At 39.8% G+C, this 72,089-nt stretch overlaps 6 protein-coding genes across 6 annotated transcripts; 4 read left to right on the forward strand and 2 right to left on the reverse strand.

The window, feature by feature from the left end:
* The first annotated feature begins 5,969 nt into the window (after window positions 1-5,969).
* On the forward strand, window positions 5,970-6,866 carry LOC148211810 (uncharacterized). The gene has a single exon (XM_088122925.1). The coding sequence runs from the start codon at window positions 5,970-5,972 to the stop codon at window positions 6,864-6,866; it is 897 nt and encodes a 298-aa protein (XP_087979051.1).
* A 494-nt stretch (window positions 6,867-7,360) lies between these two features.
* LOC148211811 (uncharacterized) lies at window positions 7,361-7,789 on the forward strand. The gene has a single exon (XM_088122926.1). It carries the CDS (start codon window positions 7,361-7,363, stop codon window positions 7,787-7,789), a length of 429 nt encoding a protein of 142 aa, XP_087979052.1.
* A 6,808-nt stretch (window positions 7,790-14,597) lies between these two features.
* LOC148211812 (uncharacterized) lies at window positions 14,598-15,155 on the reverse strand. The gene has a single exon (XM_088122927.1). The coding sequence runs from the start codon at window positions 15,153-15,155 to the stop codon at window positions 14,598-14,600; it is 558 nt and encodes a 185-aa protein (XP_087979053.1).
* Window positions 15,156-27,707: 12,552 nt separating this feature from the next.
* Window positions 27,708-29,937, forward strand: LOC111023697 (polygalacturonase-like). Its single transcript, XM_022301164.2, has 3 exons — window positions 27,708-28,271; window positions 28,349-28,638; window positions 29,269-29,937. The coding sequence occupies exons 1-3, from the start codon at window positions 27,828-27,830 to the stop codon at window positions 29,714-29,716; spliced, it is 1,182 nt and encodes a 393-aa protein (XP_022156856.1). The 5' UTR covers window positions 27,708-27,827; the 3' UTR covers window positions 29,717-29,937.
* Window positions 29,938-40,457: 10,520 nt separating this feature from the next.
* On the reverse strand, window positions 40,458-40,997 carry LOC148211813 (uncharacterized). Its single transcript, XM_088122928.1, has one exon. It carries the CDS (start codon window positions 40,995-40,997, stop codon window positions 40,458-40,460), a length of 540 nt encoding a protein of 179 aa, XP_087979054.1.
* Window positions 40,998-44,035: 3,038 nt separating this feature from the next.
* LOC148211814 (uncharacterized) lies at window positions 44,036-45,079 on the forward strand. The gene is made up of 3 exons (XM_088122929.1): window positions 44,036-44,155; window positions 44,237-44,332; window positions 44,447-45,079. Exons 1-3 carry the CDS (start codon window positions 44,036-44,038, stop codon window positions 45,077-45,079), a joined length of 849 nt encoding a protein of 282 aa, XP_087979055.1.
* Window positions 45,080-72,089: the final 27,010 nt, after the last annotated feature.

A 72,089-nucleotide genomic window follows, 5' to 3' on the forward strand; every position in this document is an offset into this window, starting at 1 on the left:
ATGTCCAACTTGGAAGCTTCAATGTCGAACTCGGGCATTGTAATGTCTGGTCATTCTGTTCTGATACTCTGCTAAGCACAGCTGGGCCATTTCCCTTTTTCCTTCCAATAAGTCCAGGTTAAGGAGTAGCTCTTCCCATTCCTCGTTGGTTCGTACTGCTCTACCCTGTCTGTTAGTATGCCGATCTCGACTGGTACAACAGCTTCGGAGCCAAAGGCTAGCGAGAACGGAGTTTCGCCAGTTGACTCTCTTGAGGTGGTTCGATATGACCACAAAACTTCGGGTAGCTCCTCGGCCCATCTTCCCTTTCTGGAGTCCAACCTTAGCTTGAGTCCTCGCTTTATGATCTTGTTTACTGCTTCAACCTGCCCATTTGCTTTTGGATACGCAGGGGACGAACTGAGGTGGCTTATACTCAGTTTTCTGCAAAAGTCCTTGAACTTTGCATTGTCAAACTATTTTCCGTTGTCCGTCACAATAGCATTAGGTATGCCAAAGCGGCACACGATGTTTGTCCATATAAACAACGTCACTCTGGACTCTATGATGTGGGATAGTGCCTCGGCTTGGACCCACTTAGTGAAGTAGTCCACAGCGACAACGGCGAACTTTGTTTGTCTTTTGCCCAGGGGAAAAAGGACCTATGATGTCTACCCCCCATTGCGCAAATGGCCATGGGGCTGAGATGGGGGTGAGCAGTTCGGGAGGTTGATGGATAATGTTTGCGAAACGCTGGCAGTTGTCACAAGCTTTCACAAACTGCTTTGCATCCTGCTCGACACTGGACCAATAGTACCCTTGTCGAACCACCTTGGCCGACAACGACCTGGCGCCAGAGTGGTTTCCACACACCCCTTCATGAACTTCCCTAAGAATGTAAAGGCCTTCTTCAGGAGTCGCACACTTGAGCAGAGGTAGGGAGAAGCCACGTCAGTACAGCATTCCTTCTCGGAGTGTGAACCGAACTGCTCTTCGCGCCATCTTCTTTTGCTCTTTCGGATCTTGCGGTGGGTTTCCTTTGATGAAGTCCACGATTGGGTCCATCCAAGTGGGTGATGGAGTATCAAGCTCCACCACATCTGGCTCCAAGATTGAAGGAGTATCCAAGATCTCGACCAGGACCGATCTAGCCAGGTCGGTCTCATACGCTGATGCCAATTTATCTAAGGCATCCGCATTAGAGTTTTCAGATCTTGGAACTTGACTCACGTCGTAAGTCCCGAACTAGGCGAGGTGTGATCTGACCTTGCTTAGATATTTTTCCATTCGGGGGTCCTTTGTTTAGTACTCCTCCTTAATCTGATTCACGGTTAGCTGGGAGTCACTGAAGACCTTAATGTGGTTGGCCCCCAGCCCTTTGGCAACGCGCAAGCCTGCTAGGAGTGCTTCATACTCGGCCACATTATTTGACGTCCGAAAGTTGAACCGCAGAGCATATTCGAATCGCTCACCTCCTGGTGCGAGCAAGAGGATTCCTGCCCCGCACCCCCTCTCGTTAGAAGATCCATCAACGTAGATCGTCCACGGGAGGTCGGACTTGGCCAACTGAGGTGGTGGAGTGAGCTCTGTGATGAAATCTGCCACTGCTTGCCCTTTCAACGCGGTTCTGGGTTCGAACTGGATGTCGTACTCGCTCAACTCTAATGCCCACTTCATCAGACGCCCTGATGTTTCAGGCTTAAGGAAGATATTCTTCAAGGGCAGATTTGTGAGTACTACGACCGTGTGCGCTTGGAAGTACGGCCTAAGTCTTCGAGCCGAGGTGACTAAAGCGAGGGTCAGCTTCTCCATTTGGGGGTATCTGGTCTCGGCTTCAGTCATGGCCTTACTGGTGTAATAAATGGGGCTTTGGCTCGCACCCTTCTGCTTGATCAGTGTCGAGCTGACGGCGCTATCAGATACTACCAGGTACAAGTGGAGCTTTTCTCCTGGCAATGGCTTTGCGAGTAGAGGTGCCGAGCAGAGATAGTCTTTTAACTGCTCTAGCGCTTGCTCACACTCTACTGTCCATTTGAATGGTCCCTTCTTCCTAAGAACCATGAAGAAAGGAAGGCATTTGTCCGTTGATCTTGACACGAACCTATTCAAGGCTGCAATCCTGCCATTTAGGCATTGAAGCTGCTTTAGATCTTGGGTGCCTCCATCTCGAGCACGGCCTTTATCTTCTCTGGGTTAGCTTCAATCCCACGGTTATTTACCATAAAACCAAGGAACTTTCCCGAGGAGACTCCAAAGGCACACTTGGTAGGATTGAGCTTCATTTGATACTTGCGTAGCACTCCAAAGGCTTCGGTCAGATCGGAAAGATGCGACTTTGACTGCTTGCTCTTGACAAGCATGTCGTCCACATACACTTCAATATTCTGACCGATCTGCTTGGCGAACATTTTGTTCACCATCCTTTGCTAGGTCGCACTTGCATTCTTTAGGCCAAAAAGCATCACCTTGTAGCAGTACAGACCTTGGTCTGTTATAAACGCGGTATGATCTTGGTCTGGCAAATGCATTTTAATTTGATTGTATCCAGAGTAGACATCCATGAAGGTGAGTAGCTCGTGCCCGGCTATTGCGTCCACGAGCTGGTCGATCCTTGGAAGGGGGAAGCAATCTTTTGGGCATGCCTTATTTAAATTAGTGAAGTCCACGCACATCCTCCACTTCCCGTTGAATTTTTTAACTAATACTACATTAGAGAGCCACTCAGGATACATAATTTCTCGTATATATTCAGCTTTTAAGAGTTTGTTTACTTCCTCAACAATTACATCACTCCTCTCTCTATTTACAGGTCAGAATGATGGGTCTATGTTGAAACGATGCACCATAATCTTTGGGTCGATGTCAGGCATGTCCTCGTGAGACCATGCAAAGACGTCCGAGTTAGACCTGAGGAAGTTGATCAGTTCTTCCCTGACAGTGGCCCCCAGCTTGGTTCCTATGCTTACTTGTTTTTAAGAGCTAAGTAAAGGAACAAGCTCGAGCTCCTTTGTTGGCGGGGAGAACTGCCTTTTGCCTTCCTTAGGCAGGTCTGTCTCGGACCCTTGCAGCTTGCCAGGATTGGACTGCTCTTCCAGAGCGCATACCGCCGACCCTTTAAGCGCGGATGCATAACACTCCCGCGAGGTTTTTTGTTCACCTATGACCATGCCCACTCCATTCGGGGTTGAGTACTTCAAGACTTGATGCAATGTTGAGGGGACAGCCCGAAATGAGTGGATAATGGGTCTCTCAAAAATGGCGTTGTAGGCCGATCTGCCGTCGATTACCACGAACTCGGCCATCTGCGTTACTTGGGTAGCATCTTGCCCGATCGTTACCGGCAGGTCAATGCACCCTTCTGGGGAGACCGATTCTCCAGAGAATCCAACCAAGGGTGTTGGACTCTTCTTCAATTCTGACCTGGTCCATCCCAATGCTAGATATGTTGGGAGGGACAAGATGTTGGCAGATGCACCTCCATCAACCAATACTCTTCGAACCAGGACGTGATCAATGAGAGGGGCGATCACGAGCACGTCATTATGCGGCAAATGGATCCCCTCCAGATCGGCATCGCCGAAAGTGATGGAGCAAGTGGGCTTCTGCTCCCTCATGATGCATACCTCGCATCTGGCCTTGCGAGCTAGCTCCTTCCACTTGTTTCCGGACTGGCCCCCGCTCGAACGTCCGAAAATAGTGTTGATGACCACAGGTCGATCATCCAGGCGAGGCGGCGTTCTTGAACACTTCCTCTCTTCCTTCTTTTCGACCGAGTTAGACCTCGGTTTGCCCACGAACTTTTTAAAGTAGCCATCTTGAATGAGGTCTTCAATCTGGCGCTTCAATTCCCAGCAACTTGTCGTATTATGGCCGTGATCGCGATGAAAACGGTAGTACTTATCTTTGTTGCGCTTCTCCGGGTCTCCTCGGAGCTTCTCAGGTCGCTTGAGGAGCTTTTCCATCCCATGTTCCTCGATATTGGTGAGTATCTCGAAGATGGGGATGATGGTTGGAGTATATCGTTCATAAGGTCGGCTCCGACTGGGGCCACTCTCTGACCTACGGTACTCTGTTCTGCTGGCGGAAGAGGAAGATCCTTTATCTCTAGACTTGGAATCAACCTTCCTCTTCTCTTGGCTCAACTTCTTCTGGTCGATCTGCTTCTCTGGTCGGCCAGTTTTGGTTTGGAGGAGCTCTTGCCCATCAATGACCTTCTTCGCCTTCTGCAGGACTTCGGCGAAGGTGGCTGGAGCCTCCTCTCCAAGTTTAACTATTAAGGTCTCATCGGCCAGGCCGGTGAGAAAGTAGCACATGGCCGAATCATCGGAGCAGTGCGCGACCTTCAACTGCTCCTCCTAGAACCTCGTGACATACTCTCTCAGCGTCTCTCCCTCCTTCTGCCTGATCGTGGCGAGATGAGTCGCTGTCTTTCTGTCATAATGCCGAGAAGAGAACTGACTGATAGACTCCTTTCTCAGCTGAGAGTAGGTCGAGATCGACCTAGCCGGCAGTCTTCGATACCACAGGCGTGCGCTACCGGTGAGCGCGATCTGGAAGGCGCGGCACTTGATTGCATCTGTTGCCGCTTCAAAGTCCATGAGGCTTTCGAAGACCTCAACATAGTCTTTAGGGTCCTTAGACCCATCATAAGGCTTCATCGTGGGAGTTTTGAACTTCGGAGGGATTGGAGCCTCCAGGATGTCCGGGGTGAATGGCGATTCTCTCAAGTCGCCATCGTCGAACGAACATTCTTTCTTCTCGCACCTGACCTTAAGTGCCTCGACCTGCTCATCGAGCTTGTGCTTCATCAGGTCGAACCCTTCTCTAGTTATCACAGCTTCTGGCATCAGAGGCTTGTATTTTGACTGAGCCTTTAGGTTCGAGTTTGAGAACTCTCGGGAGTAGGAAGGAGAGTCTTCCGGCTCCCGAGATGCCCTCTTATTCTTTTTAGTGAGATTCTTTCTCAGATCGTTGTCCCGCAAGCTATAATCCACTCCTTCAACGTTGGGAATGGACTCGCGATCGCCAGGTTGGATGGATGGGGCTCCCTTTTCACCAGGTGCGCCCGGGACCCTGGAGGGAGACGCAGTTCGATTAGCACGCGTTGCCTCGCCGTACATTTCTTCCATTGTGCGCAACCGATGGCGCATATCATCCAACTCGCGCTGGAGAGTAGACAAAGCTTCAGGGTCTGCTGCCTGGTTGGCCCTTTGGGAGGTTTTTCTCGAGGTCCCTCCTCGGTCTCTGTTGGCTTTTGAGGGTTTCGGGTGAGCAGGTGGTAGCTCTTGGTTCGCATGGCGGGCAGATCTGCGCGGCAGATCTCCCTCTTGTCCTGCTCGGACCTGGTCCTCGACTATTCTTGCGTCGAGGTCTCACTGAGTGTCGTTATCAACGTTCACACCCCTCCGTTCTGTCGTATTAGCAGAGTTTGCTGGATGCACCATTTTCGCATATATTTTCTAGATCGGGATGACTTAAGATGTCGTCCCCACAGACGGCGCCAAATATTTATGGAGGGATTTGCACAACGGTTCAGCACCAATCGAGCTCTAACCCGGTCTCCGGTTCCGACCTGAACACTAGAGTAGACCTGCACAAGTGGGTAAGCACTCCGACGCTCAAGTCAGTATAGATCGGACTCCTTATTTAGTTCGAGGTGAAATTCGATACCTGAGCGTGAAATGAATCCCTCTATTTATAGGTGACGGATCCGACAGCACACACGACCGGCGGTTACATGTCTTTTCTCATATCGGACCTGTCGGGTTCCGAGCATGTCGGTCCCCGGTCAGATCGAACTTTGGTGCCCACACTTAGTCTTTTATAACGGGCAAACCCGGTCACCTCGGCGGGGCCAAGGTGGACCTAAGCAATCCTTTTTATTTAATTTCTTCAAACACTAATAAGGGTCCTCCACATGTCTTGCGTATGTTTACCGCCAAACACCTCTGAAGCAGGTTTTTCATAAACCAGAGACGTCCGGACGTTTGATGAAATGGATTGTAGAGTTGAGTGAGTATGGCATCCAGTTCGAGCCCCGAACAGCTATAAAACGACATGCCGTCGCAGACTTTTTGGCCGAGCTCACTCCTCCACCAGTTCACACCTTCGAGTACGAACAGCCGTGGACGGTGTACGTGGACGGATCTTCAAATGAAAAAGGGTGTGGCGTAGGCGTGCTCCTCCTCGCCCCGGATGGCATGCGTTTCGAGTATGCCCTGCTCTTCAACTTTCGTACATCAAACAATGAGGCCGAGTACAAAGCCTTGTTGGCCGGGCTGCGCATGGCAAAAGGTCTGGGGGCCACCCACCTTCAGATTTTTAGCGACTCACAACTCGTAGTGAGTCAGATTAAAGAAGAATATCAAACAAAAGATTATCGAATGGAGAAATATTTGACAATGGTTAAATCAAACCTTGCTTTCTTCCAGGCCTACGAAATCAGGCAAATCCCGAGGTCGCAGAATTCCAACGCTGATGCCTTAGCCAAGTTGGCGTCTGCTTACGAGACCGACCTGGCGAGGTCGGTCCCTGTGGAAATATTAGACAATCCTTCCATTTTGGAGCCGGACATGATTGAGGTCGACTCTCACCTCCCGTCATGGATGGATCCGATAAAGAGCTTCTTGGAGGGAAAGGTCTCGACAGACCCAAGGGAAACTAAGAAATTGGCAAGGAAAGCAGCTCAGTACTTGCTCCGAGATGGGACATTGTACAGGCGTGCCTTTTCCTTACCTCTCCTTAAATGTATTTCCAAGGAGGACGGAGAATACGTTCTTAGGGAGGTCCATGAAGTAACCATTCAGGGGCCAAGTCTTTGTCAGCGAAGATCATTCGACAAGGTTACTACTTGCCCACGATGGACCGAGATGCAAAAGAGTTTGTGAAAACGTGTGACAACTGTCAACGCTTTGCAAACCTCGCCCACCAGCCTGCCGAGTTGCTGACTCCGATCTTAGCGCCATGGCCCTTTGCGCAGTGAGGTGTTGACCTTATCGGACCTTTCTTGTTGAGCAAGGGGCAGACCAAGTACGCACTCGTTGCAGTAGATTACTTCACCAAATGGGCCGAGGCTGAAGCACTCTCGACAATCACGGAGGCTAGAGTCACGACCTTTATCTGGACAAACGTAGTCTGTCGTTTCAGTATATCGAACGCGATTGTGACTGATAATGGTAAGTAGTTTGACAACACTAAGTTCAAAGACTTCTGCCGCAAGCTCGGAATCAAGCACCTCAGCTCGTCCCGAGCTCACCCTAAGGCCAACGGATAAGTGGAGGCGATAAACAAGATCATTAAGCGCGGCCTCAAGCTATGGCTCGACACTAGGAAAGGTCGGTGCACCGAAGAGCTACCCGAAGTACTTTGGTCCTACCGAACTATGTCTCGGGAGTCCACTAGTGAAACCCCATTTTCCATGGCCTTCGGGTCTGAGGCCGTAGTGCCTGTGGAAATTGGGATGCCAACAGAGAGAGTAGATTACTACGAGCAAGCTGGAAACGAAGAAGGGTTACTCCTCAGCCTCAATCTCATCGATGAGAAAAGGGAAATAGCTCGGCTACGTTTGGCCGAGTACCAAAATCGAATTACAAGACACTATAACACGAGAGTCCGGCCTCGGAGTTTCCAGATCGGACATTTAATTCTTCGTAAGGTGCAGAAGCACGTCGAGGTGTTGGAACCAAACTGGAAGCGGCCATTTGAAGTCAAAGACATCGTCCGACCTGGAACGTACATGCTTGCCGATCTCGAAGGAAAGTTACTATCACATCCGTGGAATGCAGAGCATTTGAAGAGATATTACCCTTGAAATGTGAAATGGTCCAAAGACAAATTGGACTAGTAAAAATTTTCAAGGAATAACCCAATAAAGGGCTCCGCATTATGTAATTTCATATCTCCTAACGGTGCGAGTTCGATATTTGAAGCCTGAGTCGCTAAAATCCTTGGCAAACATCCCATCAAAATCAGGATGCTGGTGAAAAGCTTCCTCCAGCAGAACTCCGTTGCTAAGCTTGGACTCTGACAGCTCAAGCTTGGCCTTCAAGTCTGCCCATCTCGGCATCTCGAGACTTCAGTTTGCCCTACAGGTCATGTCGGAGGCGTTCAAGGTTGTCGTTCTACTTCATCAATGCGAACTTCTCCTTTTCCAGGTACTTGGCCACGGCGTGCGTGCCTCTCAAGTTCTCTAGGTGTCGAGCAGCCTCTGCCTGGGCACTTTTGAGCTCGGCCTTATCGGCATCAGAAGAGGATTTCCATGCCTGGGCCTCAGCACGAGCCTCTTTGAGTTCCCCCTCCAGAGCAGCAGCAGCTTCTAAAACGGTAGAGGAGGCATCTCGCTCCTTCACAGTGAGCAAGTCGCGTCCTTCTAGTTCAACTTTCACCATGAAGGCTGTCTGGCAAGCTGCAGCGTGAGCCTACCGAAGTGGGCAAAAAAAAAAGAAAGGAGTTAAAAGGATAACTTCTAGGATAAGGCCATAAAGGCTTAAAGAAAAGGAAGAGGCAAGTTCGTACCTCGGCAGTGGAATCCAACAATCGTTGGATGACTGATCCCGGAGCGCTTACAAACTTAGAAGCTCTCCTCCAGCAGCGGTCAAAGTAAGAGCCGGAGATTTCCATTGCCCTTTCCCTCACCCCGACGTTAGACAGCTCAACCTTGAACCTCAGATCGACATTGGAGGTTCCTCCCACCTCGCCTCAGGATCGTCCACTAAGTTCCCAAAAAGATTGGCCCGCTGGCCAGCCTATACTTCCCTCACCTCGTCCTCGGAGTGATAAGTCTTTCTCTTCTTCTTTTTGGACTTCTTGGGAGAAGCCTTCCTCCGGATCTCCCTAAGAGGAGAAACTTCAAGGATCTCCTGATCCTGTCAGGTTCCAGCCGCAGCTGCTCCCAGCGACGAAGCCTCTGCATGGCCAGCTTCAACTACCTCGACCTCAGCAGGAAGGCCAACTACCATAGGGCTGGGTGCCTCTTTGCTTTTGGCAGCCTGTTTAGTGCACAGGCGTTTGCGCTTCACGTTTTGGGAGAAACCACACACCATAGCTGCAAGGAGAAACAAGAAAGAATGAGCGCGAGTCATGAAAAACCGTAAAACACCCAAGAGACTGTCCAAGCGATTACCGACCTAGTTCGGAGTTCGGCCTCTCAGCTTCAGGCGGGAGCAGAAGAGGGTTGTAATCCAGCAGCCTGAAAGCAAGGAGAAGCTTGTTTGTGACAAGCGTGCTGATCTGCTTGCCGCTCTTGAATTTATCTTTGAAATATTTGAAGGCGTAGAAAATTGGCTCGGAGAGTTGAGGAATCGGCCGAACAGCAACTGAAATTGGCAAAAAAAATCGTGAGTTAGACCACGAAGGAAGGAAATTGGAAGCAAGTAAGGAATCGACCCCTTACCTAAGTTCCCAAACCTACGAGGGACGTTGTAGAAAGGCAGGTCGGACTCGTTCTTGGCCAACCCTCCGGAGGCAAAAAAACCACTTCCCAACCCACTTCTTTATTGAGGACGGCCCTTTCAAAATGCCTCCCGTGCCCTTTTTGGCGCATAAGTAGTGTACCTCATGCTTCTTGGAGATACGTTTTACCTCAAAACAAGCTAGAAGCTGTTCAACTCCAAGGAGGTCAAGATCGTCCACTTCCTTACACCGAAGCCAGAATAGAATGGCTAGCCTAAAAATAACTCCCTAGCCATTGCGGGCCACCTGAGTATGAGCCAACCCCGTACGGACGAGAAACTCTTGTACCAATGGATGGACGGGTAGGCGAAAGTCGTACTCGAACATCTTTAGGTAAAGAGTAACGCATTCTTCCGGTAGATTATCAGCTCGTTCCCTTTCCCTAGGAAGCCTAAGGACTATATCATCTGGTATGCTATATCTCCTACGAAGAGGACCGAGGTAGTTCTCAGGCATTTGGGAAGGGTATTCTAAACCCTGGCCCGAGGTGGACGTATCACTATCATCCCCATTGTCATCAGAAAATCTAAAGTTTTCTATCTCTTCCTCTTCAAGTTCGGAATCTAACCTACTGGTGAACTCCTCTACGGAATTAGCTTTCTTAAGCAAAGAGTCCCGACTCCGAGCTATGTCACTAGATGAACCACTAAGGGAGGAGGAACTAGGGGACATTGACATGACTTGAAAAGTAAAAGGAGAGAGTAAGAGAAACAAAATCAAAAGAACGAGACTGACCTAATGCAAGAATTCTGATCTGGTCAGGTCGGACTCCAAGATTTCATACAGCGTAAAAAGCGGAAACGAAACCTTGGAGGTATTCATAGCAGTCCGAAGTTTAATCTCAACCGCACACGTGTCATAAATCGGACGTCTCAAATCGGAAGAATTCCAAACGTCGTAAGTACTTGAGTGCGAGGCGAACACCGGTTCTGTTTTCGAGATCCACCAACGACACAATTAATAAATTGAATTTTCAATTCACCACGTGGATTAACCTTCTCAAAGATTAAAAAAAACAAACAACAACAAACTTCTCTGCCTGGTCGAGATCGAACCCGGTAGAAAGGGAGCCAATGTTCGGGGATAAAATATCCGATTGCCACGTGGAGGACGGGGATTGGCTGTCAGAAGAAATTGTTTGAAAGACTTGTTTAGCAAAGCTCCTCCTCGGAACCTTCCGAGGAGGGAAGTTCATTACACCTAATTGTACTACAACCCCGAAAGTATCCGAGTTTGATCTACTCGAACCCGACACGTCCGACCGCAAAACCGACCAAGGTAACCGCTTGTCGTGACCCCTGTCGGGACCTAAACCTATAAATGAGGGCCTCATTCACCATCAGGTAAGAAAATTCTCCTCGAGCCTAATATTAAGTCCGAGCTGCTTACTGACTTGAGCGTCAGAGATTTTTCCCTCTTGTGCAGATCTTTCCATTGCCCTTTCAGGTCGGAGCTAGGACCAGGTTCGAGCTTAGTATCCGTTGTGCAAATTCTTGCATAAACAAGGTGCATCTTTCAATCTTTGGTGAAGCGTTTTTAACTGCTTATCATGTGTTAAATACAGTACCACATAAAAAGACAAAGATTACACCTTTTCAAATGTGAGAAGGATATAAGCCAAAGTAGTTGTAACGACCCAGAATTTTTCGCACACCTCTAGGTCACATTAACTACCCAACTAATTAAGTTTAACCCTAACTACATCCTGCCAACTTCCTATTCAAACAAACATATACAATCAAGTTCCAAACCTCATCAATTTAACGATAAATCAATCTCATAGAACAACATTCAACAACATTCGTGAACCACTTCACGAGGCAAGTTTATTATTCAATCTATATGAATCTAAATAAATGGAATAAAACTCAAATAGGCACCTATCCCGAAGTGAAACTAACGACAAGGGAAAAATCTCTCAATTATTCAAATACGAATACACCGTTTATTAGCCATAACATAAGGCCTTAACCAATGACCTAAACTAAATAGGAGTAACTAAGCAGCCTATGGTCCTCGCTCGTCATATCTCCTCCGTCCCATCACCATGGTCACCCACGAGTCCTTCACCTGAAACAATCATTGTAGAAGGGGGGGTGAGTATATAAAATATACTTCGTAAGTAGCCCTCACCAACACACACACACACGTCATTGTCAACTATATCAAGAAACACTCGTAATCATGCTTTTCAATACATTATGGATTTAAACATATACACATTTCGTAACATATTAGTGAGAACCACAACCAGGAAACATGTTAACAACCAAACTCCAGTCTCACTAATATTACCAGTACCTCTATGCTTATCTCAGTTATCATACCCTTCCACCACTATTCCCTTCGAGTAGAGTCGGCCCCTAACCATTTATACCCAGAGCCCCGACCCTACAGCATCGGCCCTCGACCATTTATACCCGAGGCCCCGATGACTTCACCATCTATTGGCCCTTGACCATTTGTACCCAAGGCCCCAATAGTCTTTCCTCTAAAGGACTCCTCGTATCGACCCTCGACCATTTATACCCGAGGCCCCGATACTCCATTAGTGACGTATCAGCCCCCGACCATTTATACCCGAGGCCCTGACACTCACTTCTTCACTCCACTAGTGGCGTATCAGCCCCCGACCATTTATACCTGAGGCCCTGACACCCACTCTTTCATTCCATCCAAAGATTCCAACTTTCACCAGAGTCTCACTATATATTTTCTATTACCACTAACCCTGCATCTTTCAACTCACAAGTACAGTTCAGCATGATTTCACAACTTTATCAATTTTCTAATAACGAAAAGACAACCCAATCATGCTCAATATCCAACATCAGTATTTAACAAGTATTACTACGGATAATAGCTCACTAAACACGCCGAACAAAACATACATATCCAGGCAACAAACACTACCACCGCAATACTCACAGTTTAGTAAAGCAGAAAACTCACAACTTTTCATCGACAAATACCCAATACCATTCCAAGTATATCAACTACCACAACGAAGATTATTTAGCACAATGACATCACAAAATTAGCATTAAATATCACAAAAATCAGCACGTTAGAGACCATCGAGCATACATTAACACACGCACACGCCCCTTGTCTACTTACCCACAACCGTGCTCTTAAGTTTTGCGTCGACCTCACCCTAAGCACATCAAAACATAAAATACAGCACGTTACGTACGTTATTTATCCTTCGAAATTAACTCTAAAAGGGTTCGAATGACGCATTACCACCAAAACCGACTTCGTATATATGTGGGTCACCTAGATCTAACTCGCCAAGGTGTGGATAAACTAAATCGAGCTTCGAACGGATGTGGGTCACCGCCAAACGTCCTAAACACCGCTGTAACGTACCAATCCTGTCGTCGTTTCGCTGCTGTACCACCTTCCGTCGTGCGCCGCTACGAGGAGGGGCCACGCCGCTGCTGTACCTGTCACGGAGCGCAGCCGCTGGAGCGCCGGGAGTCGCCGGCCGTCGCTGTTCGAACGCCGCCAAAGGAATCGCATCCGGCGGCCGCTGCTCGAAGTGGAACCCGTGCGCAGAACCGCGCGACGTCGCACAACGCCGGAGGAGGGAGGCTGGGTCTCGCGCCGCCGCTCGGGGTGTCTTCGCCCGCCGCTGCTTCGCCGGCCGCCGCTCGTGGTTCGTCCGCCACTACTACGAGTCGTCGTCCCGTTCGGTGGGCAGCAGCACCGGTGCTGCGTCGAGGCGTCGGAGAAGCTGCCAGAAAGGAGCGGCGGCGGGATTGGGAACGAAGAAGAAGTCGGGGGAAAAACGGCTAGGGTAGAAGGAAAAGAAGAAGAAAGAAAAGGAGCTTGGGGCTAGGGTTTTCTTTTCCTTTTGTTTTGTTTTAAAAACCCATTTACCCCAATGGAGGCCCAACGCGTTCAAGCCCAAGAGAAAGAAGTCCATCCCCCTTAAAACAAGACCCACCACACTGAGTCCGGTAATTATTAATTTAAGTTGGAGTTTAGAGCCCGATAATAAAGATAAATTTAATTAACGATCAAGAAATTTAATTAACAATCAATTTAAAATTAACTGAAAAAAAAATTCTCCTGATTCGAGACTAACTAACCTGAGGGACTCGGGGCGTTACAGTAGTAGACGACACTAACGAATAAAGTTAAATTTTGTACAAGTCATTGGAGATCGGCTTTCATAAATGAATGAAATTTACACGTCAGATTACACACGTCTCATTGATAATAAACTCATAAATGTTCGGCGTTCCATGGCTGGAGGAGTTGTCTCCCGTTGAAGTCGGACAGCAGATACGCTCCAGGTCGGAGTATTTTCAAGACTCTGTACGGACCTTCCCAGTTTGGCTCAAGTGATCCTACATGCTGCATTACCTTCTTGAGGACGAGGTCGCCAGGCTTGAACGTTCTGACTTTTACTCTAGCGTTGTAGTACCGAGCCATACAGTTCTGATACTCTGCTAGCCTGAGCTGGGAGTGAGATCTTTTCTCCTCGAGTAGGTCAAGATTCACAAAGAGAGCTTTGCTGTTGGTTTGCTCGTCGAAATGTTCAACTCGAGGAATTGGCATGCCGACTTCCACTGGGACAACGGCCTCTGACCCGAAGACTAGGTCATATGGCGTCTAGCCAGTAGTTCGGTAGGACCACAACACCTCTGGTAACTCTTCCACCCACCGACCTTTCAGAGATTCTAGCCTCGTCTTCAGACCACACTTGATGATCTTGTTGATGGCTTCAACCTGTCCGTTTGACTGTGGATGGGCTGGAGACGAGCTGAAGTGGACTATGCCGAGCTGTTGGCAGAACTGATTAGAGCACCATCAAACTGTTTCCCATTGTCGGTAATGATGGCGTTCGGTATACCGAACCGGCATATAATGCTCTTCCACACGAAACTGATGACCTTCTCCTCGGTAATGGATGCCAGAGGCTCGGCTTCCACCCACTTGGTGAAGTAGTCTACTGCTACCACGGCAAACTTCAACTGCCCCTTCACCGTCGGCAGTGGGCCGATCAGATCTATCCCCCACTGAGCGATAGGCCAAGGGCTTGAGATCGGCGTCAGCATCTCCGGGGGTTGTCTCGAGATGCTTGCGAAGTGCTGGCATTTATCGCATGTCTTGGCGAACTCCTTGGTGTCACGTTCAATCGTCGGTCAATAGTAGCCCTAGCGGACGACCTTGGCAGCCATCGACCGAGCTCCTCCGTGGTTTCCGCAGACTTCTTCGTGAATCTCGTGGAGAACATACCTCGCCTCCTCTGGGTCGAGGCACCGCAACAATGGTAGGGAATATCCCCTCTTGAAGAGCTTGCCTTCTTGCATCAAGTAGTGAGCCGCTTGACGTTGGAGCTTTCTGGCCTGGCTCAGATCGTCAGGAACTAAGCCACTGATCAGGAAGTTCTTAATTGGGTCCATCCATGTAACCTGAACTGACTGGACCTCCATTACTTCAGGCTGGTCGATGGACGACTCGGCAAGTATTTCAACTGGAACCTTTCTCGACAGGTCGTTCTCGTAGGCCGAGGCTAAGCGAGCCAGTGCGTCGGCATTGGAGTTTTCGGACCTCGGCACCTGTCGAATCACACAGTCCTCAAACTGGGTGAGGAGCCCTCGAGCCTTGACCAGATACTTCTCCATACAAGCATCCTTCAGTTGGTACTCCTCGGTAACCTGATTGATGATCAGTTGGGAATCGCTGAGAATCAAGAGACACTTCACACCCATTCTCGTTGCGACCTTCAAACCATTTATCAGAGCTTCGTACTCGGCTTCGTTGTTCGAAGCTCGGAAACTGAACCAGAGTGCGTACTCGAACCGAAGACCACCGATGCCGAGGAGCAGCATGCCTGCCCCACAACCCTTCTCGTTGGACGAACCATCGATATAGAGTGTCCACTGGTCACGGACATCGCCCTCTTGCCTGGGTGGGGCAGCTCGGCAACAAAGTCTGCAGCTGCCTGACCCTTCAACGTCGTTCTCGACTTGAAGGCGATGTCATGCTCACTGAGCTCCAAGGCCCATTTCATCAGCCGGCCTGAGGTTTCGGACTTGTAGAAAATCAGCCTCGAGGGGAAGTTGGTCGGAACGATTATCTTGTGCGCTTGGAAGTATGGTCGTAGACGTCGGGCCGACGTCACCAGTGTTAGAGCCATCTTCTCAACACAGGGGTAACGAGCCTTGGTCTCGGTCATTGACTTGCTCTGTAGTACACACGGCTCTGCCGACCTTCTGCTTCCCGTACTAGGACTGAGCTTACTGCATTTTCCGACACGGCTAGGTACAAGTAAAGAACGTCATCAGGCAGTGGCTTGGACAATAATGGGGCCGTGCTGAGGTATTGCTTCAACTGCTGAAGTGCTGCTTTGCAATCGTCGGTCTATTCGAACCGACTCTTTTTCCTTAGCGTTTGGAAGAAATGGTGGCACTTGTCAGTGGAGCGAGATACGAAGCGATTCAAGGCTGCTAGACGGCCATTCAACCTCTGTAGCTGCTTATCTTGTCCGGATTGGCTTCAATTCCGCATTCGTGGATCATGAACCTGAGGAATTTTCCTGACGAGACCCCGAAGGCGCACTTGCTCGGGTTGAGCTTCATTTGATACTTCCAAAGTACACTGAAGGCCTCTGCCAAGTCGGCCAAATGTGAGCTCGTCTGCTTGCTCTTCACCAACATGTCGTCCACATACACCTTCATGTTGCGTCCAATCTATTTGGCGAATATCATGTTGACCATCCGCTGGTAGGTCGCCCCGACGTTCTTCAAACCGAAAGGCATGACGTTGTAGCAATACAACCCTTGGTCGGTAACAAACGCGGTGTGCTCTTGGTCGGGCACATGCATCTGAATCTGGTTGTACCCGGAGTAGGCGTCCATGAAGGAGATTAGCTCGTGCCCTGCTGTTGCATCGACGAGCTGATCTATCCGAGGTAGGGGAAAACTGTCTTTCGGACACGCCTTGTTAAGGCTCGTGAAGTCAATATAGACACGCCACTTGCCGTTAGACCTTTTAACTAAAACAACATTGGACAGCCACGCGGGGTAGTGAACTTCTCTTGTGAAATTAGCTCGTAGCAACTGCTCGACTTCTTTACAAATTACATTGCTTCGCTCGGTGTCGACAGGCCGATGCTTTTTCCTCACAGGCCTATAGCTAGGATCTACATTAAGTCTATGCACCATTATACTTAGGTCGATGTCCGGCATGTCGTCATGAGACCATGCAAACACGTCAGAATTTGCCTTCAGAAAGTCGACAAGTTCTTCCTTCACCTCGGCCCGCAGTCTGCTACAGACATTGACTTGCTTATTCGGCCCCAGCAAGGGGACAAGTTCTAGTTCTTCCGCTGGGGTGCCGCGGCTGAGCTTTGCCTCATCATTACGTGGTGACACAACTGCTTCTAACTCCATGATTGTTGCGCAAGTGGCGGTCCCCTTCATCGCAGCTGTGTAGCATTCTCTTGACGTTTTTTGCTCTCCTCAAACTGTTGCGACCCCAACCATTTTAAATTTACAAAATGTGTCACTTACAATTAATTACTATTAATTAGTAATTTATATTTAATTTAAATCTATAATATATATTTAAAAGTTACCATCTAAAAAAATACTATTTTATTTTAACGTCCAAATATAATGTTATTGACGCATGATGAAATTTTATAACATACATTTTTTATTAAGGGAGTATTAGATATATTAATCAATCCATATTTTATTGTTACGTTTGATACGTTATAATTCAATTTCAATTTTCGAAGTTGGGGTTTGTTTATTAAAACATATTTTACTTTCAAATAAATAATATATTTTGAGAAAGTGTGCATTATCCTTTGTTTATTATTGTTTTTTCTAACAATTAGTGGTATTAATTTTTTATCCTTTTATTCATTGATTTTACTATTAAATTAAATTAAAAATATTTCATTCATTGGCACGTGGCAGCATACTAGTTTTAATAAATTATTCAACAAATATAGTGTTGGAAGGAACAAAGATACTTGCCACGTGGGCAGAGTTCAATGGTCAAGGGTTTAGGCCGAGCTCCCATATCGACACGCTGATCTCACAAGGTTATCCCAAAAACGCATCAAAGACGAACTCTGACATCATAAGGTACAGTCAATAATGAATGGTAGGTCACCCGGCCCTAGGAACCACCCATCTAATCCCATGTAAATGCACCTTGCTCCACTCCATTAGATATGGAAATCTGTATGGAAATATGCTTGAAGTTGACTACCCGCTTGTACTTAACCTGTTTTTTAGGTTTCATGCTTCCAGCTCGCTCGCCAACAGTTCGCTACGGCTCAGCATCAATCTAGAGAATGTTTTAAATTCCATTATTCTCATTAATTTGAATATCAATTATCAAAATCCTCAAAACTATTCACCATGTTTTGTTTCTATTTTTCACTAAAAGCTCATGATTTCACCATGTTAACTGCCATTTGATTCTTCATTTCTTGTGGCTGCAACCTTCACAAAAAGATCGACGATTTATGTTCTTAATCATTTCAGTGACTTTATTTACTATTTCGACTGTTATTTCTAGTTTTTCGACAACTCACACCTTTAATAATAAATAAAAATACTAACATTAAATAATCTTTAAGTCACTTAGGAAATAATATATTGTAATTAATATATAGTCAATGTAATAAGATGATATTACTGAGGTTTAATTTTGGACTATAAATTTTAATTCAAATCTCGAAATATATATTTGTAAATATTAAAAAGAATGGACATTTGTGAAATATCATGTCTAATATGATCGAGTAGAGACAACTTATGTTTGTGTTTTATGCTCTTGTCCCATGTTTGAACTTTCAACTTAACAAGTGTGAAATTTTTAATATATTTTTCAATTTCTAAATTAAAAAGTATTTCATCCTATGTTTAATCCTGATATTTTAAAGAAGACACAAAACTTCACCTTAATCAATAACCGAAATTCTATTCATGAAAAAAATGGTGTGAATAACTAGTATATAGCTTTTGATACTACATTTATTACTTAAAATTCCGTATTTGATAATGACACAATTTTATTTTTATTTTATTGGTATAAATTGTAAGATGAAAAGAAAAAAGGCCTTGATTTTTTAAAAATATTTTTGGTTTTATAAATTGAAATTTTTGAAAATTTATTTTTTCATTTAAATCAAATAATCTAGAAAATTGTACCTAATAAATTTATATTGTAAATCATATTTTTCTTATACCAATAGTATTCTTAGACGTCAACGTGATCATAACTCAATATTAATTGGCACCCACTTGTTCACTTGGAGCTTCAAACCCTCATACCCTCAATTTGTTGTACTACAAAAAATTCATCTCTAGGGACTACAAAATTATTTTTAATAATATTAAAATTTATTTTGATTAAAAAACAAAAATAAAAAATTATAATATCTAAGTGTTTTTTTTTTGGAAAGGAGTAGAGTTATAATTTTTTTTTCTTTTAATTTATGATCAAAATTTTGTATTTTGAATGATATTATTGCTGTTATTAGGCGAAACTCCATTCAAAATCTAACCCATTCTATTGACTAAACTAATATCTCAGGGTAAGAATATTAAAATTATTCTTTAAAAAAAAGATATTAAAATTATGTTTTTATAGGTGAAGTTCGACCATGACGAGGGATCGTATCATCAATCTTAAAAATTATAACAGATGTGTTATCCAGTTCAAATTATCATTTAATTTATGTTATAAACAGGGATGGATGCAGAAGGAGATTGGAACATGTGCCCTTGGATTCTGATTAAATAATATATAGTATAGTAATTGTGCATCAAAATTATCTTTGCTCCACTTATTTTCTCAATAGGGATGATCAAACGATCCATGAATCTCGAGAATCGAGTCTGGGACTTGAAAACCCTACCGTGATGAAAAGAGAAAGATGATGAGAGTAAATAGAAGAAAATGAGAGAGATAAAAGTGGGAAAAAAAAGAGTGAAAAGAAAGAAGAAAAAGAAAGGAAAAAAAAGAGAGAAAAGAATGGCTAATAGGTAGCCATGTGAGACATTGCGAAGTGTAAAAAAAATAATAATAATAATAATAAAAAAGTTTCACGTGATTTACGTGAATTCTTTTTAATAATAATAATAATAATATTATTATTATTTTCTATTATTTTCTTTTTTATTATTATCCTTTTATATATTTGTTATTATTATTTTATTTTTTTTATCTATCTCCTTACAAAGGTTCGAAATGTCGAAGACTCGATTTTACGGATATGTGATGGATATTTGGAAAAAATTCACGAAAATTGTGAAAATTAATAAAAAATTATTTTAATTAGTAAATAAAATTTTAATGATAGCTTAATTAAGCTATAAATGATACTCTTAACCATCATTTGTAAAAATATGAGTAACATGAGAAATGTCAGAACAAGATAATGAAAATTGATGAAAATAATTTGAATTAGTAAATTAGAGTTCAATGTTGCTTAATTATATTTTATTTGATAATTGATCATTTATAACAAAATTTAGTATTTAGTTACATAATTAAATAAACTATGAAATATTGATATATACCAACACATGTACCATCATTACAAAAAAGGATAGGTTTAAAAATTTTGAAATTAAATTTGAAAAGAAAAATTGAAAAAACTTCAACCACAATAAAAATAGGTCAATAAGGTCAATAGTAAAAATTAAAATAAATAAATACATAAATTTAAATAATAATTATTATTATTATTAGAATAAGAAAATGAAAAAAAAAAAACAGAGAGGTGCATTCCAGATTCCCAACAATCCCACGTCAAAAAGGGATTGACAGCCCCCCTCTCACTTTACTCATCCATTCAGTTGGGTTGGGCTATGTCATATAGGCCCGACCATATAGTACAATTTTTTTTAGCGATATTTCATAAATTTCGTGGAAATATTGGTATTTTTTGCGGTATTTTGACGACATTTTGTTGTATTGTCGATTTTTCCTCATATGTCGATGTCGAGTTCCTCGACAGGTATATGGATGTGTCGGAGCAATATTTAGTACACTGCTCCTAACCCACTTATATGACTATTTAATAGTCATTTTTCGCAATAAATGGAAGAAAACTTGGAGAATGGGAAAATCGATTTTCCCCAATCGTTTTGAATTTAGTTCAAAAGAACAATGGTTTTCTTGGTTGATTTTGTATTTCTTTTCTCAAAAAAAATAAAAATAAAAGCCACTTCTTCCTATCCCATTTTTTCAATTTCTCTCTCTTTCTTTTTCTGCTCCCACTATCTTCTTCTCGGAGTTTCTGTCTCCACATTTCTTCTTTTCTTAATTCAGTCTTCTCATCTTCCATTACTTCTCCTTCTTCCTTCATTCATATTCTCTTTCTTCCCTCCTCATAATGATTTTAAAATCATTTTCGGTGTTGGATTGGAATTAAAAATCAGAATTTAAAATCCAATCTAATTTGAGATCTCTTATCGCAAAAAATTTTCCACCCAAAATAGGTCGTATTTGATAGATTTTAATTGAAAGTTACCACATCAAATAAGAGGGGGTCCTGTGATCATGGAACAATAGCCAAGAAAAACTTAAAAGAATTAATGGTCACTACTTATACTAACTAGGTGCACCTTTCTTTTCGGTAGCTTAATCATAAGAACTCTAAACTTAAACGTACTTGACTAAATCCTGAGCTTGGGGCATTATAGACTTGTGTTGTTCTGTAGGGATAGTGTACGCTCTTCTAAGTAGTTCAGAACTAAACGGTGGCGCAGTCGAGTCACAGGGAATGCAGAGGAATGCCGAGGTAATTAGGGTCAAATCCGGATTTCGAATCCTAATCCAAATCGTGGGCCTGGAGCGTTATACGTAGTGTATCAAATAATGAGATGAAATAAAAAAAAAAAAGAGAAGAAACGAAATGGAGACGGAGATGAGATAGAAATAGAATAAAGAAAATAGAGAATGACCTATAAAAAGAAGAGAGAAAAGAGATAACGAAAGAGAAATGGATAACGAGATGAGATAAAAATAGAAGAAAGAAAATGGAGAAAATGTATAAAGAAGGGAGATGAAAAAAAATGGAGGGAAACGAGAGTTCATATAAGGAAAGTACAGTTTATTTTCTTCTAACATAGAGAAAAGTGGTTAGGTTTTTATTTTTAAAATCATATATAATTATAAGGATATAGTGGTAAAATAAATACTTTCTTTTTACTTCTTGCAATCATCCAATCAAAAAAAAAAATATTTTGTCAATTGAAAATTCATCAAAATTTGTTATGTTCCAAATGCAATTAAAAATTTGAAATCATTTCCATAATTTAAAATCCTGAACTTGAGATCATTTCATTCAAATTTTTAACGTGAAATGGAGCATCATAGTTACTCTTTTTTTCGAGTTTAATATCTATTAGAAACTAATCAAATCGATCGACCAAACCGTCGGTTAAACGATCGGTTTGTATAGAAATGTAAAAAATAAAACTTCCGACCGACTGAAACCGACTTAGTCGATTTTCGGCATCCAGGTGGACAGAAAACCGATCCCAACCGACCGATGATTATCCCTATTTCTCAATGCAAAAGCTTTGCACCCTCACCTCTTGATTATGAGATCAAATCCTAGCTTCAACGATTTTTGTTTTTTAATTATATTTTTCCAAAAGGTTTGTTTCTTCCGCCACCTGGATGTCCTGGGATCGAGCCTGTCATTTGACATTCTTCATTTGTTTATTATATTTTTTCAAAATGTATGTATTTTTCTTTTTTTTTTTTTCCTTTTTATGAGAACCCTATTTTTTTCTCCATAAAATAAGTAGTTTTAAATTTTATGTTTAATTTAATTTATAATCCTAAATTTGTTTCTGTTTAATTTCTATCAATTCACCCACTAATTTGGTCAACAAAACTCCAAAATTAAGAATCTCACCAATTTAATAAAAATCAAGTTTCTCAGTTAAGTTTGATTAAGCTACAAAATGCACCATTAAATAATTTTAATAAACTTATAAATTTAAGTAAAAAATATTAAAAAATACCAGCTATAATGTTTTCTTTTTTCGAGAGAAACTAACTATAGTGTCGTTTTTGTATAAATTCTACTAATTTCATATTAAATATATGTTTTCTAATTTATTTGAGAATATTTTTTTCAACAATGTTTTGAATGAAATTCTATCAAAATGTTAAATTTTCGACACTTTTTTAATGTTTAAGGGAAGATTACAACACTTATTCCACGAGTAAAGTGCAAATTGATGTTTTTTTTAGTACAACACCATGTGAAAGGTGGAGATTTGAAGTTACAAACTTTTGGTCGGAAATAGGTGACTTAACTAATTGAGTTATGTTCAGGTTGACATGCAAATTTATACACATTATAACAGATGTCTTATCCACTTCGAATTATCATTTAATTTATTTTATATATAAGGGCGGATGCACGAAGGGACCAGGGCACGTGCTCCCCTGGATTTTGATTAAATAATATATAGTGTAGTAATTGTGAATCAAAATTATCTTGTTCCGTTTGCTTTCTCAATAGGGATGATCAAACGAGATTGAAAAACTGATCCGACCGACAAAACCAACTGAACCAACGTCGGTCGGCTCTTCCAATATCATAGGAACCGACTTATAATGGAAAAAAAAAACTAAAATTTTATACCGGAATCTTGAGAGAGAGCATTTCTGTGAAAATAAATGGTAATTAAAGATGGTCCATGAATCTCGAGAATCGAACGTAGGCTTGAAGACCCTACCACAATGAAAAGAGGAAGAGATGAGAGTAGAAGAAAAATGAGAGAGATAAAGTTGGAGAAAAAAGAGAGAGGGAAAAGAGAGAGGGAAAAGAAACCGAAAAAAAAAAAAAAGGCTAATTCGGTAGCCATGTGAGACACGGAGAAGTGTAAAAAAAAAAACAAATAAATAAAAAAAATTTCGTGATTCACGTGAATTCTTTTTAATAATAATAATATTATTTTTTACAATCTTCTTTTTTAATTATTTTGATTATTATCCTTTTTATTTATTTGTTATTGTTATTTTCTTTTTATCTATTTCCCTATCAAGGTTCCAAATGTCGATGTCGATAGAAATGTCGAGATCCCGATTTTACAAACATGTAGATGTCATAGAAATTTGGAGAAAAGTCATGGAAATTGTGAAAACTAATAAAAATTGTTTTAATTAGTAAATAAAACTTTAACTGTAGCTCAATTAAGCTATAATTGATCACTTCTAACTATCATACGTAAAAACACGAGTAACTTACTTATGAAAATCGATGTCAATAAAAATATCGGAACAAGATAATCAAGATAGATGAAAATAATTTGAATTAGTAAATTGAAATTCCATGTTACTTAACTATGTTTTATTTTATTGATAATTGATAATTTATAACCAAATCGAGTGTTTAGTTAAATAATTGAATAAAATATAAAATATTGATATATATACAAACACAGGTACAATTATTAAAAATAGAGGGATAGGTTTAAAAATTTTGAAATTAAATTTGAAAAGAAAAATTTGAAAAAACTTCAACCGCAATAAAAATAGGTCAATAGTAAAAACTAAAATAAATACATAAAATTTAAATAGTAATAATAATATTTATTATAATTAGAATAATAAAATGGAAAAAAAAAAGAAGGCACATTCTAGATTCCCAACAATCCCTCGTCGAAAAGGGATTGGGGGAGGGGGAGGGGAAAAATGATTTTGCCCCCACGTGTCGATGTCGAGCCCTTTGACACGTCGATATGTACGTGCTCCACTTACGTGGTTATTTAATAGCATTCCTCTCAAATTGCTTTTGGTTTCACCCAAGAGGCCTCATACCAATGTGAGATTTTGTTTGCACTCTTTACAAACCCAACAATTCTCCCCTCGAACAAAGTGCCACTTGTATCTTGCCTCGAATAGTCATGCACTTTACTCCCGTTTCAAAGATACCCACTCTTCCTATCAGTTTACCCGACTGTGATAGGCTTCCTATCAATTTACCCCCGACTTGATAGGGCACATGTCTTGCTCATCACCCGAGCATAGAGCATGTCTTTGCTCGCCACCTCGACCACTTTTTGTTCGATTTAGAGATTCATCCATAAGTTCCGTAATAACTATTAGGCTTACCACAATCACTCTTGTTTAGACCCCCGAGGATTCCTCCCACATAGCTAGGTTTCCATGGCTCTGATACCACTTGTGAGAAAAGTGTAAAAGCACAAGAATAACGACACGACAAATTATACTTTGTTTTTGGTTTCACCCAAAAGGCCTCATACCAATAGAGACAATTGTCCTCCCTTATATATCATGGATCACTCATTTCCCTAACAAATATTGAACTTTGTTTGCACTCTTTACAAACCCAACAAAAAGGACCGTGGTTTTCTTGGTTGATGGTATTTTTATTCTCAAAAAAGAAAAAAGAAAAAAAAAGCAATTTCTCCTCCCTCCATCGTCTTCCCCTCTCCCATTTCTTCTCCTTCCTTCTTCCTTCATTTGTTCTTCTCTTCCTTCTCTCCTGAGATGTCTGTATTTAAGTCACAACAACACTCACTTACCTCTGAACTTTAGAAGCCCGAATTTGTGAGGATTTTGAAATCATAATGATTTTAAGATCATTTATTTTGTTTGGTTGGAATTTAAAAAAAAAAAAAGAAAATTTGAAATCCTATTTTATCCCAAAAAATTTTCCATCAAGATTTTAATTGAAAGTTGACCAATTATAACACTGACATGGATGTAGTGCTACATTAGTGTATCAAATAATGAGATGAGATAAAAAGAGAGAAAATGGAGAATGGGATGAAATTAAAAAAAAAAAAAGAGAAGAAAGAAAATGGAGAAGGAGACGAGATTGAAAGAGAATAAAGAAAATAGAGAATGACGTATAAAAAAGAAGAGAGAAAATAGAGAAAGAAAGAGAACTGGAGAAATGGATGATGTTTGGGGAAGGGAATACCCTGGACACGTGGAGGACCCCTATTGGTGCTCCAAGATTGCTCATGAGTCATGCCCAGCTCGGATAGCCGAGATGGCCGCCACTAACGTCGACAAATGCTAAGTATGAGGGCCGAGGTGAACCTGGCCCAGGTCTGACCTACCGGGGAGCTCGGTAGGGGCTGATGTGAGCAACTGTCGGCGGCGTGATTATCGGGCGTAACCGTCGGTCCCGAGATTACCGGGTGTAACCGACGGTCCCGAGATTACCGAATGTAACCGTCGCGAGATTAGCGAGACTACCACCCATAAGTAGAGGACCTCACTCCCCGATCAGGTACGACGATTTCTGGCCTTGAACTAAACTTGGAATCCGACCTATACTGACTTGATCGTCGGAGTGTTCACCTTTTTGTGCAGGTCCGCCTAAGAGTTCAGGTCGGTCCGGAGGCCGAGTTCGAGCTACAATCTAGAACACACTGTTGTGCAGATCCTTGCATAAACAGATTAGATAAAAACAGAAGAAATAAAATGGACAAGAAAGTATAAAGGGTGATAAAGAAACACGAGGAGATGAAAAAAAATAGAGGTAATCAAGTATTTGGAAACGAGGTTCATACAAAAAGGTTTATTTTAGAGTTGTTAGGATTTTATTTTTAAAAATTATACATAATTACAATGATATAATGGGTAAAATAAATACTTCCTTTTCCTTCCCTCCCATCCTCCAAACAAAAAGTTTTATTTTTTATTGATTTAAAATCCATCAAAATTTGTTAACGCGATTAGGAATTTGAACTCATTTCAATAATTTAAAATCTTGGAATTTGAAATCATTACATTTGAATTCTTAACACCAAATGGAACATTAGAGTATTTTTTTTAATTTTTTCTTTTTTTTTTCGAGTTGAATATCTATTAGAAACCAACCAAATCGACCGACTGAACCGTCGGTTAAATGGTCGATTTGTAAACAATAAAACTTCCTCTTGACCGAAACCGACTTAGTCGGTTTTTGACGTCGGGTGGGCCAGAAACCGATCCAACCGACCGATGCTCGTCCTTATTTCTCAATGCAAAAGGGCTGCGCCCCCACCTCTTGATCCTCTTGATTCTCAGATCAAGTCCTGGCTTCAACAATTTTTGTTTTTAAATTATATTTTTCCAAAAAGTTTGTTTCTTCCCCCCACCTGCATGTCCCCGGGATCGAACCTGTCATTTAACATTCTTCGTTTTTTTATTATATTTTTTCAAAATGTAAGTATTTTTTTTTTCCTTTTTCCTTTTCTAAGAACCATATGTTTTCCTTTTAAAACAAGTAGTTTTAAGTTTTACGTCTAACTGAATTTATAATCCTAAATTTAGATAAGTTTCATATATAATTTTTATGTTTCTATTCAATTTCTATCAAATCACCAAATTGGCGAACAAAACTCCAAAAGAATCTCACTAATTTAATAAAAATCAAGTTTCAATCAAGTTTGATTAATGTACCAAATGCACCCTTAAATAATTTTAATAAACTTAAAAATTTTAGTGAAAAATCCCGGCTATAATGTTTTTTTTAAGAAGACTAATTATAATGTTGGTTTTGACTAAATTCTACCGATTTCATACAAAGTATATGTTTTTAAATTCATTTGACAAATATGAGAATATTTTTTCCAACAATGTTTAGAATGAAAATCCATCAAAATATTAAATTTGCGACACTTTTTTAAAGTTTAAGGAAATATTACACCACTTATTCCATGAGTAAAGTGCAAATTGATATTTTTTTTAGTACAACACCATGTGAAGGGTGGAGATTAGAATTGACGAAATTTTAGTCGAAAATAGGTGACTTATAACTAATTGGACTATACTTAGATTGACATGTAAATTTATACATATGACAAAGTTTAGATTTAAAATTGATATTTTTCCATTATATTTATATGCATTTGTACCAGACATAAAATTCTAGATTGTGCTGGTTATACCTATAACGTTTTTGTTAACATTTATGATGTAATCATTGGTGCGTGAAATTGTAGGCTTGACCATTGCGTGCAGTCCATGTGGATGCAATCAAAAGATTAAATGTGAACAGAGCTTGGCTTTTGAATGAAGGGAAAGAAAACTAAAAAGAAAAAAAAGTCATTAAAAGGAATAAGAAAAGTACTTCTCTCTTCAGCAGTTAGTCGACGGTTATATTAATCATTGAATAATTCCTTAATCTACGCTCGTTTACGTACATGCATGCACCTTCCTGCAATCAATCATTTATATAATATACTTCACCAATACGCCACCTTGACCCTAAACTCATGCATTTGTAACGTGCATGGCACATGCAGCCGAAGATCGAAGTGTGGTTCAAGTTTCAGGTTTTGACTTTTTTCATTTTACATCTCATTATAAATAACCACTCCAAAAATAACTGCCATTTCAAAACACAACATTTCTCTCGACAAAATATAATGGCCAACAAATTTCCTTCTGTGTTTCATTTCTGTACTGTCTTTGTGTTTTTTGTGTCCTTTTTTCGAGCATCAAGTGCGGGTAGCTATAATGTGATCAGTTTTGGTGCCAAGTCTGATGGGCGAACGGACTCCACTGTGGCTTTTCTCAAGGCTTGGGCGTCTGCTTGCAATTCTGCAGCAGCATCTTCTTTGTATGTCCCTAAAGGAAACTTCTTGCTCAAAGCCATCGTCTTCAAAGGCCCTTGTAGGAACCAGATTACGTTTCAGATAGACGGAACGCTTGTCGCACTGCCGGACTACCGCGGTCTTGGAAATTCTGCATCTTGGATTTTGTTCTCCAAAGTTAATAAAGTCTCTGTCCTCGGTGGAACTCTCGATGCCAAGGGTGCTGCTTACTGGGCCTGCAAGAGATCTGGGAAGAATTGCCCCGTTGGAGCTCCGGTACGATGTTTGATCTATAATTTCATCGTTAAACTTTTAGTATGTAACAATTTAATTTACTTTAGTATATAATGCAGTCGATGACATTCAATTGGGCAAACAACATTGTGATCAGTGGGTTAACTTCGATCAACAGCCGACAAACTCATATCGTAATCAATGGATGTAGGAAGGTGTTGGTTGAAAATGTAAAGGTTATAGCGCCAGATCAGAGCCCAAATACTGATGGGATTCATGTCCAATCTGCCACCGATGTTACCATCGCTGGCAGCACCATGCAAACTGGAGACGATTGCATATCGATTGGTGCAGGAACCTACAATTTGCTCATGACTAATCTCAAATGTGGACCTGGCCATGGTGTAAGGTAACAATATAAATATTAGTATCTTCATTTTTAGACGAAAACGAACCTGACACACGTATCCCTATAATAGTATTATATTGCTGACATGTTTTACCTAAAAAAAGTCTCACAGGAATAATTGTCACAGCCACACGAATCACATTGTGGGAAATTGGTGCCTTGCTTTCCACCACCTCGAGCATCTGGGGCTCATCGGCCATAATTCTGTAATGATAGTAATAAAAGGCTAACACCCATAATGTTGTTTCTAAACATTACTCTCATGACTTTGCTTTTGATTTCTTCCCTATCAATATTCATGTAATTCTATCTCAAAACCAATTGACGATGAGAGAAGTATCACATGTCTATTATAAACATTTGTAAGGCACATTTACTTTTCAATATAGGATCCTCAACACATCCAAAATGTCTCGTGCCAATAAAGATAATTATCCTCACCTACATATATACCATAGATCTCCCATTTCCCAACCAATATAGGACTAAGTTTGCACTCGTAACGGCGTCTCTCTCTTCTATCTTTCTCTCCTAAGTAAAATGGCAGAGAGAATTTCTTATACTATTTCTTAATTTAGTACACAACCTATTAAATATTACTCTAATGGCTATGACGTGAAACGGGAACAGCATTGGAAGCTTGGGAAAGGAGTTCAATGAAGATGGAGTACAAAACATAACGCTAAAGAACACAATATTTACTGGATCAGACAACGGCATAAGGATAAAAACATGGGCAAGACCAAGCAAAGGCTTTGTTAGGAACATTCTCTTCGACAACATTATTATGAACAACGTTGAGAATCCAATCCTGATCGATCAAAATTATTGCCCCGATAACAAGGGTTGCCCTATGCAGAACTCAGGCGTGAAGATCAGCCGAGTGACGTATAGGAACATTCGAGGAACATCGGCGACACGAGAAGCAGTAACGTTTGATTGCAGTTCTACCAATCCATGCACAGAGATAAAACTGCAAGACATAAAACTTCTGTATAATAAGAAACCGGCCGCGTCTTCATGCAGGAATGTTGGTGGATCCACCAGCGGAATATTGGTGCCTGAGAGCTGCTTGTAGCAAATATTAAAGTTTGCATGGTTTAGTGCGTTACATGGCCATTTTTAAGATATTTTTAGTTGTGCAATTGGATATTATAAAATAGATAAGGAAGAAATATAAGCAGATTTGTGGATATTTATATATATAATAGATGTTCCCATGCAAGGGCACACCTAGGAAGGATAACCTTTTTCTTTTTTTATTCTTGTAAAATTTGGGGCTGGTGACTTGATTTTCTATGATATAATTTGTAGAACTTATGTGAAAATTAATGGCAAAATATAGCATTGTCCACAAAGTAAAGATAGTTTCAACCTATTAAAGTGTGAAAATTTTTTATCCACAAAGTACTAATTATTGTCCGAGGCATGACTTGGAGATAGAATAATTTATAAAGATGGTCAAGATTTCGGATAAGTTTAGGATATGAATCTATCACACATCAATGCATATTTGCACAAATGATCTTCATGTTTATTACAAGTGTTTTTGACAAAATTATTTGAAACAGCCGTTTGATCAATTTGAACAACGAAACACAAGCTTAAAAAAAACAAAAAGAAAAAAGAAGGATACTAGAGAATTTTTCAACGTGGGTCATGTTCTTCCAATTACTCTCTTTTCTTTTTTCTATTTCCAGTCTACGGCCCTTATTTGAGGTACAGTGATATTTATATTATAGAATAGCTATTTATGCTTTCTTTAAAGCGTTTTTTTTTTCTTTTTTGAAAAGCTAATAATGACTTTTACAAGAAAGGAAACTTAATGAACCTCTTAAAACAGAATCTGGATTATCTTGATCGATAAGTCGTTCCTCTTTTTCAAATACTTGTGAAGTCTCTATTTCTATATGTATCGAGACAGTGGCATTAAAGGCAATGTTACATACAGCTAAAAAAAATTGATAAACAACACGAAAAAGAACATGCAACAAATTGAAAGACGGTCATCTTAAAGTTGAAGTAGAAAAGCAAAATAAGCAAAGACACGAGATAAAAAATAGAACAGAGATCCAATGATTAGAAGTAGAAGAAGGGCTTGAATACATAATATTTTATTTGAACTAGAACTTATTGATGGATTGTTTGACTTTTTATTGTTTCATTTTAAACTCTTATCATGCAATTGCATACCATTTGGTTACGCCTTCTACAAACCGGTTTGAATATCACTTTTTTTAAATAATTCTCATAAACAGAAATCTTAATTGATAAAACTAGAAAGAGTGGGAAATTGACGTGTTTTAGAAGGTACTCTATCAAGATTCAACATGTTACATCACACAGAAGGTTTCTATTTGACGGAGAGTAGATTTTTGCGATAACATCTCATGAACAGCTTTTCGCCCAATTTCTGCTGCCTTTACTAAGATATGGAGTTTATATCTTCTATGGTGCGTCTTCTACCACGGTATTAACGCATTTGATAAGATGTTGATCAGATTTCCATTTGTTCAAACTGGTGCGTTTTGTGCAATTGTTCGGGTGAAACATTAGATCATTTACTGTTCCATTGCTCTTTCGTAGTTACATTGTGGAATAATCTGTTTTCCGCTTTCAATATTTCCTCTGTTCGCCGAGGCTCTCTACCCTTTATCCGATAGTAGTAGATCCATTCTTTGGAGAAATGATATTGGTGTTGTTCTTTGGACTGCTTGGTCGAAAAGAAATAACCGATCTTTTTTAGACAAATCTCGCTCTTCTACTCAACTTTGGGAGGATATTAAAGTATTGGCATCAACTTCGTCCTCAAAATCTCATCCTTTTTGTAATTATAATTTATCTACCATTTCGTTAAATAGAAAGATTTTTATATAGCCTTCTTATTTTGTACGTTTCTCCCCCACCCTCTCAATGAAAATGAAATGGTTTTTCTTATCACAAAGAAGGTGAACTTTTTCTGTTTTTTTTTCTTTTACCTTTTTTAAGGACAAGTTAATTACCTATTAATTGTCTATTATTTACAATTGGCATAAAAACGTCTAAATATTTTTGCTAATTAAATTTAAACTTTTAATCTTTTACTTTTATATCATTTTCCTTGAATACGGATGAAGTCACAGAATGATTGATAACTACAGACGTCATTCTCATCCAAGTGATCGATGTTATTGAGTTGAGTCGAGTTAAATTGCTCGAGAACTACTAAATTAGCGTACCACAACAGAATCATAAAAATTTTACAATCCAAAGGCAAATGGAAGAAAAATAACAAATGTTTTGTGCAAATTAAGTTACATGCCACTTTTTTCTGCACTTTGGCTTAAACAACCTAATTCAAAAAATCAAACAAAAATCTAAAGAAAAGACCTGCTTCAGTAAGGAGATGAAAAAACCTTTCTTTCTATTTTGCATCCTGAATTGTTAGAATTGAAAGATTATGTATGAAATGTTAGATGATAAATTTTGCCACTACCTTTTAAAATTTTCATCAATAAGGTATGGATTTCAAAACAACAATACATTGAAAAGGAATGGAAAAAACAATATATAACGATACTAGCTCCAACTGAAGCTAGCTAAGAGTGTCAAAACGAGCAGCTCAGTGGTAATTGAAATATATCTCCAATCAAGAGGTTGTGAGTTCGAATCCAATTCCCAACATGTTGTACTAAATTAAAAGAAAAAGAAACTGAAGCTAAGAGCTAAATTCTACACCCAAAAGTAACTCTAAAATTTCGGTTGAAGAATTTTGCCAATCCTTTAATGTATGACAGTAACTTGTCCATTAATGTGATAATCGATTTTGAACAATAATGATTTTGCTTAACCTCGTAGTTCACAAATTCAAGAGCTGGTATCATCACAACCTTGATAATTTTTTTTTAGAAAAAAGGTACCATTTTATTAACGAGTATGTGAGAAACATACCAAACAAAAAGGGGTTGATTAGATAAAGGCAACCCAATTAAGAGAAATGGTAGCAATATCATAATTACAAAAGAGATTGAATTTGGAAAACCATGATGAAACATTGTCTATGATGATGTCCGATCCTCCCAAAGCGAAACAACTGTCCTTAAGATGTTCGAGAAACTGTGGTTGTTTTACTCCAACCAAATATTTCAAAGAATAACTCCTCTACAGCGTTACACTACAAAATATTTTCTCTACAGTTACTGGGCTTGGAAATACACTCTGTGATGAAAGTGTCAATATAGCGGGGAAAAGGCAAGGGCCCGTTGATAATTTGAAAGCAGAACTTATTCTTTTTTACCATATCTAAAGCAAACATGAGCTTTTTAATACTTTGGCATACATCAACTTTGAAGTACATATCAATTCTCATGCTCAAAATATAATCTTAAATAGCTGTTCATTGGTTCACATTATCAGTATATTTGTGGGATGTGATTCTATTTAATAGTATAGTTTAAACTTGAATTTTGGGCATTCAAAACCTTTCAGTAGAACTCTGCCTCATTCTTTGCTTGCTAAATTTAAATGGTCAAAATATTTTAGTCTCTACAGTCATAATACCTACTTACCCGCTTCCCGCTTCCCGCCTCAACCTATGTGATTTGAATAAATGCTCACTTTTTAAAACAAAAATAACCACAGGAACAAAAATGATTATTTGTTATACATTTAGAAGCTATAATAACGTTTTTAAAATAGTGGGGCTGAAATAGAACAGGCATTTTGAAAAATTCAGGACCAAAGGTCGGAAACAACGACGGAAAAGTGCCACAAGAACAATCAGAAGTAATGTATTGAAAGAGAAAATGCAGCACTAATGCAAACACAAAAAAATAGATGACAAAATGAATTTAAATGGATGTGGGAAGTAACTTCTCCAATAATAAAAATATATATATATATATGTACATGCTTAGGCTTTCGCATACAAAAATTAAACCACAGACCAATTCTCCCGACATCGTCGAATGTCCATGGATATTTGAGGCAAAAATACATAAATTGTGGATATTGATGCAAATTTTTTTAATTAGTAAATAAGACTTTAATGGTATCTTAGTTCGCTCATAATTGTTCAATTTTGACCTTCATGTCTAAATATATCAATAATATACTTACGAAAATGTCGTTGCGATGATAATATCAGAACAAAATTATGTATATACTTACATCTGTAAATTATTTGAATTAGTAAATTAGAGTTATTGTTGATTGATTATGTTTTATCGATAAGTTCTAATCAAATCTAATTTTTAATTACATAATGATGTGAAATAGGTATAAAATTTGAAAAATAAAATTTATTATATACAAATAGCGGTGATATAATTTAACTAATACTAAAGATATATTTTCTTTTAATTCAAATAAAAATATTACGTTGAGCCAAATTTGAATGAGCAAACCTCCTTAATTTGTTTTAGAAAAGATTTGGTTCTCTCCCGTCACATTTACTTATTTGTTAGGAGGTTTGTTTTTTTTTATATTAACCAAAATATCCGTTGACACAACTGGTGAGCATATCTTTTCAAATTATTAAAAACAAAATCAATTTTTAGATTATAAGTAAAAAAAAAAACGACATTTCCTCAACATTGAGGTAAACGACATTCTCCCCCATGTCGATGTCAAGATACTTGTGTCGACATATCGCTCGAAATTTGAAACACGGCCACAGACACATTTGTAACAAAAAACAAGAAAAGGAAAACAACATGATTATTATAAACCTACGAAAATAGGAAGCTCAAGATTGAACTTACAAGGTAGAAGGAACAAGAACATAATAAGTCAGGATCATACCTTAATTTTCAAATATAATCGTGGGTAAGTAGTTTAATAACGTAAATATGTACTGTGTTTGTTTGTTTTTGTTTTTTTTTTAATTTCAAATATATTAAGATTGGAACGAGGAAAATGTATTCTCATTCATCGTAAATGAATACAGATGCCTCTATAAACAAGTGTCACTAATACAATGTGACATAAACAGAAATGCAACTGGTACAATAACAAACTAAATCAATTAGTTGTAAACTATCTCAGTTGGGGAAAAATATATATATGCAGTAACAAAATATCTCTAGTTCTCAAGCAAGCAAGAGCAATCCAACAGGATCTAACTGGTATTTTTTCCCTTCCACAGTTATAAATAAGTCACAGTTCTATCAATGAAATAAAAGAAATACGAGATATAGATAGAAAACAAACACCTCTTCTGCAATATGCAGGTTACACTATAATGGGAACATTACAGTAGGCCTCACTTTCATCAAAACGCTCTGCTACAACAATAGCCACCTAGCTTCTAAGCACTACAACAATAGTTACTTAGGGATACAGAATGAAAAACCTCACAAGAATCACGAGAATGAACTGCCGACGACGCTCTACAGTCTAATATCTCACTTTCTTCTCTCTTTTCTCTGCCGATAAAAATGGCGGCTTCTCTCTTTTCTCTGCCGATAAAAATGGCCGCCGCTCCAATTTTTTTTTTTTTTTGCTTCTGTCCAAATCTGATTCTTCATATTGTGGAAATATAAAACAAAAGAAGGGTGGCCAGCAAACTTGGTGACGAAGGAAGGGTTTAGAAATTGGGCCAAAAAGGATAAGAAAGTCATGGCCCAATACCTAAAATGTTTTAGTTATTATTTTATGGGGAAATTCAATCTTTATATATAAAGATAAAGACATCTATGGAAGGATTTAAAAAAAAAAAAACAAATAACTCATATATAAACTGTTGTATCTATACCTATTCTTCACTGTCTAAGGTGATTTTATACCCAAAATAAGAACAAAGATTTTACCTTCCTCACACACAAGAGAAACAGTCTTGGCGATAGCATGATGGGAGCGGCGGTGGGATGGGAGCGGCCGCTGGATGGGAGAGGCGGCGGGATGGAAACAACGGGAGATGGGAGCAGCAGCGTGATGGAAATTCTCGGTGTCGTCGGTGACTATCTTCTGTGGCGTCGTGGGCTTAAAGATTTCGGCAAGACTGTTCTGCAACTGTCTTCTGCGGCTGTGGCTGTCTTCTGGGCATGAAAACAATTATGTAAGTGGCTAATTTCAATCTCTCCACTATATCCTTACTAGCAACATTAGTGCAAGTCCCACTATCAATGTAACACTACATAAGATGGAGTTCACTATGCACCTAGTATGGAATAGGTTCTCTCTTTGTGCCTCTAGATGTTTTTTTTTTCCTTTTTGAGTTCTCATGTGATTTTTTTGAAAAACCCTAATTTTTTAAAAAACCAATTAAAATATTCCTCCCTAATAATATTTACTCTCTTATTTTGTAAATCTTATATTAAAGACGGGTAAATTTCAAAATCTACTCCAACTCAATCTTATTAATTTTAATAATATTTACTCTCTTGATTTTTTAAAACAAATAAGCTTATTCCTCCCTAATAATATTTATTCTCTTATTTTGTAAATCTTATATTAAGGATGGGTAAATTTCAAGATTTCTCTAACACAATCTTATCCATTGTTTTTAAATTTACTTTATTAGCAATTTTAAATTAGAATTAAGATAATTATTTTAATCTGATTTATTTTTTATTAGATACCGTTGATTCCCTAATATTAAGGTCGATTGTTTTTGTTATTCGTAAAAATCTTAAATCCCTAAAATTATGCATATATACCTAATTTGTTACAAGGGTATATTTGTCTAAACATTTTTTCAGTATTTAAAAAAAAATCATTTAGCCATTATTGCAATATCGGATAGGTTTGGACATTTTTTAAAACGAGTTATTAAATTTGGTCATTCCTGCACTTGCCCCTTATTTTATTTTGTCTCCATTCCCAACACCCAGTACTCCCCTCAAGATGGAGCATAAACATCAACTAAGCCCATCTTGAATAAAAGAAGATGGAATACAGTAGAAGGGAGTGCCTTGGTAAAGGCATCAGCAAGCTGCAACGAGGAACGAACAGGGAGAAGCTGGATAAAACCACTGAGAACACGTTCACGAATAAAGTGACAGTCAAGCTCAATATGCTTAGTGCGTTCATGAAACTTGGGATTATTGGCCATATGAATGTCTGCTTCGTTATCACAGAAAACAAGAGCCAGGGGCGAAAAGGTATCCGAAATTCTGCCAAAAGATTGGATAACCAAATGAGTTCACATGTGGTGGCTGCCAAAGCCTGGTACTCCGCCTCTGCTGAAGAGTGTGAGATAGTGGGCTACTTCTTGGCCTTCCAAGACACCACGGAATCACCTAAGAATACACAATAACCAGTGGTAGTCCAAGCAAGAGCCCCAATCCGCATCAGAAAAAGCTCGCAATTGAAAATTGGAAGAAGCAGAAAGAAAAATTTCTTTGCCAGGGAAATTTTTCAGATATCGAAGCAAATGAAATACATCAGATAAGTGAACTTTGCTTGGTCTAGAAACATATTGACTGAGTTTGTTCACGGCAAATGTGATATCCGGCCTAGAGATGGTCAAATAAAGTAACCGACCCACAAGACGGCGATATAAAGAAATATCATAAAGAACATCAACATTAGTGGCAGCCTGTAAACAGATATTAGGATCCATAGGCAAAGAAACTGGTTTACAAATGAGTAAACCAACATCCTCTAAGAGAGACAACGTATAATGATGTTGAGATAGAGCAATACCACGAGAAGAGCGAGCTAGTTCCAAGCTTAGAAAATATTTGAGAGATCCCAAATCTTTCAATTTGAAACTATGATGAAGCAACAACTTCAACTCATTAATAAGTGGAAGAGAAGGACCGATGATAATGTCATCGACGTACAATAATAATGCAACAAAGGATGTGCCAGAACCCCGTAAAAATAGAGAGTAGTCTGCCTTAGACTGCCGAAAACCAAGAGACAACAATGTGGTTGAAAACTTAGCAAACCATTGTCAGGAGGCTTGTTTTAAGTCATAAATGGACTTTTGAAGTCAACAAACTAAGCGCTCCCCCTTATGAGCAGTAGCTACGGGCGGTTTATACCCAAAGGGTAAGTCCATAAAGACTTCTTCGAAGAGATCCCCATGAAGAAACGCATTATTAACTTCCAGTTGAATGAGGGGCCACTGTTTGGAAACGACCAATGTGAGAAGAACCTTGATAGTAACTAACTTGGCAACCAGAGAAAAGGTCTCGATGTAGTATAATCCCTCCTGTTGAGTGTAGCCCTTGGCTACAAGACGAGTTGTATGACGCTCAATACTTCCATCGGACTTATATTTGATTTTCTAAATTCATCGACAGCCAACAAAATGTTGTCCTTCTGGCAAAGCACCACAATCCAGGTTTTGTTTGTCTCCATAGCAGCCAACTTTGTGGCCATTGAATCCTGCCAATGCCGATGAACAATAGCTTGGTGGTAAAATTGGGGTTCAGTGTATGTACTGATATACCAACACCTAAGGCACAATGACTGGTTGATAAACGGGAATAGGAGACATGATGTTGTAAAGGATGCTTGGTATAATAAGCTGGTAAAGAATCTCCGTGCAATAGTGCACAATCGTAATCTTGGAGGTAGGAAGGCGATTTAACCGTGTGCAAGGAGTGCCTCGGAGCATTGCTATCAGAAGCTGTGGGAGCACCACAATTACAATCACCATTAGCATTATCAACTACTGAAGGCAGAGAAACAACAGTAGAAGGCTTAGGTTCAATTTGAATTGGTCAAGGTAAAGAACCACCAATTTCAATTGAGCAACCAAGAGAATTATCAGCAACCTCAATTGAACAACCAGAAGAGGAATGATCATTTGGAGTGTCTCAGGTAGCAACAATTTCAGTGTCATTCACAACAGCAGATTCATGAGGCAAAACTGAATGCTCAACCATATCGCTGAATGACAAAGGCAAAACTGTGTCTGGAAAGGGATCAACACTACTCGAGAGAAACTGATTGATCATGAAAGGGAAAAGAAGATTCATGAAAAATGACATATCTGCAGATAAACAACTTCTTGGATTGTATATCATATAAGCGGTAACCTTTGACACCAGTAGGATATCCAACAAAAACACAAGCAGAGGCACGAGAATCAAACTTAAACTTGGTTCGGTGAACAGATAATGTAGAGGCAAAACACAAGGAGCCGAACACTCGGAATGAACCGTAAAGATCCTGAAATGGACTATGCCAATGCAAAACGAAAGAAGGAGTACGATTTATAAGAAACACAACCGTTAAAACATAACCTTCCCAAAATTGTATAGGAACCTGAGACTGAAAATAGAGGGCACGAGCCACATTAAGTATGTGTTGGTGCTTTCGTTCTACTACTAAATTTTGCTCTGGACGACCAACACAGGAAAATTGGTGAAACACCCTTAGAGGAAAAGAAATCCTTGAAAAAAAGTTCGGGACCATTATTATATTGAAAGACTTTAATCTTAGCACCAAATTAGGTCTCAACATAAGTAAAAAACTGTGGTACTACTGTAAGCACATCAGATTTGTTGCGTAGTAGAACAACCCAAGTAAAACATGTACTATCATCCACAATAGTTAAGAAATATCGATAGCCATGATAAGTAGGATGTGCAAACGAACCCCAAATGTCAGCATGAACCAAATCAAAAGTTTGAACAACCATGTTGTTATTAGAAGTAAAAGATAAACGCTTTTTCTTAGCCAAAAGGCATACATGACAGACATGATCTTTGCATGCAGTGAAATCAAATTGCAAAGTATCTTGTAAAACATGCAATCTCTTAAAGGACGGATGACCAAAGCGATTATGCCATGTCTCAAATGAAGGCTTGCTTACAAAATGAGAAGAACTACAAACAATAGAAGAAGAAACAACATCACCAGGTTGTGAACTGCTAAGATAATAGAGGCCATTTTGTAAGCTACCCTTGCCAATTGTCCTCAAAGTGTACTTGTCATGAAGAAGACAAGAATCATTAGAGAATTCAACTCATAGACGATGAAAATCCCTGGTTAAGACACTAATTGATATAAGATTGTAATGAAACAGGGGAATATAGAAGACATTGTGAAGTTAAATGTCTACAGATATACGCACGAACCTTTGAACTCCATAGTAAACTTTATATTATTCGGTAAGTTGACAACCACGGGAGAAATGCGAGACATGTTTTCAAATAATGATTCTGAATAGCAAATGTGAGCTGAAGCTCCAGAATCAAGAATCCAAGAATGGCTAAGAGAGGTAGCTATACCTTGTACCTGCCATATAAGAAGCAGATGCATCATCAGAAGTTGTGGCTTTAGAATTGGCCAACTGAGACTGAAGCAATTGAATCAGTTGTTGGCACTGACAAGCCATATCTGATCCAGAATTAATCGGAGAAACCGCCATAGCTTGAAAATCCAAGAACTTTGTCGGAGGCACAGAAGTCGGAGAATGCAAACTAGCAGAATTAGAATTCACATGAGGTTGAAAAGACGATCGTTGACCTTGGAATTTATATCCGAGAGGATAGCTGTGAAGTTTATAACACCTATCAACAGTGTGCCCTAAGAGGCCACAATGAGTGCACATAGAGCGTTCCTTTCTCTGCTTATAATTAGAAGTAGGCTTAGAACCAGGCTTGTTGACATGAGATGAATGTTGAATAGCCATAGCAAACGAAGAAGAAAAGGCAGCAGGAACAGGTGAAGTAACATTAATCGATCGCTGTTGCTCTTCTTGATTCACCAGTGAAAAGGCTTTATTAATGGTCGGCGGCGGGTCCATAAGCAATAATTGAGCCCGAATATGAGAATAGGACTCGGTTAATCCCATCAAAAAATTCATTAAGTATTCATATTGCATAAAGGAAGCCGTATATTTGGCACCTCCACATGAGCAAGAATAAGAACAAATCGGTCTATTGGCTTAATTCATCCCAAAGAGACTTCAATTTGGTAAAATAGGCACTAACCGATTGTTGATCTTGAGCAAGAGTTGCAAGAGCACGCTTCAATTGATAAATGCAGGGGTCATTACTCTTCTCGAACCTCTCATTGAGATCAATCCAGATATCACGAGCAGATTCCGAAAACAGGATACTCGCAGAGATCTCCTTTGACACCGAGTTGAGGATCCAAGCAATAACAATGTGATTATTGTCAATCCAGGCCGGCAGCAAATCTCCAGAAGGTCGAGGGATGAATCCATCAATAAAATCTAATTTGTTCTTGACGGATAACACAATCATCATCGACCGACTCCATGATGTATAATTGTCTTCAGTCAACAACTGATTGACGAAAACAAGGCCAGTATTGTCGGTGTGATGGAGGTAATAAGGATTGAGAACAGATGCATCGCCAGATAAGGTAGAAGAAGATACCGGCGATGAAGAAGATTCAGGCGATAAACCAGTCGGAGGCAAAGGATCTTCAAGTAGATCGGAGATCAACGACATGATAAAGGAGAGCAATTCATAGAGGAAAGAGGAGAAAATTGGATACTACTTGTTTATGCAAGGATATGCACAACAGTGTATTTCAGATTGCAGCTCGAACTTGGCCTCCGGACCGATCTGAATACTTGGGCGGACCTGCACAAAAAGGTGAGCACTCCAACGATCAAGTCAGTATAGGTCGGATTCTCAGTTTAGTTCAAGGTCAGAAATCATCGTACCTGATCGTGGAGTGAGGTCCTCTACTTATGGGTGGTAGTCCCGCTAATCTCGTAACGGTTACACCCGGTAATCTCGGGACCGACGGTTACACCCGACAATCACGCCGCTGACAGTAGCTCACATCGGCCCCTACCGAGCTTCCCGGTAGGTCGGACCTCGGCCAGGTTCACCTCGGCCCTCATACTTAGCATCTGTCAACGCTGGTGGTGGTGATCTCGGCGGTCCGAGCTGGGCATGACTCATGAGTCATCTTGGAGCACCAATAGGGGTCCTCCACGTGTCCAGGGTATTCTCTTCCCCAAACACTACTGATACCATATTAAGATTGAAATGAGGAAAATGTATTCTCATTAATTGTAAATGAATACAAATGCCCTCTATATAAACAAGTGTCACTAATATAATGTGACATAAATAGAAATGCAACTGGTACAACTGTACAATAACAAACTAAATCAATTTGTTGTAAACTATCTCAATAAAATACAATAACTAGAGCTCATAGCTCATACGAATTTGCAATTTGATGGAGGAAGAAATTCAGTTCAATATGTTAATATTTCCCTTCTCTTCTTATCCTTGATCATTTTTCTCAATTTTTTCCTTAGTCCCAAAAAAACAAAAAATTTGCCTCCATCGTTGCCAAATCTTCCCTTTTTTATTTTTTTCTGGCAATCTCCATCAAATTGGGAAACTCCCCTACCGCTCTCTCGCAGCTCTCTCCCACAAGTAACTTTGGTTCTTTCTTCTGCAAATATGGCTCAAGAAGCATGAGAATCCACGACATCATTTTTGCCAATGGACCCAAAACCACCGTCGCAAAAAAACAACAATACAGGAGTTCGAAAACAGGGCATTTGGATCTGATACCATCTTAGGATGAATGAACTACCACTCAACCTAAAAACTTAAGCCGTTGGATAAATTTAATTCATATATATGAATTCTAACAACAAGCTAAGTAAAGAAGCATTTTTTCTTTAATTTTATTTAATGCAATATTTTTTCACTAATTTCAAAAGTATTATTTTTGGAATAAGTTTAAAAAGAAGCGATTTTTCTTTAATTTAATTAATGCAGCATAATTTAAAAATAAGTTTAAATAAAAACATTATTTAAAAAAAATTCACTCAAAGATAGTTCAACGAATAAGACATTGAGGGCTCGATTTATAACCATTACATTTTTAGTTTTGATTTTTGATTTTAGTTTTCTAAAAACAGTTTGATAACCAACTCAATTTATTGTTTAACATTCAAAAATAGATTTTACTTTTTTCTCCACATTTATCTAGAAAATTTCTTTCTAACTCTATAATTTTTTTCTTCTTAAATTTCTTTCTATAAAATTTATTTTTCTCATTGAAATTTTCCTATATTAAATATTTATTATTATTTGTCTCTCTTCAAATTTTCATCTCTATGTATTTTTATTTTCTATATTTTTTCTAATAGATCATTTCCATTGCTCTCTCTAAAAATTTAATATTTTTCCAAACTTTTTTTTCTCTCTTTTATAACTTTTCTTTTTATTCTTAATTTATTTTTATCTCTAAAAATTATATATTTTTTTCTTGTTCAAAATTTTTATATATCTATGTATTTATTTATTTTCTCTAAAAATTATATTTTGAATCTTATTTTTATCTCTAAATTTTTTTCTACTATAATTTTTCTCTTTCTTTCTAATCTCTTTTTTTCTTTAACATATCTTTTCCTTCCAACTTTAATTTTCTTCTCTAAATTTTTTCTCTTTTTGTCTTTAACTTTTCCTTGACTATTTTTTTCTAATTCTTTTTATTTATCTCTCTAAAATTTATCTTCCAAAAATTTATTTACATCTCTCTAAACTTGTATTTTCTTGTCTCTACGTTAGGGATGATAAAAATTTCCACAGGGTCAGGCCCCAAAAATAGGAAATGCATGTCCCGACCCCGATTATTCAATCTTTTAAATAATTACTATATATTTATTATAATTTTTTATTTTTTAAATTCTAAGAATAATTAAAAGCAATTATAAAATCGATAATTTTTCTCGAGAACATCCTCAGACTGAAGAACGAGGTGGAGATGGGGATTAAAAATTTTCACGAGCACGAGAATGAAGGAGAGCATGCTGACTCGCACTCACACCATTGTCATATCTACTCTACATAAAATGTTCTCTTTCTAATATGTATTTTCAATTTTCTAACTTTTAGAAACAGAAACTAAAAATGGTTATCAAACATGAAAAAATAGTTATGAAACATATATATGGTTTTTATTTTTTAAAAACAGAAAACCAAAAACTAAAAATACAAAAACAAAAAACGAAATGGTTATCAAACGGACCCTTAATTATTGGCATCCAAAAAGTCAATTATTTGAACTCCATATTCCTATAAGGGGCCGTTCGTTTTTTAGGAATATAGATGCTCGACATCTACCCATGTCTGGAATTTTAGATGCCCAGAATTTTAGATGTCCGACATTTTCAGATAGCCATGTTTGTTTCGTAGGAAAATTTATTAAGGAGCTAATTTCATAAGAGAAGTTCATTACCCTGCGTGGCTTTCTAATGTCGTTTTAGTTAAGAAGTCTAACGGAAAGTGGCGCGTCTGTATTGACTTTACGAGCCTCAATAAGGCATGCTCGAAAGATAATTTTCCCCTCCCTTGCATAGATCAGATCATCGACGTGACGGTAGGGCACGAGCTACTCTCTTTCATGGATGCCTACTCCAGATACAACCAGATCCGGATGCATGCCCCTGATCAAGAGCACACGTCATTTGTCACCGACCAAAGGCTGTATTGCTACAACGTCATACTAACGAATGGTCAACATGATGTTCGTCAAACAGATCGGACGCAACATGAAGGTGTATGTGGACGACATGTTGGTCAAGAGCAAGCAGACTAGCTCGCATCTGGCCGACCTAGTAGAAGCCTTCGGTGTACTTCGAAAGTATTAGATGAGTAAGTGCGCTTTTGAGGTTTCGTGGGGAAAAATCCTCGGATTCATGGTCCATGAACAGGGAATTGAAGCCAATAGAGACAAGATTAGGGCAGTCCTCAAGATGGAAGCAGCGAAGAATGTCAAGAAACTTCAGAGGCTGAATGGTCGCCTGGCGGTTCTGAATCGCTTTGCATCTCGCTCCACCGACAAGTGCCTTCTCTTCTTCCAAACATTAAGATAGAAAGGTTGCTTCGAATGACCTGACGATTGTGAAGCTACACTTCAGCAGTTAAAGCAGTACCTCAGCACGGCCCCGCTGTTGTCCAAGCCGCTGCCTAGTGACATTCTCTATTTATACCTGGCCGTGTCAGAAAAGACGGTCAGCTCGATCCTCGTAAAGGAGGTGGAAGGACGACAGAACCCTGTTTACTACACAAGCAAGTCAATGACCGAGGCCAAGGCCCACTACCTCTGTGTTGAGAAGCTGGCCCTAGCATTGGTGACATTGGCACATCGTTTGCGACCGTACTTCCAAGCTCATAAAATAGCTATTTTGACAAACTTTCCCCGGAGGCAGATCATCTACAAGCCCGAAACGTCAGGTTGTTTGATGAAGTGGGCCCTGGAACTTAGTGAATACGACATCGCCTTCGAGCTTAGGACAACAATGAAAGGTCAAGCCGCAACACACTTTGTTGCCAAGCTAACTCCGACTAGGCAGTGGGCCGACGACCGTGACCAATTGACACTTTACGTAGACGGCTCGTCCAGTGAGAAGGGCTGTGGGGCAGACATCTTGCTCCTTGGCCCCGATGATCTTCGGTTTGAGTATGCACTCCGGTTTAACTTCAAAGCTTCGAATAACGAAGTCGAGTACGAGACGTTGATAGCTGGGCTAAGGTTTGCTAGGGGATGGGCGTGAAACATCCTTTAATCATCAGCGATTCGCAGCTAATTGTTAGCTAGGTGACCGAGGAATACCAAGCGAAGGATGCTCGTACGGAAAGATATCTGAATAAAGCTCGGGAGCTCCTCACCCAGTTCGAAGATTATGTGATTCGACAAGTGCCAAGGTCAGAAAACTCTAACGCCAATGCGCTGGCACTTGACTGGGCGTTTATGCTGAACGCACGCGCTAAGCGTGGTAACAATTATATAGATGCAAGCGCACACCTGTCAGAGTAATATAAAATGGACGGAGTATCCAAGTATCGATCCTCAAGGACTTCTAAACAATTTCCAAACTCTAAAGTTTTAAAGAATAGTGAATGTTGGAATGAGTGATTCTTGTAAAATGGGAAGTGGTCACAAATAATGGTTTGGATTTGGGATTTGGACTTAGAATGATAAAACCTAGCCCGAATTACTTCAAGTTAGCCAACAAAGAATCAAGGATATGCTAAGGACGATATGCATTTCACTTTAGGAACCAACGACTACGCTTTTCACTTGACTTATGTCTAAGCAAGTTCAAAGTCCTAAGACATTCCCTAATATGTCTATTACGAGAGATATCTTAGTTTTAGGATGGAAATAGTCGCAACCTCGGGTTAAGGTCCTATGTCTAGGCTACTTAAGCGGAACCCTTATGTCTAAGGCGCTCCTCTCCTCGGTTTAACCACTCAACAATGCAAATGAGCAACCTTTTCAGTATTGACTTGTTAAGACTTACAGTGGCCTTCTCTAAATCCTAACTTTTTGGGAAAACATGTTGAACAATGAATGGAAAGCAAAAACACTACTTCTTAGCAACCCTTTTTAGACATAAAAGGCTAACTATCCATAACCGGGCTAGAGACGGGAATTTAGAAAGACATATTGAAGAAAATACAGCAAGTAAAATGGTTGAATGTGGAATGCATGTGTGAAAAACAAAAGTTAACTAACGGAGAGTTTTTATCGGGATTGAGAGCTTCGCCCTTCTCTTTCAAGCAAGGGAGAGTGTCACGTGCTCTTTCCTCCAAAAACACAACTCTCTTAACTAAAAATAAAGTAAAGGCAAAGGGAAGATAAGCAAAGTGCTAGATTTTTATATATTTGAATAAGTAGAAAATAACTAAGTACAAATGGAAACAAAACAAAGCTCAATAAAAGAATGTAAAGTGCTCGGGATTTAAAAACGAAAAGCAACTAATGAAAGCAACTCAAAAGTACTTAGAAAGCAACAAAGAAACACTAAAAATGATCAAGAGAAGGAAGCAAGGCTTGATGATTTTGGTGGAGAAGTTGCTGGAATTTATAGCTGTGCAGAATTGGTTAGGTAGGTCCTAAAACGATGGTGAATCACCCATTTCCAACTCTTTTGACTGACCAAATCGTGCTCAAACTGATAGTGGAACACTTCTTCTACACGTATGCATCGGTTGGAACCACCAAAACGCATTGGAAGACGCGTTTCATTAAGGGCAAAGTTGGAAGAAAACCAGTTTTTCTGCAGGCTTCCCAGGCGCCTGGCGCCTCCCATGATGGTTTTTCCGTCTTTTTGCTTCTTTTGATTAATTTGCACTCCCAAATGGTCCTAAAATGTCATAAATACAATATAAGCCAACCACAAACCATAATATATGAATTTTGCATGAATTGGAACTCAAACGACCGAGAAAAATCCGAAACAAAGCTGAAACATTGTAAAAACAGCATCTAAAACCTTCTTTTTATGCATGTAAACAAGCGTAATCAGCACTCTTAGCCTGAGCCTATGAAACCAACCTACCAAGAATGGTGCCAGTGGAAGTACTCGATGAGCCATCCATCGATCAGCCGGAAATAATGGACGTCCAGTCAGCTCAGCCCACATGGATGAATCCGATAAAAAATTTTCTGACCGGTGCCTTAACTCCGGTGGATCAGAGCCAGGCTAGAAAGCTCTGACGTCAAGCGGCTTATTACATAATGCAAGAGGGCAAGCTCTAGAAGAGGGGTTACTCTTTGTCGTTGTCGTGGGAATCACAGTGGCGCTGGGTCAATGGCTGCAAAGATGGTCCGATAGGGCTACTATTGGCTGACGATTGATAGCGAAACTAAGGAGTTCGCAACGGCGTGTGACAAGTGCCAGCACTTCACGAATGTCCTGGGACAACCCTCTGAGATACTGACGCCAATCTCAAGTCCTTGACCTTTCGTTCAATGGGGGCTAGATCTGATCGGTCCACTACCAAAGGCGAATGGGCAGCTGAAGTATGCCTTGGTGACGACAGACTATTTCACCGAGTGGGTAGAGGCCGAACCCCTGACGTCCATTACCAAGGAGAAGGTCGTTAGTCATATGTGGAAGAACATAGTGTGCAGTTTAGCATACCGTACACTCTCATTAACAACAACGGCAGGCAGTTCGACAACGCCTGGTTTAATCAATTCTGTCAACAGCTCGGCATATGTTACTTCAACTCGTCGCCAACTCATCCGAAGTCAAACAGGTAGGTTGAAGCTGTTAACAAAATTATCAAACGCGGCTTGAAGACAAAGCTCGAGTCTTTGAAGGTGAAGGGATGTGAATCCCAGAGCGGAAGCGGATTTTTGTTGCTGATTTTCGGGATACAAAATGGAGTTTTAAAGAAGAAAATACAGGGGAAATTCCAAACCTTTGAAGAACGTTTCTTCAGTGAATTCCCCTCGAACACCACCACCAGATCTTCCTCGCTATCCTCTTCGATCTCGGGATCATGCTTGTGGTAGTACCTTGATCGAAGAGAGGGAGAAATTGAGAGAATTTTGAGAGAAATCGTTGGGTGTCCTTTTTCTTTTCTGTTCTGTAAAAATTGTTCTTCATCTTGTCCAACACTTGGAGAATAAGAAGAGTTACCCCACGTCACAACACCTCCCACTCCCCTGCAATTTTGAAGGGGAGTTAATATTAATAATAATAATATTAATATTAATATTAATATATATTATAATATATAATAATAATTAAAAAATTTATATAATAATATATATATAATAATTAATATATATATGATTAATTAATCAAATTAATTAATATAATTAATTATTAATCCAATTAATAATTAATAAATATATATATACATGAATAATTAACACTTAATTATTTATTATAAAATTAGAATCATATTCTAAAACATTTCTCTCGTATAACCTATAGTTTTAATGTACATCTTATGCACATTATTTTTAACCTATAGTTTTAATATGAATCTTATTCATATTAATTTTATTTGAATCTCATTCAAATAATATCTCTCATAATATATAGTTTTAATTTACAATTAATTATATATATGATAATGTATCAATATACATATAATCCCTTAAGTAATTTGAACAATTCAAATTCTTCCAAAAAAATTTGATCCTCCTTTTACCCGTTATGAGCTAGTAAGGGGACCTAATGGACCTACAGATCCGAAGCTCCAACGATGCAAGATTAATCGGTCAAACTCATTGACCGAGTTAATCTAGATTCGTTAACTACGGGTCATTCCACTAAAGACCCGCAATTGCACTCTTCTCACTGCAGAATGTTTTCGTGTCCATGGATATACGACCATTAATGACGAGTCAATCCTTCACGAGTGTTTGTAACTCAAGTTGGGTCAAATTACCGTTTTACCCCTGAGTTACATCTTACTCCTTAAACACCATTGCTCCTCTAATGAACAACCCGGTTATGGTCCAACCAATAACTGGAAGTCCCTTTCGGCCAATGAGAGGGTGGGGCCCCTTGTTCAAGTCCCGGAGTCAGCATTTAAGGGAGCACTCATCTACTCCCCTAAAGTCGGGGAGGAGTGAATTCCATCTTGTGAAGTTATGTTCCCAGCTACCCACTCGGTCTCGTCCCCAAATGGTAGGAATGTTGAGTCGGCGACTCGAGCCACTCTCACCCATACAGATCAAAGGACGAGCCCTCACGGGCAGGAGTCCATAACTCACTCAGGATTGAGAATGAGTTGTCTGGTCATCGTAAGAAATAGCAACCTATTAGTTAACGGTGTTACATCTAAAGATTGCCTATTTCGCGGTCCGATCTTATACAAACTCATTGTATAGGATACCCCCACTTACATGTCTCCACACGAACGACCTGGATCGAGTCGTCTGTAACCTTTACAGAGTGGGCCGTATCCATAGTGTTGCCAGGATAAGGTACCCAGCCTTATCCATATACTATAGACCCTTTAGGTTATTTACGGGATATTATCCATTCATATATCAGGGGTATACCAAATATATACCCCGTATATCAACTATATATCCAGTATATATACTGTCCTGATTACATCAAAGATAACATTGGATGTTTAGTTTATTGGATTTTGGACAATGCAAAGCTATGATTCAACAACAAATTTATTGAATAAAACTTTATTAAATAGACATTTGTTTTTACAAAATACAAACTACGAGTTTAGGGCAACACACCCAACAAACTCCCACTTGAACTAAACTCGAGTGGGGTATACATTATCATAAAGCAAAGGGAAAATACAATAAACTAGGGCATACACCATACTCAATTACATTTCTCCCACTTGCCCTAGACTAAGTGTACAAAGCTCGTAAACCTAGGCTTTCTAGATGGCCCTCGAACACTTTAGCCGTGAGTGCCTTTGTAAAAGAATCAGCAATATTGTGCTCTGTAGCGATCTTCGTGACAATCACATCTCCTCGCTGCACTATCTCCCGTATAAGGTTGTACTTCCTTTCGATGTGTTTGCCTTTCTTATGGCTTCGAGGTTCTTTAGAATCTGTCACAACACCACTGTTATCACAATAAAGTGTGATGGGAAAGTTCATGTTTGGAACGACGTCCAAATCTGTCAAGAACTTTCTAAGCCAAACCGTCTCTTTTGCTGCTTCATAAGCTGCAACATACTCAGCCTCCATCGTGGAGTCTACGATGCATCCTTGTTTGATGCTTCGCCAAACTACCGCTCCTCCGTTAAGAGTGGATACTGACCCCGACGTGGATTTCCTTGAATCCTTGTCTGTTTGGAAGTCAGAGTCAGTGTATCCTGTAAGAATCAAATCCTTAGCGCCATACACGAGCTTGTAGTCCCTCGTTCTCCTAAGATACTTGAGGATTCCCTTAACAGCAGTCCAGTGATCATATCATGGATTGGATTGGTACCTACTGACTATCCCTACTGCATGGCAAATGTCAGGCCTAGTGCACAGCATAGCGTACATCAGGATGCCCACTGCTGAAGCATAGGGTATACGTCTCATATTCTCAACTTCTTGAGGTGTCTTAGGACACTGCTCCTTAGACAAATGAATTTCATGCCTAAAAGGTAATAAACCTTTCTTGGAATTCTGCATCGAATATCGAGCAAGCATCTTGTCGATATAAGTTGCTTGAGACAGGGCTAACGTTCTGTTCTTGCGATCCCTTAGAATTTGGATGCCAAGAACATACTGAGCTTCTCCCAAATCCTTCATTTGGAACTCAGTCGCTAGCCACTTCTTTATGTCAGTAAGGTATCTTACATCATTCCCAATGAGTAAAATATCATCCACATACAACACTAAGAAGGCTACAGTGTTGTTGACGATCTTCTTGTATACACAAGGCTCATCAACGTTTTGGTCAAAACCATAAGATTTGATCGCTGTATCGAACCTTATGTTCCAAGATCGAGATGCTTGTTTTAATCCATATATGGACCGTTTAAGCTTGCAAACCTTTTGCTCTTGACCTTGTTCTATGAACCCTTCGGGTTGAGACATATAAATACTTTCTTCAAGATTGTCATTCAGAAAAGCAGTCTTGACGTCCATTTGCCATATCTCATAGTCATAATATGCGGCAATTGACAAAAGTATTCTAATAGACTTAAGAATAGCTACAGGGGAGAAGGTTTCTTCATAGTCCACCTCATCCCTTTGTGTGTAGCCTTTTGCCACAAGTCTCGCTTTATAGGTCTGTACCGTTCCTTCGGTGTCTCGTTTTCGCTTGTAGATCCATTTGCACCCTATGGTTTTACCTCGTCAGGTTGATCTACAAGTTCCCAAACGGAATTGAAGTACATCGACTCCATTTCCAGGTCCATTGCTTTGACCCATTTGTCCTTGTCAGTATCTTCCATTGCTTTCTTATAGGTCAATGGATCCTTGACGCCGTCATCAGGTATGACAACTTGAGTTTCAGTTAAACTCACGTAGCGGTCAGGTTGTGACACAATCCTCTCACTACATCGAGGCACCCTCAACACTTGAGATGGATGTGACTGACGCGATGTGCTGGCTTCATCAACAACTCTTGTTGTAGTGCCAGTTTGATCAACAACTCTTGTTGACGTGTTTGTAGCCTCTTCGGAAATCTCATTAATTACTATCTTACTCCGTGGTTTATGATCTTGAACATGGCCTTCTTCTAAGAAAGTAGCATTTGTCGATACAAACACTCTGTTTTCTTTATGATTGAAGAAAAGACCACCTCTCGTTTCTTTAGGGTAACCTACGAATAGGCATACTTTTGAACGAGGTTCCAGTTTCTTCGGGTTAGTCATGAGCACCTGTGTCGGGCATCCCCAAATGCGAAAGTGACGTAAACTAGGTTTACGACCCTTCCATAGCTCAAAGGGTGTTTCAGAAACACTCTTTGATGGAACTACGTTCAAAATATAAACTGCAGTCTCCACTGCATAACCCCAAAACGAGTTAGGCAACTGAGCATAGCTCATAATTGATCGAACCATGTCCAACAGGGTTCTGTTTCCCCTTTCTGATACACCGTTTGGTTGAGGTGTACCAGGGGCTGAGAGTTGGGACGTGATTCTATGTTCTATCATATAGTCTTGGAATCTCAAGTCCATATACTCTCCACCCCGATCTGATCGAAGTGTTTTAATGGTTTTACCTAATTGATTTTCAACTTCAGTCTTGTACTCCTTGAACTTTTCAATGGCTTCAGACTTATGTTGCATTAGGTATAAATAACCGTACCTTGAATAATCATCGATAAAAGAGATGAAGTATTCATACCCTCCTCGAGCTCTAACATTCATCGGACCACAAAGGTCTGAATGTACAAGTTCTAAGGGCTCTTTGGCTCTATAACCTTTTCCAGTAAAAGGCCTTTTAGTCATCTTGCCTTCAAGACAAGACTCACATGATGGTAAAGAATCATCTTCTAACTTACTTAGAATGCCATTCATAACCAACCTCCCAATCCTATTGAAATTAATGTGACCTAATCTTAAGTGCCAAAGATAGGTATCTTCCTTTTGAGAAACTTTTTGCCTTTTATTTTGAGTTCTAGCATTTTTAAACAACTCGGTATTTAAAACTGCTTTCGTTATGGTTGGTCTTAGCACATACAAGTTGTTATCAAGTAAAGCTGAACAAATATTAACACTATTTCTTGAAATGAACGCTTCATTTAAATGAAATGAAATTGAATACATCTGTTCCAACAAACAAGAAATTGACTTATGTTGCATGTAAACAAGCGTAATCACACCCCCAAACTTAACTTTTTGCTTGTCCTCAAGCAAAACTTAGCAACTTTAATCAGCTTTCTAACACATGGACAAGGAAAAGCAAAAGCAACCGAGATGTTCAATCATAAATTGTCTCAAGGAAAAGATGTCAGAGCCTACCATTCTATTGCCTTTGTAAACTTAGTCACTATAAACCAAGTTTGAAATGATAAAAACTTTTTCTTTCAAAATCTTTTTTCTCTTTCAAAAACAGAAAATGTTTTCAAATACCCCTAAGGAATCTGCACACTCCCTCCTTACACTAAGACTTTTACATCTGACAGACCGGCTACTAGCCCCTGAGGTTTCCACACACTAACATCGGTTTCAACCACAGCTACTCGTAGAAAGACTTTGAACTAACAGCTAGGTCATAAAACGACGACAATGAGAAACACGAAGTCACCTATCACCATCTTTACTGCTATTTTCAAAGTCAACACCCAACCTAAAACTAAATGGGTGTCTACAGTAGGACTCGGGAATCATAAATACATTTTCTTTAACTCTCATTGTTTTTACCGCTCTTTTCTTTCTAACACAAGTCTTTTCCCCACTCTTATTTTCTCTCAACAAGACTCTTTTTACTCTTTTGCAAATTTTTTTTATTGTTTGTTGTGTTTTTTTTTTTTTTCTTTTCAACACTTTCTTTTTTAATAGCATTTGTTTTTCCAACTGACTCTTTTTCAAAAGAAAATAGCATGATTTTTCAAATATAAATAACACCTTATCTTTCTGAAACAACGACTGACACAACGACTGTCCCCCCCAAACTTAAGAGAGACAGTGTCCTCACTGGGAAAAGACTTTTGCATCAGATGAAAAAAAGGCTTAACAGTAAAAAGGACAAGGACTTCCTATATAGGGGCAAAGAAAAAGCTTAAAGTCTGTAAAGATCAAAAAGACATAAAAGAAAATGAGTTTATCACATAAACAACGGAAATAGCTCAAAGCTTAGTCAGACATAGAACAGAAAACTCAACAATCTCTTATAATCATCATCGACATGAAATCACATGCACAGCACAGATGCTTCAAAATAGGCATGTGAAAAGCTAAACTAAGGTTAAGTGAAGGCATACTTTAAGTGATCAGCAGATAAACGATAGTAATTTATTCATGCTTCAACTGAGCTCGAAACATAATCAATACAAAAAAAAAACATGCGTAGTAATGCTAGAATATGCAAACTACGTCATTAACCAAAAGAAGAAAACACAAAAAATAGCAAAGAAGGAACCTCCCCTTCATGAAGTCGGAGGTTGTGGACTAGGATCAGTGTCAATACTGGGAGATGGATGACCAAGGATAGCAGCTAGCGCTGGAGGCCATGAAGGTAAAACCGCAAAATCCAATGAAGCCCTTAAGTTGTAGATATGTTGCACGACTTCTCGAACTTGAGAGTTTTCGAAATGCTGGAAAAACAGGGCAGGCGCCAGGCGCCTGCGTGATTTATTTTTTTTTCAACGTTTTCTTTTCTTTTTTTTTTCAACGTTTTCACAAACATTCTCTTAATAAGAAAAACTTTATAATTAAACAAAAAGAAAATACAAGATACAAAGACTTCCTTCCTTTACTTGTGTTCTTTCAAAAACGGATAAGAAGGAAAAAAATATTTTTCGCAAAAATTTATTGACCTGAAAGTTGAATAGAGGTTTTTCCTTTATCCACTGGTTCTCCAAAATACGGCTTAAGTCTCTGCCCATTTACTTTAAAATCATTTCCCTTAAAGTCAACTAGATCCACTACCCCATATGGGTAGACTTTAAAAATTTGAAAGGGACCAGACCATCTAGACTTAAGTTTTCCAGGGAAAAGTTTCAACCTAGAGTTGAATAACAGAACCAGATCACCTTCTTGAAGATTGTTCGGCCGAAGACGCCTATCATGCCACTGTTTAGTTTTTTCCTTAAACAACTTAGCATTCTCATAAGAAAAGTGCCTGTGTTCTTCTAATTCCAACAATTGTAACTTCCTCGCTTCACCTGCAGCCAACAAATCAAAATTTAATTTCTTAGTAGCCCAAAATGCTTTATATTCTAGCTCAAGAGGCAAATGACATGCTTTTCCAAAAACTAGCCTATAGGGGGACATGCCGAGGGGGGTCTTAAATGCTGTCCTATATGCCCAAAGTGAATCATCAAGCTTAAAAGACCAATCCCTACGGTTAAGATTTACAGTTTTTTCTAAAATGTTTTTTATCTCCCTATTAGATATTTCGGCTAACCCATTCGACTGAGGATGATATGCTGTTGCAACCCTATGACGCACATTGTATTTAGTCAGCAACTTTTGCATAGACCTATTCACAAAATGAGCCCCCCATCGCTTATCAGACAACGCGGGGTTCCATAACGCGTAAAAATGTGCTTTTGCAGAAAACGAATGACAACTTTGAAATCATTGGTAGCAGTTGCAATGGCTTCTATCCATTTCGAAACATAATCTACTGCTAACAATATATAAAGCTTACCATTAGAAGATGGAAATGGACCCATAAAATCTATGCCCCACACATCAAATATTTCAATCTCCAGGATCGGGGTTTGAGGCATTTCGTGGCGTTTAGATATATTACCTGTCCGTTGGCATTTGTCACAAACCTGGGCAAACTTATGTGCATCTTTGAACAGAGTGGGCCAAAAGAACCCACTTTGCAAAACTTTGGCTGCGGTTTTGTGTCCTGCAAAATGTCCTCCATATGGAGACATATGACAAGCGTCTAATATCGCCTCGTGCTCTTCTTCTGCGACACACCTGCGTAAGATATTGTCAGGTCCTAGCTTATATAAAAAAGGCTCATCCCAACGATAACATCGAACTTCATTTAGAAATTTCTTTACCTGTTGCTTGTTGAACTCATAAGGAACTATTCGACTTACCAAATAATTTGCTATATCGGCATACCACGGAACTGAATCAACTCGCAAGAGTTGCTCGTCAATAAACTGTTCACGTATAACAGTTCCATCATCACAGAGCGGGGATTCCAATCTAGACAGGTGATCAGCAACTTGGTTTTCAGTACCCTTCCTGTCCCTAACTTCAATATCAAACTCTTGAAGTAACAAAATCCACCGTATCAAACGTGGTTTAGCATCTTTTTTAGCAAATAAATATTTTAAAGCAGAATGGTCAGTAAAAACAATGACTTTTGTGCCTATCAAGTAAGACCTAAACTTATCAAAGGCGAACACAACTGCTAACAGTTCCTTTTCAGTAGTAGTGTAATTGAGTTGTGCACCGGTCAGAGTCTTACTAGCATAATACACAGGATGCAAGATCTTGTTTTTACGTTGTCCTAACATAGCTCCTATTGCATAATCACTGGCATCACACATGAGCTCAAAAGGTAAATCCCAATTAGGTTCGATAATTATAGGAGCTGAACTTAGAGCAACTTTCAACATTTCAAATGATTTTAAACAGTCATCATAAAAAACAAATGGTCTATCATGGTCTAACAATTGACACAAGGGTTTAGACATTTTAGCAAAGTCTTTTATAAAGCGGCGGTAAAATCCCCCATGCCCTAAAAAACTTCTAATCCCTTTGACATTTGTAGGAGGAGATAGCTTTGAAATGATGTCTATCTTAGCGTGGTCTACCTCTATTCCTTGCTTGGAAATTTTGTGACCCAAAACAATACCCTCTTGTACCATGAAATGACACTTCTCCCAATTTAGGACTAGGTTTGTTTGTTCACATCTCTCCAATACTCTCTCCAAATTAACTAAACAAGCGTCGAAAGAATTTCCAAAAACAGAAAAGTCATCCATAAAAACTTCTAGAATATTTTCTACCATGTCAGAGAAGATGGCCATCATACACCTCTGAAAAGTCGCGGGTGCATTGCATAGTCCAAAGGGCATTCGCCTAAAAGCGAACGTACCATACGGACACGTAAATGTTGTCTTCTCTTGGTCTTCTGGAGCAATAGTAATTTGATTATAACCCGAATATCCATCTAAAAAACAATAGAAATCCTTACCTGCCAGACGGTCGAGCATCTGGTCAATAAACGGGAGAGGAAAATGGTCTTTCTTCGTTACCTTGTTGAGTTTGCGATAATCAATGCAAACTCTCCACCCGCTCACAGTTCGGGTTGAGATGAGCTCATTCTCCTCGTTGGCCACCACGGTTATACCCCCTTTCTTTGGTACACACTGTACTGGGCTTACCCAGCTGCTGTCGGATATTGGGTATATAACACCGGCGTCAAGCCATTTAAGAATTTCTTTCCTTACAACCTCTTTCATCTTCGGGTTCAACCGCCTTTGACTCTTAATAGAGTTCTTAGCATCTTCTTCCAATAGAATTTTGTGCATGCAAAAGGCCGGGCTTATCCCTCGGATATCTGCTATCGTCCATCCAATGGCCTTTTTGTGCTTCTCCAAAATCTGCAATAAAGAATATTCATTAGTAGGTGATAAATTGGAAGCTATAATAACTGGTAAAGTGTCGTTATCCCCTAGATACGCATATTTCAAATGCGACGGCAATGGCTTCTGCTCCAACGTGGGTGGTTCCACTATGGACGGAAGTAACGACTTGCATTCTTGTTTTTGTATTTTTTCAATAGGACTAGCCACATCTTCTGGTCCTTCTGCTATCTTATCAAGCTCTTCTTCAATCTCTGTAACTAATAAGTCATAAAACTCATCAAACATAACAGGATTCAAGCTATTTATAGCAGAGCACTCTTCAAAGTCTCCTGGTAATTTCATGGCGTCTAGAACGTTAAATTTAACTTCTTCATTATTTACCCTCATTGTAATTTCTCCCTTCCTCACATTAAAAACTGTATCCCCAGTGGCTAGAAATGGTCTTCCCAAAATAATGGGAACGTCTAAGTCTGCCTCGCAATCTAGAATGATAAAGTCCGCAGGGAAAATGAATTTGTCCACCTGGACTAAAACATCTTCTATCTTTCCCTCAGGTCTTATGATAGATCTATCTGCTAGTTGAAGGGTAACCGTAGTAGGTCTAGCTTCTCCTATGCCTAAAGATTTGAAAACTGATAATGGCATAAGATTAATGCTAGCGCCTAGATCACATAATGCCCTACCTAAGTTTTTTCCTCCTATGGAACATGGAATGGTAAAACTGCCAGGATCATTACATTTCATGGGTAGCGGGCTGCCTACAGCTTCACTACTACATTTTGTCATGGCTACCAGTTCATGCTCTCCTATTTTTTTCTTCCTAGAAACTATATCTTTCAAAAACTTAGCATAATTTGGCATCTGTTCTAGAGCATCTACTAATGGTATATTTATATGCAGTTGTTTTAAAATATCTAAAAATTTTCTAAACTGGGAATCATTATTTTTCTTAACTAATCTTTGTGGAAACGGGGGAGTAGGAGTAAAAGAAGGCTGTACCTGTGGAGGAACACTCGGGGTGTCCTCATTACCTTTTCTAATATTTTCTTTTTCTGGTGTTGTTGGATTTTCTGGTATCTTTACAATTGGTTCAGTGGACGGAATCTGTACATCTGTTGTTGGCATTGTTGGTCCATCATATGCCAGTCCACTCCTGAGGGTGACAGCTTTGCACTGTTCTTTCCCTTCTCGTTTTGGTAATTCAGTATGGCCTGGAAAAGAACCTTGTGGTCTATTCTTCAATTCATTGGCGAGCTGTCTCAATTGGGTCTCAAAATTCCTCATTGATGCCGCTTGGGATTGTATCACTGCGTCGGTTCGGGCCATGTACTCCTTCATCATATTCTCAAGATTTGAGTTGTTATTTTGAACTGGTGGAGTCTGTGTTCTCTGATTGTACTGCTGTTGCGGTGGTGGGATGTATTGCTATGTAGGTGGAACATAGGGCTACTTGTTCTATTGGCTCTGCCCTTGATTAAAACCGCTCGAACCTCCTTGTCCTCCCCATGAGAAATTAGGGTGGTGCCTCCAACCTGGGTTGTAGGTGTTCGAATATGGGTTAAAGTTCCTATTGTTCCCATGTCCTACATAAAAAACAGAAGCAGGGTTATGTGGACAATTATCATAAATATGGTTTTCACTGCAAAATGAACAAATGAGATCGTTGACTTGGCAAACAGGGGCAGGAGTGCAATAATCCGACTGCACAGGTTGTATCGGCGTGGCTAATGGATTTTTTTATTCCCAATGCCATCTCTTTCAGCCTCTGGTTCATTGTAACCATCTCTTTTTGCATCGAGGTCACAATGTCCAGAGCCAAAACTCCAGCTGGATCTTGCTTCTTTGGTGCTGCCCTAGATCTTTGCGAACACCATAGTTCGTTGTGTGAAGCTAAGTCATTTAGGATGTCAACTATCTCGTTGAATGAATGATTTCAGATGATCATGTGGATCCTCATGTTCCTGCCCTCCAAAATGTCCAATTGTCTGCAACATTTGGAACATCATTGGTTTAAGCTCAAAGTTTGCGTGGGCTGGAATAGGGTTGACTATCCCTGAATCAAAGTTCTGAAAAGCCGTGGCGGCATATTCTCGCATTGCCACGTCTCTGTTGTCCGCCATCTTGATATGGTTGAATTCATCATTTCTTGCATGATCCCTCATATTACCGTTAACAGCAGGTGGATCAACCGGATCACGAGGTGGAATATCTGCCATTGATGTGCTGGTACTCTCTACCTCACTTTCAGGACTGATTTCACCTTCTCTCTCTTTTTGCTTTTCTAGTTGTTTTCGAAGTCTTTGCTCCTTTCGAGTTTTTCGAAGGGTCCGCTCAATCTCAGGGTCAAGGGTAGAAGAAAAGATCTTGTGCTCATGCACTTTAACTTACCCTTGTGAGATAAACGATCAAAAATATAGAACAAAAACGGTGGATGGAAATTATACCCAACAACAATTCACCAAAAATAAAAACTAAAAGAATTTGAAAATAATTTTAAAACTAAAGTCCCCGGCAACGGCGCCAAAAACTTGACTGGGCGTTTATGCTGAACGCACGCGCTAAGCGTGGTAACAATTATATAGATGCAAGCGCACACCTGTCAGAGTAATATAAAATGGACGGAGTATCCAAGTATCGATCCTCAAGGACTTCTAAACAATTTCCAAACTCTAAAGTTTTAAAGAATAGTGATTGTTGGAATGAGTGATTCTTGTAAAATGGGAAGTGGTCACAAATAATGGTTTGGATTTGGGATTTGGACTTAGAATGATAAAACCTAGCCCGAATTACTTCAAGTTAGCCAACAAAGAATCAAGGATATGCTAAGGACGATATGCATTTCACTTTAGGAACCAACGACTACGCTTTTCACTTGACTTATGTCTAAGCAAGTTCAAAGTCCTAAGACATTCCCTAATATGTCTATTACGAGAGATATCTTAGTTTTAGGATGGAAATAGTCGCAACCTCGGGTTAAGGTCCTATGTCTAGGCTACTTAAGCGGAACCCTTATGTCTAAGGCGCTCCTCTCCTCGGTTTAACCACTCAACAATGCAAATGAGCAACCTTTTCAGTATTGACTTGTTAAGACTTACAGTGGCCTTCTCTAAATCCTAACTTTTTGGGAAAACATGTTGAGCAATGAATGGAAAGCAAAAACACTACTTCTTAGCAACCCTTTTTAGACATAAAAGGCTAACTATCCATAACCGGGCTAGAGACGGGAATTTAGAAAGACATATTGAAGAAAATACAGCAAGTAAAATGGTTGAATGTGGAATGCATGTGTGAAAAACAAAAGTTAACTAACGGAGAATTTTTATCGGGATTGAGAGCTTCGCCCTTCTCTTTCAAGCAAGGGAGAGTGTCACGTGCTCTTTCCTCCAAAAACACAACTCTCTTAACTAAAAATAAAGTAAAGGCAAAGGGAAGATAAGCAAAGTGCTAGATTTTTATATATTTGAATAAGTAGAAAATAACTAAGTACAAATGGAAACAAAACAAAGCTCAATAAAAGAATGTAAAGTGCTCGGGATTTAAAAACGAAAAGCAACTAATGAAAGCAACTCAAAAGTACTTAGAAAGCAACAAAGAAACACTAAAAATGATCAAGAGAAGGAAGCAAGGCTTGATGATTTTGGTGGAGAAGTTGCTGGAATTTATAGCTGTGCAGAATTGGTTAGGTAGGTCCTAAAACGATGGTGAATCACCCATTTCCAACTCTTTTGACTGACCAAATCGTGCTCAAACTGATAGTGGAACACTTCTTCTACACGTATGCATCGGTTGGAACCACCAAAACGCATTGGAAGACGCGTTTCATTAAGGGCAAAGTTGGAAGAAAACCAGTTTTTCTGCAGGCTTCCCAGGCGCCTGGCGCCTCCCATGATGGTTTTTCCGTCTTTTTGCTTCTTTTGATTAATTCGGACTCGCTGCAGAGCATGTTTGGACAACCGTCCTCACAGGCTCGACATGAAGCCCTTAAGTTCATTTATAACTCCCGCATGAAGGACGACTCTTCAGTGCGAGAACACGTTCTCAACCTGATGGTCCACTTCAACGTGGCAGAGTCGAATGGAACTATCATAGACGAGTAGAGTCAGGTCAGCTTCATTCTGGAATCTCTTCCGAAGAGTTTCCTGCCATTCCGCAGCAATGCGGTTATGAATAAGCTGGAATACACTCTTACCACGCTCTTAAACTAGCTGCAGACCTACCAGTCTCTTATGAAAAGTAAGGGAAGGGGAGGCAAATGTTGCCACCTCAAAGAGGTTCCACCGAGGTTCGTCCTTTGGAAACAAGTCTGCACCCTCTTCTTCTAGAAGTAAGACTTTCGAGAAGAAGAAGGCTACTGGTAAAGGGTCTAAACCTGACTCCGCTGCTACTGCTGTCAAGAAAGGCAAGGCCAAGGTTGCAAACAATAGAAAATATTTCCACTACAACATGGACGGGCATTAGAAGCACAACTGCCCGAAATACCTGGTCAAAAAGAAGAAAGCCAATGAAGGTAAATATGTTTTATTTGTTTTGGAAACATGTTTAGTGGAGAACGATGACTCCGCATGGATATTGGATTGAGGAGCTACTAATCACGTTTGTTCTTCGTTTCAGGGAATTAGTTCCTGGAGGCAGCTTGACGCCAGAGAGATGACTCTCAAGATCGGAACGGGAGAGGTCGTCTCAGCCGCGGCAGTAAGGGAGCTCAAGTTGTTTACAAACAAGAAAATGTATATATTATTAGATAATGTGTACGTAGTTCCTAAAATTAAAAAGAACTCATTTTCAGTTTCTTGTTTGTTAGAACATTTGTATTCCATTTCATTTAATTTAAATGAAGCGTTCATTTCAAGAAATGGTGTCAGTATTTGTTCTGCTTTGCTTGAAAATAACTTGTATGTGCTAAGAACAACCATAACGCAAGCAGTTTTAAATATGAGTTGTTTAAAAATGCTAAAACTCAAAATAAAAAGCAAAAAGTTTCTCACAAAGAAAATATCTATCTTTGGCACTTAAGATTAGATTACATTAATCTCAATCGGATTGGGAGGTTGGTTAAGAATGACATTCTAAGTGAGTTAGAAGACGATTTTTTACCACCATATGAATCTTGTCTTGAAGGCAAGATGACTAAAAGACCTTTTACTAGAAAAGGTTATAGAGTCAAAGAGCCCTTAGAACTTATACATTCAGACCTTTGTGATCCGATGAATGTTAAAGCTTGAGGAGGGTATGCATACTTCATATCTTTTATAGATGATTATTCAAGGTATAGTTATCTATACTTGATGGGACACAAATTCGAAGCTTTTGAAAAGTTCAAGGAGTACAAGACTGAAGTTGAAAATCAATTAGGTAAAACCATTAAAGCACTTCGATTCGATCGGGGTGGAAAGTATATGGACTTGAGATTCCAGGACTATATGATAGAACATGGAATCATGTCGCAACTCTCAGCCCTTGGTACACCTCAACAAAACGGTGTATCAGAAAGGAGAAATAGAACTCTGTTGGACATGGTTTGATCAATGATGAGCTACTTGTTTTGGGGTTACGCAGTGGAGATTGTGGTTTACATTTTGAACGTAGTTCTATCAAAGAGTGTTTCTGAAACACCCTTTGAGCTATAGAAGGGTCGTAAAGCTAGTTTATGTCACTTCCGCATTTGGGGATGCTCGGCACACGTGCTCATGATTAACCCAAATTGTAACGCCCCGCGTTCTCGGGTACGTTAATTTTAAGATATCATTAGTGCCTTTGGATTTTTCCCAAAGTTGATATTCTTGGGTTTTGTAATTTTGGAGTTCTAATTTTTGGATAAATGAGAATCTAAGTTTAATTTAGATAGTTAAGATAAATTAAGTTTTCAAATTTTGGAGAATTTAGGTTATGGTTTTTAAAACAATGTTAGTAAATAAAGGAAAACAAAAGTGTAAAATAAGAATAAAATTAAAAAAAAGGAGAAACCCTAAACCATTTCTTTTTCTTCTTCCTCTCCCTTTTGTTTTCCACAGCCGCCAGCCCCCCAGATTTCTTCTTCTTCTTCGAGCAACCCAGCTGGCACCTTCTTGTTCTCCGACGGCGGCACACTCCGACGAAGCCACAGGGCAGCAGCAGCAGCGGTCTTCGACAGCACGGCAGCGGAATCCAACCCAGCAGCTCGGCGGTCTTCGACAGCAGCGGCGGCACCCTCCAACGACGCCTGCAGCGTGCGGCTCACGGACCCGACGGTGACCCACGGCGACGCAACCGTTTCTGCACCGTCTTGCAGCACTCCTCGCAGCGGCACACGACGAACGACGTCCTCACGGCGGCATACGACGCGCAGATCAGCTCCACGGCAGCCCGACGATCTACTGCTACGGCCTCAACCTCGGCGACATGCGCAGTTCCCGACGGCTGCCTCCGACGAACAGCAGCTCCGGCGACACGTTCGTTTTGCAATCCGACATGAACGGTAGCAGATTCGCGAAAATATCTTCGTTCCGATACATTTGGCATTTACCCACACCCACACGGACCTTGACTTGCATTACCCATCCCTTTTAAACATCGGATCAGCAAGCCCGAAGCCTTTCGAACTCGATCTTGGAATCTCGAACGTTCCCGGAAGTGACCCAACCATAACCAAAGTATTTTGGCGTGGGTTCGTAGGTACTGAATCATTCAATTTTAGTCCGAGGCAAATAAAGTGCTTATAAAATGAACTCTAACCCAAGTTTGATTGTTTTCTTTGGATTTAGGAACCTTGCGGCGAGCTTAGGAGCTTTAGGAACAAGTGTTGGTAAGTAGCACGGGGGTGGGTGCGTGTGTTGGTGTTTATTATTTAGTTGTCGATGTACTATTTATGATGTTGAAAATGGTTCTGATACGATGTTGTGCGGTGTAACTCTCGTTTATGTTGGTTTGTATGCCTAGGTAGTGTTGAACGTTTGTTGGTGATAATAGTAGAAACTTTGTATTGTTGAGCTGCTGAGATCTGTCGTGGAATGATGTGAGTTTGCAGGGAATATTCGTTAAAATAAATATTATGGTGGGGATGTTTGTTGTCTGAAATCTGTATGAAGTGTTTGGCATGTCTTATGAGTTTTTATTATATCTAGCAATGCTTAATGTTTGCGGATGTTGGATAATGAGTGCTTGGGTGATTTGTGTTGGACTGCTGTCATTTAAAAATTGTTGACTATGCTCTGTTATAACTGAGCTCACTGTGGCGCTGTTGTTGAGAATTGATATATTGTGAAAGCATGTTTGGTTTACTGTTTTGCTATTAGAATGATGTTTATGTTGGGGAAGTATGCTGATTTGTGTTGGTGAGCTGAGAGATCAATTGAGATCATACTAGTGGTGGTGTTGTTGATGAGCGTTGTGGTGGTTGGTGTTATTAGGGAAGTAGTACCGAAATCCTGGCGGGAGGCTAGAATTGATATGTGGAGTTATGACAGTTACGAAGTGAATGGGTGAGTGTCAGGGCCTCGGGTATAAATGGTCGAGGGCTGATACGTCACTAATTGGGTATCGAGGCCTCGGGTATAAATGGTCGGGGGTCGATGCGATGAGTCTTTCAAAAGGAGAACTATTGGGGCCTTGGGTATAAATGGTCAAAGGCCAATAGATTGTAAGACATCGAGGCCTCGGGTATAAATGGTCGAGGGTCGATGCACAATTCAAGCCTTGGGGATAAATGGCAAGGTCGAATGCCAAGCCTTTGTAGATGAATGTCGGGCCTTGGGGTTAAATGGCAAGAGTCGATACGATTCGAGGAGTGAGACTTGGAGGACTAACATAGTGTGAGAGGTTAGGAGTTGTTTTGAGGCCAAAGACCAATACGCCGATTGTTGAGAAGACATTAAGGCCTCAGGTATAAATGGTCGAGGGTCGATGCACTAGTGTCGGGGCTCTGGGTATAAATTGTCAGGGGCCGACACTACCAACAGAATGGTCTTGGAAAGCCTGTATAGATGAGATGAACTTAGAGTTGCTTGAAGCGCTAGGGTGCCAAGTGGACTGTAGTTGATTTGTATACGATTGTGGTTAGCATCGGGTCATATAGAACACGTTTATGGTTGAATGTATAATGTCACTGTAGAGCATGTCTATAGTTGTTCGCATATTGTAATGATAGAGCATGACGATGTATGTTGTCTTTATGATTTGAGCATGACGATGTATGCTTTCTTTATGGTTTTTGAGCATGATGTTTGTGTGTGTTTGGTGAGGGCTACTTACGGAGTATATTTTATATACTCACCCCCCCTCTACAATTGCTGTTTTCAGGCGGAAAGTTCATTGGCGACCACGGCGATGACGTGGAGGAGACATGACAGGAGAGGACCATAGGCTGCGTAGTAATGTTAGCTTAGTTTAGGATTAGATGGTTTTTTTTATTTATGATTGTTTGGCAATAAACTTTGTTTCAAGTGAATTGAGGGGAGATCCCACTTATTGTTTAGACTTGACTCGGAATAAGTGTTTTCTTTTATTTTTCTTTCGTTCATTGAAATCGTTTAGTTGGAATAATGGATGTTGCCTGGTGGTGTTGTCCACGAAGGACGCTTGATTGATAGTTTATAGAATTGATGTTTTATTTATGTTGTAGTTTGATGTATCGAACTGAGTTGAAACTATGTATTTATAACTTGTTCCCAGGGAGTTGTTTATTTCGAATTTGGAAAATAACATTTGACAGAGGAAAATGAATAACGTTACCTAGAATAGTGTAAAAAGTTCTGGGGCATTACACAAATAAACTAGAACCTCGTTCAAAAGTATGCTTATTTGTAGGTTACCCTAAAGAGACGAGAGATGGTATTTTCTTCGATCCATAAGAAAACAGAGTGTTTGTATCGACAAATGCCACCTTCTTGGAAGAAGACCATGTTCGAGATCATAAACCACGAAGTAAGGTAGTGATAAACGAGATTTCCGAAGAGGCTACAAATACGTCAACAAGAGTTGTTGATCTAGCTGGCACTTCAACAAGAGTTGTTGATGAAGCAAGCACATCATGTCAGTCACATCCACCTCATGAATTAATGGTGCCTTGACGTAGTGGGAGGATTGTATCAAAACCTGACCGCTACGTGGGTTTAACTGAAATCCAAGTTATCATACCTGATGATGACATCGAGGATCCATTGACCTACAAACAGGCAATGGATATCGACAATGACAAATGGGTCAAAGTCATGGACTTGGAAATGGAGTCTATGTACTTCAATTCCATATGGGAACTTGTATACCAACCTGACGGGATAAGACCCATAGGGTGCAAATGGATTTACAAGAGAAAACGAGACACCGGTGGTAAGGTACAGACCTATAATGCGAGACTTGTGGCAAAAGGCTACACACAAAGGGAAGTGGTGGACTATGAAGAAACCTTCTCCCCTGTAGCTATGCTCAAGTCCATAAGAATACTTTTGTCCGTTGCCACATATTATGACAATGAGATTTGGCAAATGGACGTCAAGACTGCCTTTCTAAATGGCAATCTTGAAGAAAGTATTTATATGTCTCAACCCGGGGGATTCATAGCTCAAGGTCAAGAGCAAAAGGTTTGCCAGCTTAAACGGTCCATATACGTATTGAAACAAGCATCTCGATCTTGGAACATAAGGTTTGATACTGCGATCAAATCTTATGGTTTTGACCAAAATGTTGATGAGCCTTGTGTCTACAAGAAGATCGTCAACAACACTGTAGCCTTCTCAGTATTGTATTTGGATGATATCCTACTCATTGAAAATGATGTAGGATACCTCACTGACATGAAGAAGTGGCTAGCTACTGAGTTTCAAATGAAGGATTTTGGAGAAGCTCAATATGTTCTTGGCACCCAAATTCTAAAGGATCACAAGAATAAAACGTTAGCCTTGTCTCCAACAACTTATATCGATAAGATGCTTGTTCGTTATTCGATGCAAAATTCCAAGAAATGCTTATTGCCCTTCAGGCTTGGAATTCATCTGTCTAAGGAACCATGTCCTGAGACACCTCAAGAAGTTGAGGATATGAGACGTATACTCAATGCTTTAGTGGTGGGCAGCCTGATGTACACTATGCTGTGCACTAGGCCTAACATTTGCTATACAGTAGGGATGGTTAGTAGGTATCAATCCAACACAGGATATGATCACTAGACTGCTGTTAAGGGAATCCTCAAGTATCTAAGGAGAACGAGGGACTACGAGCTCGTGTATGGCTCTAAAGATTTGATCCTTACAGGATACACTGACTCTGACTTCCAAACAGACAAAGATTCAAGGAAATCCACGTCGGGGTCAGTTTTCACCCTTAACGAAGGAGCTGTAGTTTGGCGAAGTATCAAACAAGGATGCATCGTGGAGGCTGAGTACGTTGCAGCATGTGAAGCAGCAAAAGAAGCGGTTTGGCTTAGGAAGTTTTTTACTGATTTGGAAGTCGTTCCAAATATGAACTTGCCCATCACGCTTTATTGTGATAACAGTGGTGCTGTGGCAAATTCCAAAGAACATTGCTGATCATTTTACGAAGGCACTCACGGCTAAAGTGTTTGAGGGCCATCTAGAAAGTCTAAGTCTACGAGCATTGTACAGTTAGTTTAGGGCAAGTGGAGAAATGTAACAGGTATAATGTATGCCCTAGTTTATTGTATTTTCCCTTTGCTTTATGATTATGTACACCCCACTAGAGTTTAGTTCAAGTGGGAGTTTGTTGGGTGTGTTGCCCTAAACTCGTAGTTTGTATTTATGTAAAAACAAATGTTTATTCAATAAAGTTTTATTCAATCAATTTGTTGTTGAATTCATAGCATTGCATTGTCCAAAATCCAATAAACTAAACATCCAAGGTTATTATCATGTAACCGGGACAGTATATTTATTGGGTATATATTTGATATACTGAGTATATATTTGATATACCCCTAATATACTAGGTATATATTTGATATACCCCTGATATACAAGTGGATAATGTTCCGTGAATAACCTGAAGGGTCTATAGTATATGGATAAGGCTGGGTACCTTATCCTGGCAAAACTATGGATACGGCCCACTCTGTAAATGTTGTAGACAACTCGATCCAGGTCGTTCATGTGCAGACATTCGAGTGGGGGTATCCTATATAATGATTAACTAATAGATTGCTATTTCTTAGGATGACCAGGCAACTCATTCTCAATCTTGAATGAGTTATGGACTCCTACCCATGAAGGCTTGTCCTTTGATATGTATGGGTGAGAGTGGCCCAAGTCACCAACATAATATTCGTAACATTTTGGGGACGAGACCTAGTGGAGAGCTGGGAACATAACTTCACAAGATAGAATTCACTCCTCTTCGACTTTAGGGAGTAGATGAGTGTTCTCTTAAATGCTGACTCCTGGACTTGAACAAGGGGCCCCACCCTCTCACTGGTCTGAGAGCGACTTCCGGTTATTGGTCGGACTATAACAGGGTTGTTCATTAGAGGAGCAATGATATTTAAGAAGTAAGATGTAACTCAGGAGTAAAATGGTAATTTGACCCAGCTTGAGTTACGAGCACTCGTAAAGGATTGACTTGCCATTAATGGTCGTATATCCGTGGACACGAAAATATTATACAGTGAGAAGAGTGCAGCTGCGGGTCTTTAGTGGAGTAACCCGTAGTTAACGAATGTTGGTTAACTCGGTCAATGAGTTTGACCGATTAATCTCGCATCGTTGGAGCATCTGATCTGTAGGTCCATTAGGTCCCCTTGCTAGCTCATAACGGGTAAGACGAAGATCAAGTGTTTGGAAAAATTTGAAATGTTCAAATTGCTCAAGGGATTACATGTATAGTGATACATTATAATATATAGTTAATTCTAATTGAAACTATATATCATGAGAGAAATTATTTGAATGAGATTCAAATAAAATTAATATGAATATGATTCATATCAAAACTATAGGTTAAAAATAATGTGCATTAGATGTACATTACAACTATAGGTTATACGAGAGAAATGCTATATATATATTAATTGTTTGTGATAAATAATTAAGTGTTAATTATTTATTTGATTTATACATACATACATATATTAATTGATTATTAATTAGATTAATAATTAATTAACATTTATTAATTAATACGATTAATTATATATATATATATATTAATTATTGTATATATATTAATTATTAATACTAATACTCCCCTGCTTAATTGCACGGAAGTGAGCTCATATTTTGGTTATTGCAGAACTGTTCTACAAGAGAACAATTCCCAATGAAGAAATTCTCTCGGTAGAAACTCTCTCAATTTTCCCTCACGTTCCAAACCGACGAACCCACAAGCGTGTTCTCGATACCCAGAGGATAGCACGGAAGATCGGTGGTGGTGTTCGGGTGATTAGGTGAAGAAGAGTTCTTCAAAGGTAAGGAAAACGTTCTTTTCCCCTGTATTTCATTCTTTAGAACTATGTGGTTTTGTTCTTCAAAATTCAATGACTCGATCCGTTTTCTGCTGCGGGATTCACATCCCATCATTTGGCCGGATGAGTGTTGCGCTGACTTGTGTCATCCGGTGACTACTTTGGAGGTTAAGGAGGTCTTATTTTCTATGGGTAGTGGGAAGGCTCCTGGTCCTGATGGATTTTCAATGGGTTTTTTTCAAATGGTTGGCTGCCAAAGGTCAACTGGTCCTTTAATCCCCTTACGCAGGCCGTTAACGAACCTTTTAATCTTCCTTGCCTCTGTGGGGATTAGATCCAGAGCAAAACGGGAGAGTTCCGTGAACTTCTTCTCATACTCGGCCACCGTCATAGAGCCTTGAGTCAAGTGGAGAAACTCATCCTCCTTAGTATCCTTCACTGTGTCCGGGAAGTAGTAGTCATATAGCAAGTCCTTAAATCTCGCCCAGGTGACAGGTACATTAGCATGGTCTTCTGCAATTGCCACCGAATCCCACCAATTCAGAGCTTCGCCTCTCAACATAAAGACTACACCTTTGACCTTGAACTGATCATTGCAGCCTAGATACGCGTGTAGAGCTTCTAACTCCCTGACTCACTCCTGCTGCTGTAGTTTTCTCTCTTCCTCCGTCAAAGGTAAGAGGCCTATAACGCTTGAAATCCTTGATGAACTAGGCCTCATTCTGAGGAGCTTGAAATTGCTGGGGCTGCCGAGCTTGTGCATCACCGACTCCAGCTGTATTGTTAATTAGCACATGTAGTGCTTCTGCAAGCAAGGCTACTTGAGGGTTCATTAAGGAACTACCAGGGGAGCTGGAGTAACCACCGTTCCCTAAGCAACTACTGGAGGAACTACCTCTCCTTGAGCAACTGTCGGAGGAGCTGGAGGGTCCGTCATATTCTCGCCTTTGGGAGTTAGATTAACGTTAGCGCGAGTTCTCATGCTACGACGGAGAGACATTGTCTACAAAGGAAAATAATACTAGAGTCACTAGCTAAGTTGTTAATACCCTAGGCTACACGAACTCTACGTCCAAGGTACAACCTAAAACCACAACTGAGAATAAGCACAAAGTTAGGCAAATCTATTTCGTGAACCAGGGAGTATCCCAAGCCTACTAACTCACAAGCATCAATATAACAAATCACAAAGGCAAATATGTTACACATAAGCAACTAAGTTAAACATAAGAGAATAATAGGCCCATAATTCCATGTCTTACGATGACGAGTCAACGTACCTGGTGATGGGGAGGAGACTAAGAAAGACAACAACACTAAACGACCTAGTTTCTAGGCCAGTCTACAGAACCAACTCCACTTTTATACCAACTGTAACGCCCCCAAATTTCACACAACTCAAATGGGACACGTTACTAAACTTTCTATTAGCTTAACGACACTAGTAGAGAATAACTACAATTTTGTCCAACAACTTTAATTAAAGCAACTTAATCAAACTTTACCACTATGGCCTATCTACTAAGATAATCTTTAATACTCAAATGGCAGCGAACAAAAGGCTACTCGTTTAATTAATGTAAATCTCAAAAGTTCAAATTCTCGCAATCCGAACAAATAATCAAATTAGAGCTCTCAATTTGTAAATGAACAACTTTAAAGCATTCTTTATATAGGAATCTAAACAAACAAATTCATTTAACTAAGCAACAACTCAGCTAGAAAGTAACACTCCAACTATTCTATCCAAAAAGGAAATAAATAATGCAGCACTAAATATGGTCTCTCTAGTCAAGCCTCCTCCATGCCATCACTATTCCCATGAGTGACCTCGTTACCTGCAAAATCTGGAGGGAAAAAGAAGGGGTGAGTACAACCACGGTACCCAGTAAGCACTCCATACTTGAAGGTCACGCACAAACAACATGCTTCACAAAAAGTTCAAACGACATGTTTATCAATTCACCATGCTTTACATAATAAGAAAATAAAGACATGTCTAAACATGCAACCTACGTGCATAACCCATCATCACATCTCAACTCACTAGTTCTCTTTCTTGTTTCTCCATGACTTTCTCGTTTGAGCGTACTGACCCCTGACCACGCATAGAAAAGGCGTCAAGATTTTTTAAACTAACTAGATCTCTTTTCTTTACCTCCAAGACTTACTCTTTCAAGTCGTACCGACCCCTGACCACGCATCGCCAAGGCATCAACACTCCTCTACAGCATTTGGCGTTCGACCCTTGACCACACATAGCCAAGGCCTCGAATTGTTGCACCGACCCTTAACCACGCATAGTTAAGGCATCGATGGCTTTGCAAGCCATTGGCCCTTGTCCTTCTCTCTCAAGGCTCCAATGCTTGCCTTCCACTAAGGCTCACTGTGCCGATCCCTAACCATGCATAGTTAAAGCCTCGACACTCATCTTTATTGAAAATTGGCATATCGATCCCCGACCTTTGTACTCGAAGCCTCGGCACCCAACTAGTGACGTATCAGTCTTCTAGCCCTGATACTCACCCATTCAATTCATTATAGAACCAAACTCTCACCAGAGTAGGCCATGATCCATGCAGTACACAACTCACAATAAAACCAGCATGCTTCTAGAACCAAAACAGTAAGCTAATAATGAAATGACATGTCCAACATGCATGCACAACACAACAGATTTGTCCCACATTATTTCAATATGCTTTTATGAACACAGCCATACAA

Source organism: Momordica charantia, assembly GCF_013281855.1.
Source record: "Momordica charantia cultivar OHB3-1 chromosome 4 unlocalized genomic scaffold, Mcharantia_2.0 BLBB01000004.1, whole genome shotgun sequence".
Classification (NCBI taxonomy): Eukaryota; Viridiplantae; Streptophyta; class Magnoliopsida; order Cucurbitales; family Cucurbitaceae; genus Momordica; species Momordica charantia.

Excerpts from the sequence above, each read along its gene's own strand:
- LOC148211810 (XM_088122925.1), top strand. The coding sequence starts at position 5,970 with ATGAAATGGATTGTAGAGTTGAGTGAGTATGGCATCCAGTTCGAGCCC.
- LOC148211811 (XM_088122926.1), top strand. The coding sequence starts at position 7,361 with ATGTCTCGGGAGTCCACTAGTGAAACCCCATTTTCCATGGCCTTCGGG.
- LOC148211812 (XM_088122927.1), bottom strand. The coding sequence starts at position 15,155 with ATGGGTGTGAAGTGTCTCTTGATTCTCAGCGATTCCCAACTGATCATC.
- LOC111023697 (XM_022301164.2), top strand. The coding sequence starts at position 27,828 with ATGGCCAACAAATTTCCTTCTGTGTTTCATTTCTGTACTGTCTTTGTG. Across the intron at positions 28,272-28,348 it reads ATTGCCCCGTTGGAGCTCCG|TCGATGACATTCAATTGGGC; the intron begins GTACGATGTTTG and ends TATATAATGCAG. Across the intron at positions 28,639-29,268 it reads GGACCTGGCCATGGTGTAAG|CATTGGAAGCTTGGGAAAGG; the intron begins GTAACAATATAA and ends AAACGGGAACAG.
- LOC148211813 (XM_088122928.1), bottom strand. The coding sequence starts at position 40,997 with ATGTCGTTGATCTCCGATCTACTTGAAGATCCTTTGCCTCCGACTGGT.
- LOC148211814 (XM_088122929.1), top strand. The coding sequence starts at position 44,036 with ATGGTCAACATGATGTTCGTCAAACAGATCGGACGCAACATGAAGGTG. Across the intron at positions 44,156-44,236 it reads ACCTAGTAGAAGCCTTCGGT|GGAATTGAAGCCAATAGAGA; the intron begins GTACTTCGAAAG and ends GTCCATGAACAG. Across the intron at positions 44,333-44,446 it reads GGCTGAATGGTCGCCTGGCG|TTAAAGCAGTACCTCAGCAC; the intron begins GTTCTGAATCGC and ends ACACTTCAGCAG.